Source organism: Parambassis ranga, chromosome 21 (assembly GCF_900634625.1).
Source record: "Parambassis ranga chromosome 21, fParRan2.1, whole genome shotgun sequence".
Classification (NCBI taxonomy): Eukaryota; Metazoa; Chordata; class Actinopteri; family Ambassidae; genus Parambassis; species Parambassis ranga.
Window position 1 is genome coordinate 14,049,179 of NC_041041.1, and position 60,948 is coordinate 14,110,126.

General features: G+C 41.6%; 7 protein-coding genes across 12 annotated transcripts; 4 read left to right on the forward strand and 3 right to left on the reverse strand.

Annotated features, from left to right (window-relative positions):
• Positions 1 to 15,502: 15,502 nt before the first annotated feature.
• LOC114426312 (cystathionine beta-synthase-like) lies at positions 15,503 to 24,893 on the reverse strand. Its single transcript, XM_028393629.1, has 15 exons — positions 24,875 to 24,893; positions 21,321 to 21,578; positions 20,776 to 20,882; positions 19,090 to 19,224; positions 18,937 to 19,016; positions 18,650 to 18,854; positions 18,281 to 18,372; positions 17,990 to 18,109; positions 17,051 to 17,135; positions 16,875 to 16,980; positions 16,725 to 16,802; positions 16,507 to 16,641; positions 16,294 to 16,402; positions 16,135 to 16,219; positions 15,503 to 15,737 (listed from the first exon to the last, which is right to left on the reverse strand). Exons 2-15 carry the CDS (start codon positions 21,569 to 21,571, stop codon positions 15,595 to 15,597), a joined length of 1,731 nt encoding a protein of 576 aa, XP_028249430.1. The 5' UTR covers positions 21,572 to 21,578; positions 24,875 to 24,893; the 3' UTR covers positions 15,503 to 15,594.
• A 598-nt stretch (positions 24,894 to 25,491) lies between these two features.
• u2af1 (U2 small nuclear RNA auxiliary factor 1) lies at positions 25,492 to 28,567 on the reverse strand. Its single transcript, XM_028393463.1, has 8 exons — positions 28,468 to 28,567; positions 27,273 to 27,360; positions 26,831 to 26,897; positions 26,496 to 26,545; positions 26,292 to 26,390; positions 26,067 to 26,200; positions 25,883 to 25,978; positions 25,492 to 25,795 (listed from the first exon to the last, which is right to left on the reverse strand). Exons 1-8 carry the CDS (start codon positions 28,509 to 28,511, stop codon positions 25,672 to 25,674), a joined length of 702 nt encoding a protein of 233 aa, XP_028249264.1. The 5' UTR covers positions 28,512 to 28,567; the 3' UTR covers positions 25,492 to 25,671.
• Positions 28,568 to 29,955: 1,388 nt separating this feature from the next.
• Positions 29,956 to 34,708, forward strand: gabpa (GA binding protein transcription factor subunit alpha). Of its 4 annotated transcripts, none has more exons than XM_028433705.1 (10): positions 29,956 to 30,127; positions 31,630 to 31,760; positions 31,854 to 31,998; positions 32,103 to 32,187; positions 32,293 to 32,517; positions 32,608 to 32,802; positions 32,902 to 32,958; positions 33,311 to 33,433; positions 33,589 to 33,781; positions 34,021 to 34,708. In XM_028433705.1, exons 2-10 carry the CDS (start codon positions 31,684 to 31,686, stop codon positions 34,241 to 34,243), a joined length of 1,323 nt encoding a protein of 440 aa, XP_028289506.1. In that variant the 5' UTR covers positions 29,956 to 30,127; positions 31,630 to 31,683; the 3' UTR covers positions 34,244 to 34,708. The 4 variants fall into 4 exon arrangements, with proteins under 4 accessions (XP_028289506.1, XP_028289503.1, XP_028289505.1 ...); XM_028433702.1 differs by having other exon boundaries at positions 29,958 to 30,127; positions 31,664 to 31,760; XM_028433704.1 differs by lacking the exon at positions 29,956 to 30,127 and adding an exon at positions 30,143 to 30,538 and having other exon boundaries at positions 31,664 to 31,760.
• Positions 34,709 to 34,781: 73 nt separating this feature from the next.
• Positions 34,782 to 47,230, reverse strand: appb (amyloid beta (A4) precursor protein b). Of its 2 annotated transcripts, XM_028433700.1 has the most exons (18): positions 46,987 to 47,229; positions 43,530 to 43,697; positions 43,288 to 43,417; positions 43,081 to 43,193; positions 42,370 to 42,560; positions 42,053 to 42,276; positions 41,762 to 41,929; positions 39,021 to 39,154; positions 38,870 to 38,944; positions 38,432 to 38,590; positions 38,184 to 38,312; positions 37,996 to 38,095; positions 37,621 to 37,688; positions 37,372 to 37,513; positions 37,173 to 37,226; positions 36,915 to 37,006; positions 36,681 to 36,827; positions 34,782 to 36,603 (listed from the first exon to the last, which is right to left on the reverse strand). In XM_028433700.1, the coding sequence occupies exons 1-18, from the start codon at positions 47,044 to 47,046 to the stop codon at positions 36,502 to 36,504; spliced, it is 2,256 nt and encodes a 751-aa protein (XP_028289501.1). In that variant the 5' UTR covers positions 47,047 to 47,229; the 3' UTR covers positions 34,782 to 36,501. The 2 variants fall into 2 exon arrangements, with proteins under 2 accessions (XP_028289501.1, XP_028289502.1); XM_028433701.1 differs by lacking the exon at positions 41,762 to 41,929 and having other exon boundaries at positions 46,987 to 47,230.
• A 314-nt stretch (positions 47,231 to 47,544) lies between these two features.
• Positions 47,545 to 51,903, forward strand: LOC114426909 (butyrophilin subfamily 2 member A2). 2 transcript variants are annotated; one of them, XM_028394591.1, is made up of 5 exons: positions 47,545 to 47,726; positions 49,014 to 49,337; positions 49,438 to 49,707; positions 49,816 to 49,928; positions 50,021 to 51,903. In XM_028394591.1, the coding sequence occupies exons 1-5, from the start codon at positions 47,684 to 47,686 to the stop codon at positions 50,048 to 50,050; spliced, it is 780 nt and encodes a 259-aa protein (XP_028250392.1). In that variant the 5' UTR covers positions 47,545 to 47,683; the 3' UTR covers positions 50,051 to 51,903. The 2 variants fall into 2 exon arrangements, with proteins under 2 accessions (XP_028250392.1, XP_028250393.1); XM_028394592.1 differs by having other exon boundaries at positions 49,819 to 49,928.
• Positions 51,904 to 52,165: 262 nt separating this feature from the next.
• Positions 52,166 to 57,477, forward strand: piga (phosphatidylinositol glycan anchor biosynthesis, class A). The gene is made up of 7 exons (XM_028394134.1): positions 52,166 to 52,297; positions 52,860 to 53,324; positions 53,413 to 53,683; positions 54,040 to 54,172; positions 54,377 to 54,509; positions 55,496 to 55,702; positions 56,363 to 57,477. The coding sequence occupies exons 2-7, from the start codon at positions 52,878 to 52,880 to the stop codon at positions 56,621 to 56,623; spliced, it is 1,452 nt and encodes a 483-aa protein (XP_028249935.1). The 5' UTR covers positions 52,166 to 52,297; positions 52,860 to 52,877; the 3' UTR covers positions 56,624 to 57,477.
• Positions 57,477 to 60,727, forward strand: asb11 (ankyrin repeat and SOCS box containing 11). The gene is made up of 7 exons (XM_028394135.1): positions 57,477 to 57,674; positions 58,027 to 58,106; positions 58,198 to 58,305; positions 58,617 to 58,767; positions 58,867 to 59,001; positions 59,266 to 59,454; positions 59,552 to 60,727. Exons 1-7 carry the CDS (start codon positions 57,578 to 57,580, stop codon positions 59,674 to 59,676), a joined length of 885 nt encoding a protein of 294 aa, XP_028249936.1. The 5' UTR covers positions 57,477 to 57,577; the 3' UTR covers positions 59,677 to 60,727.
• Positions 60,728 to 60,948: the final 221 nt, after the last annotated feature.

A 60,948-nucleotide genomic window follows, 5' to 3' on the forward strand; every position in this document is an offset into this window, starting at 1 on the left:
AGCCTGTAGTTCAATACATTTCTATATGTATGTATATATGTATGTTTATCACACCATCTTGACTTAATGAGAAGCCAGTCATGTTAGGGAGAGATGAGCTTTTCAAATCATGGCAGGCCAGAGGCCTCACTGTCCTTTTTTTAACTATATAGCTTTCTCATGGTGGATGGTGGTGATGCACTGGTTGCCACTGACTTCAAATAGAAAAGAGAAGACAGTAACTTAACTCCTCACCTGCCTTACAGTTACACTTACTCTGGTTCACAGTTTAAAATGACACAAAAGAGCTCTCAAATCCATATTACAGAACCTGACAGTCTTGCTACAGCATCACAAAATGCTGGACACAACAGTTAATAAAGCCTTTTCCTCGTGATGATGAGGCACACTGATGATGAACTAGCACCTTATGGTAATTCAGAGTGATGACGACGATGCATCCGGCCCCGATGACCCTCATGCTGTCCGGTTTATTCATAAACCTGAGAAATGGACAGGTGTCTGACGTCTGACAGGAAAGGCTACGTGGGAGTCAAGTGACGCAGCAGCAAAATGAGACTGTCCACAAGCCAAATGAACTCTGCGGCACTCCTCCACCCCTTCCCTCCCTGCTCACTCACCATATGAATAAGAAGGGGAAATGTTCCCATTTCTGCAGGACTCTAGTGTTGATTTGATGCCTGCTTCATGCACAGATTTACACTGACTGTAAGTGTGTGTAAGTGTGTGTGATTCTCACACATACACACATAACATATGGTCTGACATTTGGTATATGAGTGTTGGGGAGCTGCTCGTGTTGGCTCGGCCAGAAAGGAGTCCAGAGCGTCCAGCTGCCGCAAAACATATCAGACATCAGCTGCTGCCGGCTGCAGGCGTGAATGTACACACAATTTAAGCAACATGCTGTCAGTACCAGTGTGTGACTGCCTGCAGCATTCTTCATGTATGACATTCAGCTCAGAGTGTTTACAAGTGCTTTTACAGCTCAAACAATGTAATCATTCCCAGATGCTGTCATCTTCACTGCAGGACGTCCACTAAAAGATCCCCTATGTAAATCTGTAAATGTTTTGTTGAACTGGTCTTGACGTCAATTGGACAATAACAGGAACTCATCTCAGGTACAGCGCTTACAAGGCTCCTGTTGTTTTATCATGTTTATTTGTCAAATGCAAATGCTTCATTTACATTTCGCTCACAAGGACGTCACACTGCAGGATTTTACAAGGAGGAATTGCAAAAGTAGAGAAAGATGAAGCTGCCTTGCTTAGCACAGATTGCAGCTTTTTGACACCTATGTTATGCAGTGTGGTATATGAACATCAGTTCACATACTGTTGGATTACTTGTGTGTTGTAAAGATGATCCTGCTCACTGTACTTCCACTGTGGGATGAAGCCCAGAAGAGCTGCCCTAATCAGTGTCTGTCTGCTGAGCACTCGGTGCATATGTCGGTGGCGGATATGGTGGTGATTCTGTTTATAACTCAGTGGGTTTTGTTGTGTATGTGTGCATGTAAACTGAGCTGAGCGGTTCATCCAGTGAAAAGCAATACTAGACTCAGTATGACCAGTAAAGATAGCCACTGTGCTCCCAGTACTACGCAACCATCTGCATCTGAATTTTAATAAGCCACACGCATGTACTGAGCAGTGGTCAAGAAGCATTCAGCTCCTGTACTTATTTGTCTGTACACTAGTCTTCAGTTGACAGTACGCTGCTAATTTTAGCCTGTATAATATAGTAGCAGCTATCACTGAGTTATCAGAGCAGACATACCCGCTCCACTTCACATCTTCAGTGGTAGTGCTGATGAAAGGAATTGTTGACAAAAAGGATTATTCCTGTACATTACACTGTGCTATAAAGCACATGTTTAACATCTTTATGGAAGTAAACCCCCCAAAAATGTAAATAAACATGGATGAACCTTCTGACATCACCTCTCAGTTTTCTCAAGGCCAGTTTTTAAGCATCCTTTAATCACTTTTTATACAATGTAAACGATTATATAAAAATCATTTCCCCCTATAGTTGTCAGGAAATAGTTAATATCTATAATTGTTGTTGTTTGTTTCACTTTCTTTCCAGGCTGTAAACATGTTTAGTTAGTTTTTACATTTTATCATGGAGGTCTACTGGAATTGCCACACTTTTGGAGCCAGCCTCTAGTGGCCCTATGAGGAACTGCAGTTTTTTTTCAGCCTAGCTTCACTTTCACCACAAGAGATTACTGCTTGGTTTTAATAAAGTATTGCTGGGTTGGCTTGGTTCATGTTATTGTGTTTTTATGACTGTCTACATACGATAGCTGTGGCCTAAGGTTGACCATCTGCCTAATATTTGTGATGATATCTAGCTAAAAAGATGATATCTAGCTAAGATAGATATCAAAGGACACAAAACCTCATTTTGGCTGCAACTCTTTTTCTTTTTTTCTAGATTAAATTTCATACAATTGTCAGAGTAATGTGACTGCATCATGAAAAAATCCTCCAGATCTCAGAGTTAAGTGTGACTTGCACTTGGATGAACCTTTCCAGGCATAAAACATTTAGAGAGCTCTGAATAGTACCTCTGTGATCAAAAGTGCATCAAGCAAAGAGGATTCAAAGTCTTTCTTTGTGTGGGCAAAAAGCAGAAGATTAGTAATGTGAAAAATAACTTCCTATCTTAGCGATCAGATGGGCAAGAGAGGAAGTTCATGTCTGATGACAAATGGGAAATTTAGACTCATAAGGTCAATGTATCAGAGAAGTATCACAAATGATGAAGTGCCACAAATAACTGTAAACAAGAAGACTGAATGTGACGGGAAGCAGATAACACATGCTCTGATGAAGCCATCAGTGACTTTTGGATCCCTTCCCTCACCGTGAGATTTTTGCTCTCCTAATTGTGCGTACGTGAGTGAGAAACTGTACACATGCGTCACTGCCAATAATTGAGCGCTCTGGCAGTACGACTATGAATACCAGAGGATCTGTGGAACTCGTGGAGGCTCAGAGCTAAGTAAATAAACAACGCTCGGAAGTGCTTGTTAGGACTCTGTAGAGCAATTTGCTGCATCAGAACGTTCACACATCTGTCTGCTAAAACCAAGATTTGGAGTTAAAGATGAATTTGATAAATTTAAATGTTGGTCTTTAAAGTGTAAGGCCTTCTTTGAACTCTTATAAACAGATCTCAGAGTGTGTTGTTGACATTGTACAGTCCTCTGAGACAGATCTGTGATTCCAGGCTGTGTACATAAAACTGACAGGACTTGAGCTAATGGGACCATGAGAGGAAGTAACTAACAAAGGCCAGGAAAGAAACCTCCTGTTTGTTTTCATTAAGAGCATGGACGAGCTGTTAATCACGCAACATTACAGCGAAACTAGAGTAAAGCATGAGTCACAAAGCTCTCATTACATGAAGTTCAACTGTTTGAGCGGAGATTGCTCCTCCTCCTCACAGCCTGGTGAAGAGGTGAGCTGCTGGATTCAAACATAGCAGAGACAGCCTGGAGATGACCCCCGTCCTGGAAAGAAGGGGACACAGCAGAACTGTAAATGACCATTAAACACTTTGGTCCTAATCCTCCAGTATGGTTTATCCAGAGATCCTTCAAAGAAAGTCAAGTCTATGAAGTCTACATCAAGGCAATAGCTTTTGTTTTCTTGAGTGCTGCTGGTGGACTACCTGGTAACTGTGTGGAGTCTGCTACAGGAGAAAATCAAGAAGATTGTGCACGGGAAGCTGACGAGGACAGCTCCCTCAACAGCCCACAGTTCCACAGTGGTAATGTGGATTTGAATTGTCCAACACCCACCAGAGTTAAAGCAGTCAGACAAATACCTCCTCCCCAATATGAAGAAGGAGCTCAGTGGTTGACAATGGTGACGACATCTTCTCTAACATGCCAACTTCTGCATGGAACGGTTCTGTCATGGAACAGTCGTTAAAGTATGGTTTGCCCTTTGTGAAGATTAACCTCACTTTCTTGAGAATCACTTACTTCACACAATGATGACATAGTTGTAGTTCCAGTGAAGCCTGAGTGCATCCTGTTGGGTGGATACACAGGTTCAGCCTGACCTTTGAGTCCAGCCATACATGGAATTAGCTAACAGCTGCAACTAAACAGCCCCATGGTTGTTGGTACTATGGAGGCAGAGAGCGCACACAAGGTATTCTCATACAAGTGTGCTGCACCACTTGTCGAGTCTACATTAATGCCTGAACATTAGCATTTGTAAATAGATAAAACAATGTGAATTGGAGGTAAATGTTACTATATTACAATCAACCCACCAAGTTTAAATTTAACTAGAGGCTATTACGGCTTAAATAAGGCCTGAGGAATCAAAACAGCACGTAACTGACTGCTTTCTTTATCTCACGCCTCCTTCATAGCTCTAATCTTCCTCGTGGCACTCGCCCTGCACATTACGTTAATGTGCGGTGCTGCCATTGTTCTCGTCACTATGGCGACGGCACCCAGGACTTTGATTCGGAGTCTCATACATCAGCAAAAGACTGGTGTGGCACTACAGTAGAGAGAGATTAAAGGGAAGCATATAACAGAGAGATACACACTCAGAAACACTGTCAGCTGTGAGAGCTATGACGCACATCGGCCTGCGTTAATATTGTGCAGCAGGCTTTGGCGTCTGTATGAGCATTCCATTACAGGCATTACATTCCCCTAGCCTTTCACAGTCCAGCCAGCAGCTGTGTGCTGAATTTCTCTCTCTCTCTCTCTCTCTCTCTCTCTCTCTCTCTCTCAGTCACAGACACATAAACTTAGATTCTCTGTCACTCAGCTTCAAATATCGTCTCCTCACTTCTTAAGTTCCTAGAAAGTGTTGTTTGTTATTTTTTTTTCTAGACACAAATGTTATTAATGTTAAATTGGTAAAAAAAATCCCACATCACCAACAGTGAACTGATCCAGAAAGGCTCTAACAGAGAGATGACGCATTACAAGTTAAGTTACTGAGGTGGTTTGAATTTAATTAAACATTGGCTGAGAAAGTTACTCTACTCCTCCCTGAAAAACATTTTTTTAGTATTCAGTTGTTTGGAAGGTGTGTATACCGGTAGCTTGTGAAAAGTGGGTGAGTTATTTGGTTCAGTCGCAACTGGGTGAAACAAAACAAGTCATTAGATCTATCACCTGCTGCTACAGTCTTTTATATGAGCATGGCAGTGGCAACACCCATGTGACACAGAAAAAAGGGCTTTTATGTGTGCCGTCTGTGCTGTTCTTATTACCTGTGCTAATAGTTGATACCAACTATTTCTTTAAATGCTAAATGATACCAATTTGATTAGTATGTACAACAATTGCCATGTTTCCTCTTTTAGGCTTGCCATGTTAGCATGCTAACATTTGCAGCAACCAATACAAACTACAGCTGAGGTTGATGAGAACCTTTAAGTCAAGGCCTTTCCACACCCCTACCATAGTAATTCACACAATCCCTGAACCGTCCCCTCCTTTCATTTCTGTGATAGGTCATAGGTCATTTGTGATGGGAAGGATCATCATCCACCTACACAGCTGCTGCATCACTACAACTGGTAAATGAAAGGAGCTGGAGCTGGTTACAACAAATGAACTGCACATGTCTCTTGATGTACCATGTGATTTATTTCAATGCTCTGACTTTCTGTTCAGTAGAAGCCTTCTTGTGTAATCTCTCCCTTCAGAGTTTCATCTTTCTCTGCAGGGACTTTAACATGCGTAACAGAAGTGATGCAGGAACAGAGAGACAGTCATTGCACGAAGAGTCACAGTGCCCTGTTGCACCATGTGGTTCTATCATGACAGTGTCAGAAGTTGTGCCTCTATGGAAACTTGGAGGACTTTAAGTCAGACGGGTTGTGTGTCAGTGAGCGTCCAGCTCCTCTTACACCTGGCCTGTAACACCAGAGGTAATGCTACTACTTTGTTGCCATGTGACCACACATTGCAGATGTGCATTATGGGTATCACCAGCACCAGCTGCATTAAGAGGACTGATTGTGGTGAGGCTTTTCAAGAGGAAGATTTATGAATGAATTAACCTCCCATAGCTTTCTGGTTCCCTTTAATTTCCCTTGACTTTTCTGCTTTTCTTTTACCAAACCAGCTTTAAGAACAGACTGAAGATAAAGATGGAGGAACCATCAGGTAGCAATCTCTGACCACCTGTCCATTACTCGAAGCATCCATGCCCCTAATTATATTAAATATTTGATCCCATGAACAAGGAATTATCTGTAGAGCCTGAAACAGTTTCAGCTGTCTGCAAACATGCTTTATTCTGCTGTAAAATTGAGGTTTTTACTAGGGAGATCTTTAGAGATAGGGTTCAGTTTTGTCAGCAGCCTCAAGTGGCTCTAAAAAGAACTGCAGTTTTGACACTTTTACATTGACTTCATTTCTTAACCCTTAAAGCTATTGCTTAGTTTTAAGACAAATATACCTGTCTGTTTGAAAGTAAACATGTTATGTCTAAAATATATCACCATTTTTTAAAAATGTGTCCCAGATATTAGCCTTTTAAAGCTCTCATTAAACCACATTAGACATGTTTATTATTTGATCATTCTTGCACTATATGCCACTTTATAAAATGATGACGACTCATCCTGCACAGTGGAGCATATACTAATTTTGCAACCAGTGAAATGTTTTTTTTTTTCAGTCCCTCCCTCCACCTGTGAATGCTGGGTGTTGTCTGCTCAGGCCACTGGAGCTGTCCAATCAGAGCAGACTGGGCTTCTGAGTTGAGGGCAAAACAGTCCTCTGCAGTTTTTTATCTTTACCCATTTTCCATGGAAATGTCATTAGAGTGGATGATTACCATGATGGAGGCGAATATGGCAAACACATCAACATGTTACAGGAAGAATGCTCACACATCAGAACACATTACAGTCATCCACATCTGTGTGTCTGTGTGTTACTGAGTAAATGCATCTGCAGCTGAGTCATGATGTAATGTTGCATTTTAGCTTTTTGTTGACATTTACAGTTAAAAATATTAGTCACACAACAATGAGCCTTTTCCCGCTCCAGCTTGCATAACCTGCACCTGCTCTCTGCAAGAATAACTGGTTCTCTCTCAGCTTGTTTGTTTCCCCGTGTCACCTTTCCATGTCTATCTGTCTGTCAGCTCCCCAGGCTGCGGCGAACACATGAAGTCATCAGCCTGCACTGACGTCAGCTACTCAGGCTACACAATACAGCCAACAGTCTGCGAGATGTTTACAAGTCTGCCTTTCATTTCTCAGAACAGTTGGTTATACAAGATTGCAAAGATCTTGTGTGTGTGTGTGTGTGTGAGAGAGAGAGATTCTGTAAGTGGGTCATGTGTGTTTGCACAGCCAGACAGAGGGCAGTGAAGTGGGTTGAGTATAGGGGCAAGGGTTGGCATTATTAGAGCTGATTGTTTGAGACAAGAAGCAATATTTAGTTCCAGCCCAGCAGTCATGAGGCTCTGTTGAATTTGTCAAGGTAATTAACAGTCTGGACTGAGCGATTTGCACCTCTGCCTCATCCCTTCTTTTTTTCCTGTCCCATTTGTCCGCTGCTGTGCGCTCTGGGTCACGTCCTCACACTGATTGTCTGACTCTGTAAATCTGTGGCTCTCAATTTACAAAACTTTGCTCCTCGGTTATTTCCCATCTGTGTTGCACACAGTTATTAGCCTGACCTCGAGTCAAATGACAGGAATGAGCGCTTTGTTTAAAGGAAGTGAACACATATCCTGTTGACGTCATGATGTTGTGTTCACTAAGTGGAAAAAATTACTAATTAGTTTACTATTTTACAGGACAAACACCTGGAAAACGGCAGGGCCCTAACAAAAGAAAAGAGGAAGTCGGCCGACAGGTCAGGAAGTTTATTCACTGTTTCCACTGAGGTGGTTCTCGCTAGCAAAACCCATCAGCCTGTAAAGAAATGCAGCAACTCTCAGGGGGCACGGAGCGGGAAAACCCTTTCACTCAGTGACAGTCTGGAGGCATTGACGTAAGAGATGAAAAAAAAAAACAGATGGGAGGATGGGGGCTCCCAAAATGGTGAAGCTCCTGAGTCAGAAGAACAATAAGCATCTCAACCAACGCACATTTTTTTGTGCGCACACTTACTCCTCTTGCAGCAACTTGCCTTGAAATTATAGAAAGAAATTTAACACACAACCTGCCACAAAGCTGCTACAGTACAAAACGATAGCAACCTGTGCGTCACAGCAGCTCAGTGTGAGAGCCACCCCATGCTGCAGACTGATCTCTTTCACACACAGTAGCATGCTTTTAGACTCCTGTGTCTCTGCACTGTTTGTGAAAACGGACACTGTTACACAGTTATGTAAGGCTGTAGTATGCAAGGTCACCGATAGCAGGTGTCACAGAATGAGGTTACTGAGAGACTTTAAGGGCCAGCAGAGCAATTACTGATGGTGATGCTGCTTCAGACGTCAGTATGCTGCAGTCAACAGACAAGACAAAAAAACAGGGAAAGTCCTACCTCCTTTGCCACCTAGCCCCACATTCTTCAGGTACTTATAGGAATTTTGTGTACACTTAGGTTCTGTAAGTCATTGTACGTACAAATGTAGATGCCCCAATCAAGAAAAACAGCCATCAGCTAATGCAAACTGTCAGCTGCTGGATAACTATAACAGCAAACTAACATTAGCTAGTGTTGCACACTGAGGCAGGAAGCACAGGAGTGAGCGTTATATCCTTTTGACAATTTTGGTTTGGAATTTCATGCACAGTTGAGAGGTATCAGTACACTGTAGGTCAGTCTTTGTCATGCATTTGACTGCATTGTGTGGCGCATGTTTTATTTCATGCTAGGCAGTGAAAAGTGAAAAGTAGTTCATCGTGTGCACACTGATTTTTTTAAATAATGAGGGGTTCATAAAAAAGCCTGAGCTTTTTATGAAGATAATCTGTTAATGGATGTTTGATTTAACACCATTTTATTCTGAAGCACTGTGACCATGATGCAGGACTCTGCTGTGTTACCTGACTGGCCAGACGGGCTTACAAAGATGTCTGTTGCATGTCATAAAGTATTGAAAAGCCGCTGCAGCTACTGGCCTGAACTCCAGGGTTTCGTAACAGAAAAGCCTGCCTGTCCCCTGAGAGACACCTACACACAGCCTGGAGAGCAGCGTCTGTCTGGACGAGCTGACACGGCAGCACAGTCTGACTCACAGCAGCTCTCCACTCCATCTAATGCACCACCTCTGCCTTTCACTGCACATCAGCATCAAACCCGTCTCAGAGGCACGGCTGGGTTTTTGTGTTTGTGTAAGTGTGGGTCTGTGTGCCAGTGATATTCTGCACTTCTCTGCCCCAGTCATTTTTGCCTGTAGATACACATCTAACACATGCAGAAATGCTGCACAGGGATCCACCCTTCATTTTTACAAATCCTGTCTGGCAGGGTGTGTTTAACCTTAAAGAATGTGACCGTGCAGGTGTGCAGGGCTCAGTTCACCATCAGGGTCACAGCAGATGGGTGGTCTCCCTGAAACGAACTAACTTTCACTCTTATATAGACTTGATGTGAATGAGCACATTTGTACTAAGGTGTATACATTTCTGTAATATGAAGGTCTGTGAAAACTGACTCGCTTTTGGAGTCCGCCTCGTGTGGCCATTTGATGAACTGCAGTCTTGGGGCATTCTTTCTTGTGCTTGGGCTTTGTGAGAGGTCAACCTTCAGCTTGTGAGTGACCTGTTTCTGCAGGAATATGATGCTACAACCTCACAGGTCTTATCTCAAACCTTCAGCTTGTGGACTTGTTGTTTTGACGATGTGACGATATGATGATGGGGCATTCTTGCTCAGTCAGAAACTAATGTGTCCTGTTATTATGACCTCACATGAATGCACAAAGATTAAAGATGAAGTTGCATTGAAATAACAATGCTCATACATACAATTGACACCTATGTATCTAAAGAATGTAAATTTAGGCTGACTTGTGCAGCTAAAGTGAACAGTGTTGGTGGACACCGATAATACTTCTGTTAACCTTCTGTGTAAATACAGCCATCTCACTCATGGGCCTAACTGTGCTGAGACTATTATTGCTAACAGCACAGCATGTCCATCATGCATCGTGTCACCCATGACTGAGAAGCTGAGGTTTTTCTCTCTGTCCTAGGCTTATTGCCAGTGGAAAAAAGGATGATCAGCTGTAAGCCAGTAGGAGTCAGGCTTCTGTGGCGTATGAATACACTTTGGTTTCCAAATCACGTCAGGAATAAATATAAATCTAGACATGTCTGCAGGCAAACAATCAGAAACCTGGACATTGTGTATACAAGGATTACTATTAGTGCGAATCTAACGGTGTGAGTTGTTCTCTGTAAGGAGACAGAGCTGCACCTATGTGGAGAAAATTTTCTTACAACTATAGTTCAAACCATAAGTAGTAAAATACCTGTGTTATTGCCAGCTAATGCAGCAGAACACAGACACATTCATCATTAAGTTTCACCAAAGGAGTGCTGACAAAAAAACATGGGAAACGATAAACACATGTACATCTGTAAACTGTATCCCTTCCAATAAAGTGCAAAGGTTAGTTTCAAACTGCTGAGCTCCCCCTGAGGGGCCTGAGAGTGACGCACAACAGAAATCAGAGCAAACAGCTGCTCTGCCCTCCATTCATTTGGCTTTTTTTCCCCTCTCTCTAAATCAGTAATGCAAACGCACACGTCTGTACATACATTCCAGCCATGACAGCTCCTGCTAAATTACATTTCTTTTATCTGTTTTCTTGAGTAATAAGAGCATGAATGGAGGCAGAAGATGAAACACAGCAGGGGCAGAGGGGGGTCTCCGTCATTTCATCAAACGACACATTTGTGATTTATGAGTTTTGACGGAGGTATGACGCAAAATGAGAAAGTTAAATCCAGTGCCATCTTCCTCTGCTGCTCACACCTCACAGTCTTTAATAAAAACCCTGTGATTCCACACACTGTTCGCTATTGTGCCACGTTCCTATTGGCTAAAGAGGCATTTCCTAACAGGAAGCAAACTCAGGATCCCCCTGACTCCTCTTCTGTGCACAGACTGAGTGTTATTAAAGGGAAAATCACCTGTGCAGGGGTGCGATTGCTCCGTCCTGCACCAGGCACAAAAACATTACATATTGCAACACAAAACACGCAAGTGCCAAACAAGATCTACTGGCTGAGGCTGATAATTGTGAACACAAGATGAAGACAACAACAGTGGAGTAGTTTCACTTCCTTTCTTAAATCAGATTACATAAACATGTCGCTGCATGTATCTGCCAGCTGTGCTCACACAGGAGAAGATAAAAACAACAAATGTGGGTAAATGGGTCAAAAATGATAACTGGGAGGGAGACCTTCTGTCTCTGTTTGGAAAAGGTGCTTTCGCAAAAAATGTGGTGATTGGTTGAAGCGCTTGTGTGTCACCATCTATCACAGGCTAACTCCAACCAATCAGATTGTTCCTTGTCGTCTTAAACCTTGCCAGTGTTTCCTCACAGGGTGCTGATAATCTGCAAAAACATAGGAAGCTTTGCACTAATGGATGGCTCCCACATGAGCCAAAAAGATTGTTTTGTTTGTTTGTTAATCCTCCGCTTTGTGCAGCCAAACTGCACATGTGCAGCAGCATGCAGAGTCTCCCTTATTTGACACATGGCTAGAAGGGAGATTTTCTCTTGTGACAGAGTCTCAAAACATAGCACTGTGTTTTGGTGTTAGTGTTCAACATGAACGGTTGTCCAGCAGCCTTCATTTGAAACACTGAATTGGGTCATTCTTAGGATTTTAAAGTTTGTCAGTGATCTATTATAAAATGATTCTTTAAACTATTAAAGTTTTTTTTAAGTATTTTTCACATCCTTTAGACGAACCTGTACGTTTATAGTCAGTGCAGGAAAAACATCACACACTCTGTGCGGAAGACATTTCTTCCTTTGTTTATGATTTTCATCTCTCCTAATGTTTTTATTCTGGAGCTTTAATCTTCTTTAATTTAGCTTGCAGCTCTTAAAGGTTTTGACAGCACAAACAAACCTGCAGGCACTTTGGCACAGAACACACAGTCTATTGTTCAGGCTACACAGACTGGGCAGGGAGTATTCTTCATCCTTTAACACTGAACTGTGCTGTTTTCAACCTTATTGATTTCTTTGAGAGGGGCTGCAATGATAATACCTTAAACGTTGAACCATTTGCAGTGCTGACGCAAGTGTCACTTTCTGTGGCTGCAGGTGCTATGACCCAGTGACTTCACTCCAGTGGGTTAGATAATGGAGGCCTGGAGGTGTGATGGGCCCCACCAGCAGGGCTGTTACTAACACTGACCATGGCATCGAGGGACAAGAGGCCTGACTCTAACAGGGTGACACAAGTGAAGGCAACAGCCTGGTGACGAGAGTCCTCCGTCACTGCCAGTAGCTGTGCACTGGCTCAGAAACTGATGGGGTTTCAATTTATGCCACTTAGGCCGAGAGATGTCATTCACACCACAGTGTGTGTCCTGCGTGCGTGTGTGCATGTGTCACTGTCAGGAGGGTGTTGACAAGCACATCGATTACGTCTTTCCCGTGGATCTCGGTGTCTCTCCTCCAATTTCATACACACACAACAGAAAGCATAATTCTTCTGAATTCTCAGCTGAACTGTCTTTCGTACTGAAATGTTTGGTCATGTAAGGAAACATCCACATCCTGTACACAATACACAGGAAAGCAAATGCAACTTTACTGTCAGCTGTAGCTCTGGGCATGGCTGTGTTCATTCTGATGACATGTTTTTATTCTGTGTCTTGGTGATACTCACGTACATGCAGTAGCCTAAAGTGTGTACACTAAAGGTTAAAAATAATATATTTAAAAATTGAGTGAATAAAGCAGACTTAAAAAGGTCATTATGTGATGTGAGCATCCTGATCACATCATATGTAAAAAAAAAATTAATTAAACAAATTAAATGTGATTATTTTAAATACCTCTTCTGGTTCCAGGTCTGAGCCATATAAAATGTGAAAATATGAGCTCTTTCACAGACAGAAGGTGTGTCTCCTTATTATAAATTAACTCCTTCTCTGCAGGTCATTTAAGGTTAAAGTGGAGCCTCCCTCTTCTTGTGCTGTGATGTTGAAAGTTTTTTTTTTAGCCTTTTTTTCCTGATTAGTGTATTCACTGCCCCCGAGCCTGAGGCAAATAATTAACTTCTAATTCTGTAATTATTCTCAACAGGCAAAGGAGGCATTGAAAGGTTGAGATGAACCCACTTGGACGTGCGTCACACTTAATTTCCAGCTGTTTTTAGTTGGCGGTCACACACACTGGCAGCGATTTGTTGTGATTTGGATGACCTGTTGAGTCTGAAAACGGTTTCATTTTCTCTTTACGTCAAGTGGCAGCCAGAACTGAGCAGCCCCCCTTCCAAACTAAACAGACCAGAGCTCCATCCAAATGAAAATAAATGACATTGCATTTACCTCTTTAGGCAGTAATAAGATGTTAGTGTAGGTAAAAAGCACAGGAACTCCCTGAGACCATGACAGATTATAGTCATCCAAAACACAACACACACATTCAGAGCACACACACACATACTGTGTGTGCTGGTAATTATCAAGAAGGCAGAACAAGACTGGGTGCACCTGAAGAGGCCAGACTCAACTTAGGTTAATAACCCCTGAATGTGTGGGGAAAAAAAGTTTAAAATTGAAGAAGTTCTATCAAATCTGGGTTTTCTAAGTGGTGGCTCCAGCAGCGGCCATCTTGCCAGCACTCAGATCTACCTAACAGTCACTTAATCCTAATATGGGCAAGTAGATCAGCATCTTGAGAGATATAAAGCCTGCAAATCAATTCATAGTCTGGCCCATTATTCAACAAGACATGACTTCGTATAACTTCTTTAAAGCTAGGCATGATTGCTGTGAATCCCCTAAATGTTATGATTTTTTGAATGTATTCTGAATAGTGTATAATATGTGTTCTGAATAGTCTGCTGCTGATGACTGGAAGAGGCGGTGTCCTCCCAGGATACAGTCTGTGTCAGACTGATGATGATGATGACGAGCATGTTGGTGGCTGAGGGGACACAGAGTGATTTGCTGTCTGTGGTTTTTCCTCTGCTGTTACATCAGTTGTGTTACGACTGCTGCGCCCCTTTAATGGGGTCCTGTTTAATAATGAATCTGATGGTTACAGTTTCTAAGCGATCGTCACCTCCATGTAAAGGCAATATTCAGTGACACTGGAGCTGTTATCTGAAACGGCGCCTTGACAGGAAGCGATCATGAGCCTGACAAAAAACACATCTATTAAACCAGCTTTGGATTGTTTCAGAATGAGTTCAAATGTTCTTGTGAAACAACTCAGTGAGCTGCTGGCTTCTTTGTTGGAGAAGGCCTTATTCAACATTATAAAGTAATGGGTCCTCAGTTTAAATCACTTTTTTGAGTCTTTTGGGGGTCATCGTGCATCAAGCTGGGGGTCTAACACTTCTGCATCTGCATCTTCATGTGTTTTCCTTTGTTTTTAGTTGGTTTTGTCTCATTCTGTACATGTTTCCTTGCAGTCATTGTGATCCTCTTTGTAATCATGTTGCTTCTTTATGGTCAAGTTCAGTCTTTTTGTGAGATCTGGTTTGTTTGTGTGTCTGATGATGTTTTCTCTTTGTCTTGAGTTTGTATCTACCTGTGTTCATTTTGAATTTGTTTATTAAAATATGTCATTTTAAGTGGGAATACTTTAAGGATACAACCTCCTTAATATACTTGACATATTAAAGTGCATTACACTGTGCTGTGTACAGATGAAGACTAAATGCCATTTCTGGCAGGACAGTATGAAGCTCCACTGAACTCCACGGAGCACACGTCTGCACGTACACTGCTCCTGCACTCAATGTGCCAATCCTGCCCCCTTCTGGTCCGCAGAGGAATTACACACACAGACACAGGAACAGCTTATGGTGCCAGACAGAACATTTATGAGTGGAGAGGGTATCTTTAAACGACAGAAACGTAAGCACTAATTGTCATTATGTGAGTTAAGACATGACTAGGTGCATACTACTGACCTGATTATGAATATATTTCAGTAGGAGGGGTCATTTTATAAGGACTGCATCTTATAAGAAAGATATTTTCTTTATGACACCAAATGCTTAAGTTGTCTTCTAGTGTCTTGTAAAACACACTCAGACACTCAGAGATTATGATTAAACTTTAGACCAAAACCAGCCACTGCATCAACCAGAACTGAGGCAAAGTTATCAAACAGAAGTCAGAGCACGCCCCAGAAGAAGACCAGCCACATCTAACGCTCAGATTCAGAGAGAAAAATTGTGCATCAGAATGAAATCTCCTACCCTACCTTTAATTCTGGGATTAACAACATTGAATTTTTCTGTATTGTAGTTAGAGTTAACAAAGTCACATGAAATCACAAAGCCAATAATGTGCTCATTAGTAGAATAACTACTGTCATTAGAGAAACATCACCACATCTATCACTCAGAACTGATTTCTGATTTCTGGCTGAACTGCAGGTGATCATGTGGTCTACAGGCTTAAACAGGAAGCCGTCACAGAGACACGCTGTCTGACAGTGAGCATTCTGACGATGTGCGATCTGCCCCCTCACGTGTGCTGATGTAGTTGAGAAGGTCGACTGCTGTCACAACCCCAAACACCATCCGCCTCTGGCAAGCCGACCCATCAGCCGCATCTGCACAGAGACAGAGGACTGAAGTTACACGACAGACTATATAGTTTTAATAGCTGACGCAAATGAAATAAACCTCTTGTTTGCAAGATGACTTGCGGAATGCAAATTCTTAGATCTCAGTTCTTTAGAATATCATTTTTGTAGAATTTTAGGTCACACCGAAGACGACCTTTGACCTCATGGATACAAAAAGTTGTCTGTTTGCTATATTGGACATTTGTGTTAAAAAATACACAGATAATATGTAAAATGCAAATAAACTGAGCAATGATGAACATCAGCACTTCTTATCTTCACACATCTCTCATTTGCCCCTCACAGTTTCATGTCACCTCTTCACTGTAAATAATAAAAAATAAAGAAAACAAAACACTACTTGAGAAAAACAGTCTCTTACACTGTGTGTGGTCACGCACCACCAGAGCAAAGTGGTCAGTTTGGAGAATTTGGGATAGTTTTCCAAGGTTATCTGTCAGATGCACCTGAAACCAGAGGTGAAGGAACATTAACATGAAAATACCACGTGTGTTATCTGCCATCTGTTGCCATGACTGACCTGTTTGAAGTCCTTGCAGAGGACCATGTTCACAGCATCTGATAGTTTGATCTTCCCAGCAAACACAGAGGACATAATGGTTCCCAGAGTCACCATCCCCAGCAACACACTGCAAAAAACAATCACACACAGAATCAACTAGCCTTTTACCGTAATAAGTCTGCAAACTTCTGGTTCTCTGTCTGCACAGATTATACCCAAACATTGTTATACCCTGACTCATTGATGACGGGGGCCTGGTCGACTGCCCTCTCCTTCAGGATCTCAATGGTTTTCTGGCAGGAGACTGATGGTGACACAGTGATGGGGGTGGACAGGTCTAATCTCTGGACAGTCAGGTTCCACCACCTTCAAGAGAACAGGGGGAATGTGTTAACACTCACCATAAGAGACATATCTCATGAGTGGGATGTGGTTTTAATTTATTTTACCAGGGTTGGAGGTGTGTTGGAGCCTCCACGCTGAAGAAGCCCTTCTCACACATCCACTTGTCACTCAGAAACTTTGACCTGGAGGTAAAATTCAGAATATCCATCCATAGCTGCAACATACCAAAATCCATAAATCTGATTGTCTCTTACATGTAGTTGCGGACCGAGTCGGCCAGGATCACCACACAGCGCTGCCCCTTCTCCAGCTGCTGAGCCATCTTCACCGCAGCCGCCATGACTGAACCGGAGCTGCCGCCTGCAGGAAAGAGGACAAATCAGTCAATACAGATTGAAAGGGAACTTATCAGTCAAAGAAATCCACTTACCACACAGAAGACCCTCCTCTCTGATCAGTTTGCGTGACATGGTGAATGTTTCTGTGTCCGTTGATTTGTACCAAATGTCAACAAGCTGCAGAGGTTTGTAAGAAAGGGGAACGGGTTAGCTAAAAATAACTAGACTTTGAGTGCCATTGCTAGGCAATCAAACTATTGTTCTTCACCCTCTTCTTCTTCTTTTTTATTCTTCTGTAAGTTTTTTGGCGCAGTGTATCTTCAGCATACATTGACCGATTTCAGCCATTCAACTATCAAAATGTTAATTCCGGGTCAACTTCAAGTTTTTTCAAAAAAATTATAGTTTTTCAAATATTAAGCAATTGCGGTGTCATCTGCCAAATGTATCTCCTCCTACAAATTTCAAGCTACAGACTCAGTTTTAGTCTTTAAACGTTCATTAGATGCTGCTCTATCAAACTTCAGAATTTTCTAATTCCGAATCATTTCCGCATGCCAGGCTCTCAAAGTTGGAGTGGTTTTTGAGGTCTCCTCTGCTGTTACCATGGTGACAGGCTTACACACAGAGGCATACAAAGCTCTGAATTGCTCTGATTCTCCAGCAATTCAGAGCAATCCTTCACATCAGCATTCAAAGCAATGCTTCAGCTGCAGCAATCAAACTTGCATTTTCTTCAGGAAAGGCCCTTTTCTAGTATTTGAAAAACTGTAATTTTTTGAAAAAAAACTTGAAGTTGACCCGTAATGTCCTCTGTGAGAACATTTTGATAGTTGAATGGCTGAAAACGGTCAATGTATGCTGAAGATATGCTGCGCCAAAAAAACAGAAGAATAAAAAAGAAGGAGAGGTGAACAATAGTTTGATTGCCTAGCAATGGCAATCAAACTAAAGAGGGTGAATAACAAGAGTTTGATTGATGCAGCAATCAAACTAAATACACAAACACAACTATGCACAAAGGCACTCACAGATCTGTCCAGCACTGTGGGGATGAAGTCATACCCAATACCCTCCACCTCAAATGCAACAGTTTTATTCTTCTCTTTTGAGCCAACCAGCACAGAGCCCTCTGGATCCACACCAACTATCTGAAACCAAACCAGATGAGACTTTTCACTTCATCAACATTACAACAGCCTTTACAGTGTAAAGGTGAGCGACAAAATACTTTCTATGATGTTTATGTATTCTAGCTACTTTGGAGAAAACACTGATTAAACTAAAAGACTTTAATCAGAGGTTCAGGATGTGAGCCTTACCTTGACATTGGGGCACCTCTCCTTCAGCTTTCGGGCTACACCTGTGAGTGTGCCGCCTGTGCCGGCTCCGGCCACCAACATGTCCAGTTCACCTGAAAGCAAAAACACATTTTCCTTGTTACACTACAAAAAGCAGATTTATTGTCGCGTTACAATGATACCTATACACTCCTGTTGCCTCCTGCTTCCAGTGTGAAGCTTTCCCTTGAGTAATTGTTCATTTTATTCTAACTTCTATATGGTGACACTGCACTGCTGCTGACATTGTGCAATGTGTTTGGTGTGTGTTAGTTTGGGAATATACTACAAAAAAAACTTACTACGCTACATGTTACTAACCAACACTCAACAATCAATCACAGCACAAACCATCACACTGCTCCAGTATCTCCTCTGCTGTGGTATCATAGTGAGCCAGGGGGTTGCTGGCGTTGCGATACTGGTCGAGGATGTGTGAATTGGGGATCTCCTTCTTTAGACGCCAGGCTGTACGTATATGGGACTCTGGTGAATCAAAAGCAGCAGATGTAGGCGTGCGAACGATTTCTGCACCCAGAGCTCTCAGCACATCCACCTAGAACACAGAAGGATCCATCTGATACATTCACCAATATGAATTAATCAACAATCATTGTTATTAAAGGCAGCAAGCTTGCCTTCTCCATGCTCATCTTCTCAGGCATTGTAATAATGCAGCGGTAGCCTTTCACTGCAGCAGTGAGGGCGAGGCCAATGCCTGCAGGAGGGCCAAAGAGGACAGGTAACTACACCACGACCTGTTAGAGGTTTGCAACAGGAACTGGGTATACCTGTGTTTCCAGAGGTGGGCTCAATGATGGTGTCTCCTGGTTTGAGGATCCCGGCTCTCTCAGCATCCTCTACCATCCGCAGGGCGATCCGGTCTTTTACACTGCCTCCTGCATTGAAGAACTCACACTTGGCCACTAAACAAGTCGCCCACAAGAAAGATTCAGGGTTGACTTAAAGTCTGATATGTTCATGCGAATTAACATTTATACATAATGTCCTCTGACCCTGTTTTTAACCCATATTAGCAGAAGGAGGGGGTGCTCACCCAGGGCTATAACCAGGGCCAACAGCAGTCTGTGAAGCATACCCTGTTGGGATAATTGTAGTTGGGAAGGTTTGGAGACCCGGCATTGTAACTCAGCACTAAAGTAGGGGGAGGAGGTGGGGGTGGTTGTAATAGCCCAACACTGTGCAAAGATGAAGGATGTGGGGAGGGGAGGGCTGGGGTACTCTGGCCACTGTTTTGGTAAAGTATTACATCAGTATTTATAGTGAGCCCATGAATGTGCTGAGTGATCATTACTTTGAAACAGAAGAAAATGTAAAAATGCTAAAAATCTCAGACAAAAAATCTGAAGTTCACAGGTCTATGTGATACAGACCTGTGAACATCATCATCCCAAACCTCCCTGTGTGATGTTAATTCTGTCTAAACAGAGCAAGTTCATCCAGAGGTCTGTAATATGCTCCCTCTTCTCTGATCTCAAATACAGACCACACAGACCACCATACCCGCCAGCTAATATAATTCTGTAGTTAAATCTGAAAGGAAGGAGGATAATCCCCATCACATGAAAACTGTAAGTATTAAGTTTAAAGTCTTCATGAGTGAGAAGTTTACGTTCATCAGTTTGAGCTGGTATAAAAGGGCTTTTTCATAGGAGGCCTAAAGTGATGACAGGTTTCACCCTGAACCCAAAAATCTCACCTTATCAAATGATGCTGTACCAAAATCTAACTGGAGAAAAACACTGAATGTTTTCATCATATTTGTCTCTGTGTGTGTTTTCCTCTCTAGGCAAAAAGAACAATCAGTCCTTCACATTCTACATCCCTGAGAGCCCACTCTCTTCAGATAAACCCCAGCAGTCACGCCGTAGCCAAACCTAAGGTCACAAGCTATGTGATACTTCAACAAGGACACTGCTGGATCAACAATCCTGGCTAAAAGCAACCACAGCTCTCCCACCTGGACGTATCAGCTTAGTATGTTAGCTATCATCCTGAAAGAAGTCCTTGTACCCAGGGTTGGCAGGCCAGGTGAGACTTCTCTCTGTACTCTGCTGCTGTTCACCCGCGGTCACATCCGGGCAGCACTTTTTTTCCTCCCACTGAACACAGTAAACTTCTCAGCTTTCTTGTTGTTCCAACAGGGAACAGGGAACTGTTGTTCTCCAACAGACTCTCCTGTTCAACTCAACTGTTATCTGCATGTGTATGTGTGTAGACATGTTTTTAATGATGATTATCATGGACTAATTTCACCTGATTCCAATAATAATAATAATAATAATAATAATAATAATAAGCTAATGTTTTGCTGTATTAAAGAATAAATGTGTGAGTGTAACCTGTCAATCACCCCTCATACACTTGGATATTATCATAGTCCCTTTCTCCATTGATGCACTTAATCCAGAAGTTATGTGTCGATCATCCTTCACATATGTGCATAACATACTCACAAATATCACATTTGAGTCCAAACTCCTTTGGGATGTTGTTCAGGCGAACCAGAGGCGTATGTCCAATTTTCCCAAGGATGTTGGGGAGGATGGGGGGAGGTTTGGTGCTGGAATAAAATAGCCAAAGAAAAGTCTTGCTAATGGCACTGTTTGTGCAAATATGTTCAAAGCTATAAGTACATGTGAGACAGCATGCTAAAGCATCAATCTCAAAGATTTTCTCTTTTGATAAGACTTGTTAGTCAAATTATAATATGTTCTGCATGCATTTTTTCCACCTCACAGTAATGCCTCTTTTCAGCTGCTTTTAGTAGCAACCTCTACATTTCTGGCCTCACCACTTTTTTCCTGCCTAGTCTTACTACAAGTTCATCTTTGCAGCAGGTAATGTCACTTCAAATCTCAGTGTCAGAAAGCGTTAGCGTCCAATTTGATCCTTAACGTAGTGAAGAATAGAGTGACTCAGGAGTCAGTAATGGTTCATCTGAGTGCACACTTTGCTCGTCTCATAATTCATGCTCAGATCTTTCCTTAATCACTCTCACCGTTCTGGGTGACTGTGAGGTGACTGTGAGATGGCTGCACCCAGCCTCCAGCTGCATCTGCTGGGCAGATCGGGGCGGATCCAGTCGCTCTCATCAGGAGACCCTTCATTCTCATGAGATGACTTGTGACCTCTGCTTGAAGATACAGCATCCCCACCCAGGCTGCAGACTTCTGCATTAATCATGTTGGCTTCATTTAAGCAAAAAGTGGAAACACCTTCCAAAGAAGTGTTTTGAGAAACAGAGGGCATGATGGAGCTGCAGAGAGATCACACAAAAACAGGAGTAAAGTTATCCTGAAGGATTTCACAGAATCAAAGATAACAGTGTGTGGTCTCTGCTGACTAAACTAAACACTAACCTTTGACTGAATTCCAAAGACATGGCAGTATCTGTTAAAAATCAATGAGAGCTAATCATAGTGTTTTTTTGTTTTTTTTTTTTACCAGATCCATTAGCAGATATACTAAACACATTAATTTTGAAAAATATTTAAGGTTTTACAGGTTTTCAGTTACACACATTTAAGCTGTATTATTAACACTAATAATAATAAAGATATACAATATTTAGAGTGTGATTGCTCTGCAATATAATATAAAATAAAATAAATTAAAAAAAAACTTTTATTCATACTAAATTATTTAGAAAACAAATAGCTGTTTAAAAAATAATATTTTACTTAAAGAATAAAATAATAAAATATAATTTCTCAATAAGTGTAACTGTCAACTTTTTATTCATATTAACTGGAGGTCACAGCCAGGGTTCTGGACTAACTTTTTGCACTGGTGCGCCTAACTTTTTTTCTCCCATGTACCGCATCAAACTTAACACCGCAGTTTGTTTTTTAATTGCTGTCTGTATATTTTTGTACAGATCAGGCCTTATCTTGACATCTAACTTAACACAGACGTTCTTTTCACATTCTCTCATCATCTGCAGCTACATCTACTGTTTACCTGAACATAAACGGGCCTAATAATCACATATCATCCTAAACTGAATTAGGACCATGTTTAATGAACACAGTTAAAAAAAATGTTGTAAATGTACTGATAGTACTCATTCAAATCATGGACAAACTAGCCAACAAGTCTGCATGTCAGAAATCCATAATGAAGATCCATCCATCCAACTTTGGGGGAGGGGGGTCTGGGGTCCTCCCTCCATTAATGAAGTAGATGCTATTTCCTGCATTCTGGTGGATTTGAACAGAATGTAAACACCTATTTTACTGACAGAAGTAAATGCTTAACTTAATAACAATTACTGAGAGATTCAGTAATAACTCCTTATTTATACAAAACAGTTTTGCCAACCTAGTGGTGGTACCACTACACTAACAGATTATTGTAACAAAATACAATATAGGCAAGTATTGCCAGAGAAATTTACTTGGGTATTTGTCCTAAAAAATAATTGGCTCTACTAAGTAAATGTTACTTAAGGAAAGATCACAAGCATTTTTTGAGTGCAAAAAACTTGCAACGGTTTTTCTCAGTAAATGTCACTCCAAATATATTTCAGTGTATAGCTGCTTTATTACTTAGATCCACACACTTGATAGTTTCATAGATTTTTGCATGTATTTAAATTCTGTATTTGTATGTCTGCACCACACTTCACCATGTTCCATTGCCATGGAAACGGTAGAACCAAGTGGGTGTGGTCTATGTTGCCATGGCAACACTTAAACGATACAGCTGGAGAAAACTATTAACTCTATTATTGTCATTTCAAAACATTTTAGCAAGTTGGATGCAAGTTCAGTCAGCGGTTTAGGATGATTTAAGAAGGTTTGTAAGGACACAGACGACGCAATGGACAGAAAGTTTGCCGATAAACTCACCAAAGTTGCCAAAGAGGAAGTTCATCCCAATAAAAATGCATTTTATAATGGAACAAGTCAAGAACAGTGGGACAGATTGATTTTAGGAAAGCCTGACACTGAAATGATTGAAGAAGGTTCAGGAAAGAGTTCAGAAGTTTTTACTCCTAAACCAGCCAAAACGGGGATACTTCAGAGATTGAGGATGTTTTTTGGTGTGTCATGCAGGATCTCTCCCTCTATGCCCACGCAGTAGTCACCTAAGGTAGTGACCTGTCCAGTGGACATTTTTGCAGTAGAGAAGAGAAAAGCTTCTTCACCCAAGTCAACAGGAGTAACACCCAATGAGGTCACTCCAGTGGAGGTTTCCGTGCCAGATGCAGAGGAGGACCCCACAAGGAGAGACTTCAGAAGTCACACGAGGTGACTCCAGTGAAGTTATATGTGCCACAGATGAAATTACCTGAAGTCATCCTGGTGAAGGATTTTGTGCCAAAGCAGGAAAACCCTGGGGTGGTTTCTCTGTCAAAGTTTGCAAAGCAATTTCCAAGCCCTTCATGAAGAGACACCGCATTCAATCACATTAATTATAAAGGTACCCAGTCAAGTCTGTGTGTCATGGGGCAGGCTGTGGGCATTAAGCTAAATGGATGATAATAAAAGGCAATAAAAAAATAACAATCCCGGTTTTCACTGTGTTTTAACTGATAAAGTTAGCTAACTAACGAGCCAGAGCACCGCATCATGATTGAAGGACATTATAAACACAGCGCACAGAATCCAGTCTGATCTGGGATCAAGCTACAGTCCTCTGTCTCTCCGCCGCAACATTTTAGCCGTCTGACACCACCCAAAAACTTCTCCCAAAGATCTTGTATTAACGCTGCGAGATCTCACTCCTTCGATCCTTCACGCTACGACATACACACACAAACACGCAATGACGCAGGCGATCAGAAGAGAGTGAGACATCTGTGCTATAAAAGATCTTTGAGGCACCATGAGGACAGGTGAGACAACATTAAAATATTTTCTAAATAACACGCGATCCACCCGCACAAGAACAAGAAGATACAGTTGCCTGTGTCAACATCAGCCTGTGTGTGTGTGTGTGTCATCGCCACTTTCATCTAAAATGCAGGGAAAACCGGGAGATGTTTATATGCAGCTTGGCTTTATTAATAAAAAAACTGCGAATGCTGCTTGCAGTTGCAAGGTGACAGAATGCTAATGCAGGATATTATGTGAAGATCGGAGTGGAGCTTTGACCAGCACTGCAGGCAGTCGAACATACGACATTCTGAATTGGGACACAGCTTGAGTTGTTGCAGAAAACGCAAATGAATCGGTCCGATTCCCAACCCTAAATCCTCACAGTCACAGCAGATCGTTTCACTTTCTACAGACAACCTGCTCAAAAATACTGACAGTAATAAACAACAATTAGCAGACAAGCAAAAACAAAACAAAAAATCTGAGCAATTCTATAAAACGCCTGTTCAGTTTGTATTATTTTAGACTAACTGCTAAAAATGTAGTAATAGTAAAGTTTTCATGCTAAGATACAAAATACTAAATGCGTATGAGACAATCAGAGGATAATAATGGGATAAAAATATAATAGGTGATTTGTTTGATGGTAGTTCTAGGACCAGATATTACAGATCACCGTTAGCTGCATTTAATCGCGAATTAAATTTGAAAACGGCACAGAAACACTCACCTGGCCACCGCTTGTCTGACGGTACCTGTCCACCTATACAGGAGGGGACATAACTCACAAGACGTGGCCTCCTTTTAAAACAATGACGCCTCATGATTGACAGACCAACACACAAATCAGCAGCGCATCTGATGTAAACGACGGCCCTGGGTGTTTCAACCTGCTGCAACAGCTCAGGTAAAACTTTACGTCTCCAAAATACTTCAGAGTACTGAAATTATCTATTCGGCCTGAGTTTCACCAAGTAGGCAGTTTATTTGCATGAAGTTGCAAAGCCTCACACAGACAATGAGTGGGAAGCGAGGAGTGACGGATCCTGTGGATACGCAGGTTTTATTTTTTGCCTCCTCTTCCTCCAGGCAGAACTCACGCAGCTCCTGTCAAAGTATTGACCACAAACATTCTGATCTAATCTGTGTCATTCAGTTTTTAGACTTACCTCTCCAGCTGTTCAGCTTTCTACCATTTTCTCCTGTTAAGAAACTCTTGAGTCCTAAAGGTCTAACCTGAGATGCCTCAGCAACTACTTACCTAACCCTGTCATTTTGCTATCCACACAGCAAGTACATTCAACTATGAGCTCAATACTGTTAATAAATACAAAAGTCACAGATCAGTCTGGTTAAGTAAAAATGTTAAATTTAATGAGGTGAAAGACATTTTCAGAAATCAAGAAGAAGTCACAGCTTCACAATCAGGGACCTTTTTGTTAGCCCAAGAACGGATCCGGTTGGTTTCTCGCTTAAAAAAAGAAGGAGGTGGATACAGGGAAGGGGCAGGAAGTCATGGCTGGTGGTTCAGAACCGTCCTGAACGCTCTCTGTCTCTGGAGCGGCGTCTCTCGTGGTCACGGCTGCCTCCTCGCCCTCTGTCCCTTGAGCGAGATCGCCTTTCTCTTGATCGAGAACGAGACCTGTGGCGGCTGTAGAAAGAAGGATGGTGTGATGATGAACTGCTATAAAACAAAGACGCAGGCAAATGGAACTAGATGTGAAAGTATCGTCTTTACCCTCCCTTCCTGCGGCGCCCATAGAGCTCTCTCCTCAGTTCACGTGAGATGGGCTTCAGATGCATGAAGTTACAGAAGCCTCCACGAGTGCATTCCCTGTACAGAGTGACACACAAAGCAGTCAGAAAAGCTGTGTTGTTGTAAAGTGTTTTAGGTAGTCTTTATCTTGTCATAAGGAACTCACCCCATTTCATACTGGCGACAGCAGGCTTCTCTAAAGTCTGTGACAGGAGAGAGTTCAGCATGGATGGGCTGTCCGTTAAACCACCGATTATTGAGGTCTATCACAGCCTTCTCAGCATCCTCTTCATAACGGAACTATGAACGACAATCAAGAGGCAGACAGCAGCACAGTTAAAGAGATAATTCATGGATTCAAGCTTTTACACAGTTTACACCCAACACTTACCTTCACATACACATTTCCCACAAGGTGGTCCCCGAGGTTGTCACACACGTTCATTTCCTCCACTTCTCCGTACTTCTCTTCCATCTCAGTGAAGACCTCCTGTGAGGATGTGAAACAAAAATCATCACTATCTATTTAAGCATTACTTTTATTGTTTTTAAAAGGTTACAAGAACACACACATCTTCAAAAAGGCATTTATTACCTCAAAAAACTCGTCATAGTGCTCCTGCATCTCCATGTCACTAATGGCACCTAGTGGTTAAAACAAAACATGAATATAATGTATACTTAGCATCTCAGATATAACTCCTCTCAAGTTATTATTACTAAGTTGCCTGCTCTGTCTGTAATTCCAACACACTCCTTTGCAGGGTGTAGGACTCGTCTTATAGCCCTGAATCGCTCATTTTAGTTTGTCTATACAAAGTGTTTAAGTGTGGATCAGCATTACAGCAGAGTTAATATCTACCAGAGAAAACTATATTTCTGAAGATCACATAGGTTTATTGAAGGATAGGTCATAGGTTTGTCACTTACAGGTCAGACCATCAGCAGACTGAGCACTGTTCTGAGGGTTCCTGTAAATGTTCAGGAGGGCAATTGTCTGAAACACAAACGTATTATTGGATAATTAGTATCATTTAGGACTGGATGTCAAACAGCAATGCATCTGAAGCAAGGAACAGAAAACCGTCAAATACTTCCAATTAAAAATACCCCTGATCATAACACACCACTCAAAAAGTACTACAGAATCATTATAAAATAAAATATAACGGCTATCTAACCTGTTGTAGTACAAAGCCAGAGATACTGCTATGCACTCTGGTACCCGTAAGTACCAGAGTGCACAGTTATCCTTAACTGGTCAAAGTATGAACTCAGACAAATTACATACATAGATTTTCTTTTACAAATGTAGGTATTGATTACAAGAAATTACTTGCATGAATAAATTATCACATAACAATGGTCTTACCTGGCTAAATGTTGGTTTATTGTGTAATCTGGAGCAGCGGTCGCCATGTCGGCAGGCACCAATTTTAAAATAAAAAGAGCAGTTGACCCTGCAAAAAAAGAAAACAAAAAAGAATGTTTAACAAAAACATGAAACATGTCTAGACTTTGTGCTGTGTTAAGGAAAAAAAGACAGCCTTGATGTCAGCAAAAGAAAAACTGTGAAACTACACTGTGGGCTTCATTTCAGTGTGTACGCTCCATGCTGTTTCCTGCTGTTTTAGTTTTTCCATTTTGTAGATACACATATCTGTTAGTCAAACACAGATGTATTTATTCATAACACCTGCAAATGAACATAAGCTTGACCATTAGTACACGGAAAGCAGGACATTTTATGAATACAAATTGAGTGGATAAACATAATTATACATTTGACAGAACAGGCAAATGTAGCTTTTACTTACAGGAGGTAGTCTAATAACTAACGTTAAAACACAACATTTATTGTGACACATTTTGAAACGCAATTTACATTCTCTTGGTTTAAATTAATCCAGTTTAAACCCATTTGCTTAAATAGCGCTTTGTTCCATCTTTTATTTGATTGTTTTTGAAGAAATCTTTATTTAGGCCTACATTGTAGTGATCAACTGATACAGACAATGAGAACAGGAGGATGGAGAGAAGTTACTAGTTTAATACTCCCAAAAGTGAGAAGATACATATTTTCAGGATATGGAGAGCATAAGTAAACACTAAATACATTTATAGAGCAGTTGATGAGGTCTAAATATCTGGAGAACTTCCTTAAAAACAAACTGAACGGTTGCCCGCTTGTTGTCTGTCCGTGAGTTGTCCATTGTAACAAAAACGCGTGTGATTTCACGAAACAGGTTTGGCTAACGCCAACCGAAATGCTGCTGTAAGTTAGTCTCATGTATAAACATTGATTAAACGGGCAGGGTAAGTCTTTTTTCATTCATAAAATCTAAACTGTTTTCTCTGACCGCAACACAGGTCAGCAAACAGATATTGCAGGCGGTATCATACCGACGAGAGCTAGCTTGCTAATGCTACTAGCCTGAGCTAGTGTGTGCATACCAAAGTGGCTACATAGTGAAAATATCGTTATACTAAGTGCTGCTGGTCAAAACCAGCTTTGAATAAAACAAACAAAAACGCTTAACAATAAAGAGCTAACGTTATTCACTTACTTATCTTTCTCTGTTCCAAAAATGGATGCCAGGTACTCTGCCATCTTGCCTCGCCTGCGTTCAACCAGGCAGCAGCGTCAGCGACCACACTTCCGCCCCACCGCCTTCAGAATGAAAGCGCAATCTCATCCCGTAATTTCACCCGTCCATCTCACCAATCCGTCATTTAGGATTTTATATTTTGCTGATTTATTAGGGATATACATGACCATGGCAGTATATTATGACAACATATAGGTTAAAAAAATACTCATACGCAGATGTACCGTACACACAGGGATGTCAACTAAACTGAAATTTATGCGTTCACTAAACAATCAATTAATAAATTAGAGAGGTTTTATGTGTAGACACCGGAATTAACGTGTAAAAATATGCAATGGCTGCCTTTCTTTCATCTTTTATTTTGAAGACAAAATAACCGAAACGGAAATATTGGGTTATATCCGTCTCGTGTGATTTTCAAAATAAGAGCTGCTCTCATCTTACGCCTTACGCATGCGGAAGCATGTCAGGAACACATGCGAGTTTGCTTCATGTGAATAGAAATGCCTCTAAAACTGATGACTATAACATCAGTTACACCTCTGCCTTTTATATTTTGAACTCTACATACTAAACTATACTCTTTGTAGATTTTATGCCAACATACTTGGTAATTTTCCTCTTACAACGATTATTAGCTGTATACACACTCCTTAAGTTCTTACATCTACATTTTAATTTTATTATGTTGAATCAAAGATTTGCAATTCCCTGGACTCAGCCTTTGAAATAGGTGTGTAAAGTTGGTTTAATCAAGATATATTTGTTTTCAAAATACACTTGTGTACCATTTTTTTAGAAGACTCAACCATGTAAAAAAAAACAAGAATGCAAAACATCAACAGAACACATTAACAGATTTTTCAAGATATTTAAATTTATTTTGACATGAAACAGAAATTCAACAGCATGGTTTGACTTATGATCATAGCATCCTGATGCACATTTTATTGGTTTGTTTGAAATGGTTTGCTTCACATATTCTTTACAAGTCTGCCAGTGACATTGTATCAATGGACATGAACAGTCATCATATAACTGCTAATAACTGATTAACAGGCTTCATGCATGTATGGGCCCTCAGGAGCCCAGGTGTTGTTTACATAGTACAGTGTTTAAAAAAGACCTGTGCCAAGTAGAACTTTAAAACTTCTAGAATATAATACACTTACTTAGTATTATATATACTAAAATGAACACTGGAGGAATATAGGCTAGATATAGATGTAGTTCTACAAGCAGTCATATAGTCAATTTTTAATTATTTCACACTTTGGAATAAAGAAAAGCATTTAATGTGGTCATATATCACGTTTAAATCATGTGACGAAGTTTGTGACCATGATCACCATGGCAAATACTAATGAGTAACCATATGAGGTATAACAAACATACATAAACTACACGCCGAAGCAGATGCGTTCAGCAGGAATCTAAACTTTTAGCTCGTTATTTCCACACAGATTTGAAGTTAACTTCAGTCTTGCCAGTTAGTCTCCGCCCCTCCTCACAGTGTGTAGTTGGCCAAAAACTTGCATGATCGACTGTGTGATTTCTGACTGTTTATCCACTACAACTGAACATACAACATTCTGCGAGCTCTGACCTTTAAAAGGTATGGATATTTTCAAACATGTGCTCTTATTGTGAGGAAAATGCGCTATATTGTGGTTATATACGGGGCCTGTTTGCCGTATCGAGATTCTTCCCGCTATTTTGTAGCTCAGCTAGCGAAGCTAATCTAGCTAGCTGTTGTTGATTCCCAGTCAGCTTTATGTGAAGAGGCCGCCCACCTTCAAGCCACAAACGCACACTAACAGCAGCAGCCAACTTCCACAAAAGCAAGGCTAACGCTGGCACCCACGCACGACCGATTCTGGTGCTTTCGTGTAGACATAACGCTAGTTTGTTATACCATTTAGATGTTAGCCGTGTTGCTAACAGTAAAGCAGTGACTACGTTGTTGAGTGGAGAGACCTCCTGCCGCCGCGGCGCTGATCATCGTCCAGCCACAAACACACCGTAGGTACATCCAGAAGCGATAAAACTGCATCTTCGTCCATTTAAGTTACAGCTGATCTCTAACCGACCGCAATTTTCAGCTGTCTGCGACATCACGGTGGCTTTGCTGTGCTTATTTTCTTGTTTAAGTCGGTGTTGTATTGATCAGAACTGCTCTCGGAAGTCTTGCAACGCTGTAAAGCTTAGCCAGGATTTCCGGCTCCTTTCCATTTGCCCTATGCTGTTTTGTTTCCGTTTATTCTATTTCCGTTTTAAAAGTTTTCTACGTGCACAGTTAAAGTGTGATTAAACGAATATTAGTGCAAGTTATGAAGCACAGTGCGCTTTTAGGATATTTTTTCACAGTTGTTTTGCAGATGGGGAGCGACCGTTGTGTAATGCGGTGCCTCGCCCCGCGCTGCTATTTTGCAGCTAACTTGGTGCACCGCAGGCCCGCTTCACCGCAGCTACGCGGCAGCATGGCGCAAAATATTAAGTTTGTGTATTTTTTTTACAACGTGTGAATAATATGCGCGGTTGTGTTTTGTCACTATTTACCACCACTACTGGCCCAGCGTTTGGCCTTTTAGACGCCACAGCCTCGCCCTCGAGTTGGCTAACGTTAGCAGACAGTAAACTGTCCCAGACGGCCAATGAGGAGTCGAGGCTGAGAGGCCTTTACAGGAGACGTCCCCTCACTGTTCTGTTTATGTCCACAACATGGACACAGTTTGTAACTGCGCTAATACGAATGTATTTATTATAGTTTGCATTGAATTAAAACTTTAATTATGCCACAATTGGACATGGAAAAAAGTGCTTGCTAAGTTAAATTTTTAAAGAAAAGCCCCCATTATTAGTCAAATAGTATTAATTGATCAACAGAAACTTGATTTGTATATATAAACAAATATATACCTTTGTTGTAATTCCAGCTACAATATGGCAAAATAAATATTTTTGTGTTTTTAAAAATGTCATCATGGATTTTTGCACAACTGCCCTTGCAAGGAAACAAGGTAGCCTTAAAAACTGTAAAACAGCAGAAGAAGCTATTGTATTTTGTTCTGAACATTATAGTAAGGTGATAGTATATGTTTTTGTTAATTTCATCAGTTTACAATGACTGACTGCTCTCATGTTCTTGAAGCTTGACTGCCTTCAAACAAAATGTCCAAAGGTGAGTCAGAAGAAATGATAGAGATTGAGATTGATGAACGGGAGAAACAGACATGCCTGGAAGAAGGGTAAGAAGACAATTATTTCGATAAATATTTAATTTAAATTGCATCGCCTTGCAGTGTATAATTTTTAACAATCTTTTTTGATATGAAAAACAGTGTTGAGGAGCAGACAATTACTGCATCTGATTTGATTCAACAAGATATTGACATCAATGAGCCAATTGGCAATTTGAAGAAGCTTCTGGAACCTCGCATCCAAATCTCCCTGGATGCATATGAAATCTGCTTACAGGACATTCAGGTAACAATATCTAAATAAATCCTGTCATGATTTTTGATTTTCTTTTTCCCTTATATATGTGTAGCCTGTCTCACCCAAGTTATCTGTTGTATTGCTCCTTTTAGCTCCATCCTGACCACAGCCTCTTTGATCAAGGAGTCAAGACAGATGGAACAGTGCAGCTCAGCCTTCAGATTATAACCAAACCAGGTACAACAAATCATGACCAGTTACACATAAAGTAAATCAACAAGCAGTAATTAATCTATTCCAGTGTTGCCCAGGAGCCTAATTCTTTGTGTTCCCTTCATTCAGGAGAGGAAAAGCTAAACATTTTAGAGATTGTGAAGCCAGTAGAAACAGTAGAAGTGGTGATTGATCCAGATGCAGCAGGGGAGGAGGGCACTCTGGTGGAAGATGGACAGCTGATTGCAGTGGAACGGTCTGGCCTGTCCGATGAGGCCTCAGAGCAGGTCACACGTTGGGCTGCAGCACTTGAGGGCTACCGCAAAGAGCAGGTCCGCCTGGGTATACCGTATGGTGAGTAATATATTTACCTTACTATAGTGACAAATAGACATTACTGTTAGTATGTGAGGCTAATGTCTCTCTCTCGTACTCTCTGCTTAGACCCCCTCCTCTGGACTGCAGACCAAGTGATCCACTGGGCTGTGTGGGTAATGAAAGAGTTTAACATTGAGGAGATGGAAATAGGCAGCATTCACATCCCAGGACGAGAGCTGTGCGGCTTCAGCCAAGAGGAGTTCCTGCAGAAAGTGCCCAATGGAGAGATCCTATGGAGTCACCTAGAACTTTTGCGCAAATGTACGTCACAGTTTGTTAGCTTATTTCAGATAAAAACCACATCTTCTGACAAAAATCAGCTTTATTTAGAACCTAACTTACTTTTTGCACTCTTTACAGATGTGTTGGCTAGCCAGGACCAATCTGGAGGGGATGCTACTGTCACCATTGATCAACGTAAGTAAAAAAATGCCCCAAAAGACACTTCAAAGTATTCAAGAGCTTGAAGTGAAGCAACTGGACTTGGACTGGTTTTTAAAGTTTCTTGAATGAAAATGACCTGGATGACTGAGAACCTTCATCGACACACTTCAAACTAGTCTTGTAACACTGCTGAAACCATGTAGGCAGTCATGAGTTACTCACCAAGGGGGAAGCAGCAGCTAAATTATCGCTGTTTAAAACAGATCTAATAGCATTTCTGGCAACACAGTATAACTCTATGTATTTAACAGGTAATAAATTAATTGTAATAAATTACAAATTGTACAATCGCTGTCATTAACATATTTTTCCTCTGCCTCTCCAGCTGTGCAGATAATCCCAGCCCAAGTCAGTACACCAACTGCTATTAAGGTATTCAAACAGAGCCGGGGACCCAGAACGCCACGTATTTCAGGAGAGGAGCGCAGTTCACCAGGCAATCGCACCGGTACGAACCTAATTAAAAGCCTGAAAAGTGATCACAGTGGGGATTTGTCACATTGTTTTTAATTGGTTTACAGTCTGACAGAGATGTTGCTTTGCTCATTAAACAGGTCAGATGTGAATATTTATCACTGATTCTTTTTTTTCCCCTGGTGCTAGGTAACAATGGTCAGATCCAGCTCTGGCAGTTCCTGCTGGAGTTGCTAACAGACAAGGATGCCAGAGACTGCATTTCCTGGGTCGGCGAAGAAGGAGAGTTCAAACTCAACCAGCCAGAGCTTGTGGCACAGAAGTGGGGCCAGCGCAAAAACAAGCCTACAATGAACTACGAGAAGCTCAGCCGAGCGCTCAGGTTGGTTTCTACTTAGTTTTTTGTTTAAAGCGAGGTTATACTGCACTACTGAAGGTAGACTATCAAGAGAAGACCAAGTAAACAAATACTAATTGTAGTGTTTTTATGTACCAGTATAGTAGGAATGACAAAAGTGTTTTCAGAGACAGTGTGATTCACAGTGTTGAAATTTGCATGTGGAAAAATGCTGCTATGTGACATTATTTTGGAATAATTCTAAGTTTCATATTGTCCATCAGGTATTACTACGACGGGGACATGATTAGCAAGGTGCAAGGCAAGCGCTTCGTCTACAAGTTTGTGTGCGACCTGAGGACTCTGATTGGCTACAGTGCTGCTGAGCTTAACAACCTGGTCACCGAGTGTGAGCAGAAGAAGCTGGCTCGTATACAGATGCAGGGCATTGGGCAGCCCATCACTACAGTGACCCTTGCCACCACAGCACTAGACAAGGACAGCTGAAAGAGCCTTCACATTATCACAGGCAAAGGCTTTCCAACACTGACTGGAAACCATGTGACACAGTTTCAACATCGATGCCTGTAGAGTCACAACTATGTTAATGTCTGTACAGTTTGATTGAAGTTAGACTGAGGCATTTTTTAGCTTTTCTTAAACTCTAACCAAGAAAAGCGTGTTCAGGATGAGTGGGCAATGTTCTGTGATTATGGATTGTTATGTGTGCATGTGACTGAATGAGTGTGCCTGAAACCCCAGTTAAGGCTTTCTGTTCCCCATATGTAGTTTAGGATCATTTCCACTGTATATACCACTACTTCATGTTTTTGATAGCCGTAAGGGCAAGTGTATTTTCATATTTTCCATTTATAGAGGACCTGTTTTGTATTTTATTTAGTGTTTGTTCCCTGAATCGTTGGACCCTTTTTGTCCACAAGGGGGAATAAAGTGGCAAGCATTTTTTCCTAACTTGCTGTGTGCCTATTTTGTTAATACATATATTGCAGAAATCCTGTTAAGGGAATGACAGACAGCCAGCCAGTTACATGTACATTCAAAATTTTATTCATGGTATAGTGAGTGTAGAAAGCTTTTTACTCTAAGCAAATGGTTCATTTAACCACACACAGAGGAAGGTCACAGAATCAATAAGAGAAATAAAATGTTTTCATCGACACTCGGCGCGAGCATCAGTACAAATTTTTAACATTCACCTGATTAAGAGCTTCAGTTGATGTATCTACAATTGAGGGTGCTATGAGGTGATATGTGTTGTATTTCTATGATTGCAAAATGTAACATTCATGCTCACTATTTAATAATTCCGTGAGAGGGCCATGTGCATCTGTCGATGTAAGATTTGGGTAATCAATCACTTCTTTGTGACTACAGATTTACAAGAAAGAAAGAAATATTCACCACAGGACAATCAGAAGCACTGTACATGTATACACAGGAGATGTAGAAAAATAGAATGTGTATGTGAAATTTGGTGAAAGAATGTGTGTGTGGAGAGGAGACAGGACCACCTGAAACTATTCCTGTATCGAATACAGACACACACTTGACTCCCGAGCGGTACACTGTACAATATTGCTGACACAACCAGAACATAGAGGATAAACATGAGAAATGTGTGTGTTTGGAAATGATTATGAAAATTGGCCAAATATTTACAATCACAGCGGAATGATAAATCTGGAATGATACACATGGTTTCGTTAAAACCTGTCTAAAGTTTCACCTTGATTCTTCACCTAATTAAAAACCCAAAGTGCAGTGACAGTTGGCATCAGACTTTAACAGCAACAATATTTGGTGGTAATAATTAGACTTCCAAAAAATGACAGAGTGCATAGAACGCAAACAGTAACACAATCATCTTCCTTTCGGATACTATTACTCTCCATATATTACAGAGTGTTTTTTTTTAGCCCATGCAGCTAACACAACAGTGAAGCATGGAAATGAGCATAAAAGAGCCAAGATCCAGTTAAAGCAAGTCTGTGTGACAACAAAGCAGACCAGATTCTGAATACTCTTTTTTTTCTTCTTCATATCACAAGGTCACAAAGAAGACACTAGAAATGTACAATCCTGCTAAAATATCTAATGGAGAGGACCACTCCAGCGGACCTCCACATACAGTATACTTTGTCAGTCATCAATATTGCCATGCACTACATATACTTACAGCTAAATCTCTGTCTTAATATATTACACATAAAAAACAAAAACATTCAATATTTTTCAGCTTTTACACATTTTGATTATAATTTTTTCTGCAATTTTTTTTCTTTTCCTTTTTGAAAAACAAACCTGAAACACTTAGGGGTCATGTGGTGGGTCGGCCCCCTGTCTGTCATGTAAGAGCAGTGGAGCTTGTGGGGCCATGAGGGGAGTGATGGGGATAGCATGTTTACAGGTTCTGCAATGATATTATAAACAGTCTGCATGGTTTTTTTAGTACAAACACTATGAAGCCATTGTCGTGACTGGCTGAAATGTGCAGGTGTAACCCTTGTCTTGCCAATTGCTGGGTAAATTTAAGCTCTGTACAATCAAGACTTTGTTCCATGTAGGTTTCCTTTTTGCGCAAACCCCTGGTTATAAATGTATCTCACCTCACACCCTTCCTCACCCCTGAGCATGATAAGTAAGTGAAAGGTATTATACTGTTGGGGCTAAGGGCAGGGGGGCAGAAGGGAGCAGGCTGTTAGGGTGACAGTGTGGGGCTGAGACATGCCTGAAGGAAAAGTTCCTTAGTTCTGCATCTGCTCAAAGAATTTGTAGGTGGGGTTCTCATAGCCATTCTGCTGCATCTTGGCCAAATGGCGCTCTTCTGGTGTCACTGCTGCGTCCACCTTTAAACACACGAGGGGGGGGGGGGTTAGAACAGAAGAGACACTAAATTTGTGCCACCTCTTCATTCAATCCTTACCTCAATTACCCCATGATGAATAGAAGTATATTGTTTCTTCCTCAACATCACCAAGGTGATGACAATGACGGTAGCTATGACAACCCCTCCAACCATAAGCCCGATGATGGCACCTTTATTGGACCCCACATCCTCGGCGAAAAACACCTGCCATAAAAAAATACACAAACTGCAGCCTAGACCAAAACTAAATGAGCTGCTGATAAAATGTAACACGTTGAACTGTTTTCATACCAGCTTTTGATGGTAGACTTCATAACCAGCACTCTGCCTCTCTTCAGTCTCCATCCGCACTTCTGGCATTTCCTCTGGCTTTAGGGCAGACACTGAAAAAAACAGCAAAACAGAAAGGTAGGCACTTTTAAAGTTCTCTATTTTCTTTAAGTGCATAAACATACAGTGGTAAAAGGTCATATAAAAAGTGAAAGTAAAAATGATCAAAGCACATCATATATAAAAGGTGTTAAGAATATCTGTAAGAGACAAACGTACCAGGTCTTGTGGGGAGTCCTCTGTCTGGAATTGGACGAGCATCGACAGGCTCAACTGCAGGAAACAAGAACAAAATGCTAAAAGAGTGACACTGTATTACAAGTTAATCAAAGTCAATAAAAGATTAAACTTATACAGCGGAACTATTCATTTTACACTATTCAAATCTATTGTGCATGTGTGTGTGTGTGTGTGTTACCGTGGTTCTCTGTGTTAGCCTGGTGGATAAAGCTCTCAGGGTGAATGAAGCCCAGTCCATCCAGGCCAGGATCCACAGGGGCGGAGCTGTAGGCCTGATCAGGCATCAGAGCATCGTTACCGTAACTTACCCTGCCATCCACCTGTAGACACAGAGGTACGTTTATATGTATATGCACACACACACACACACACACACACATATATATATGCTCTCATATCATATGTGACTGGGTGCTACTTGACTCACCCGCCCATCACTCTGTAGGGAAGAGACTTGCTGTGACAGCTCCGACTGAACTCTCTGCATTATAACCGCTGAAAGAAAGAGAGACAGAGTGAGTGACACGCAGCGGGATAACAGATAAGAGGGAGTGGTGGAAGTAAGATGAAAAACAGAAGCAATCCAGATAAAGTCCACAGTGTTTCAACTACTAAAAACTGTTTTATCAACACAGCATCCATCAGGGGACTCTAGACACACTGGAAAAACACATTTTCATCCTCAGCACCACAAGAGGCCGTAGGGTACTGCACATTTCAGGCATAATTAAAACCCCTTTCCCAGAGAGGATTACACTTAGACTGGGACACAGTGGCACATGTGGCATAATTAAACACTTACCGACTTGACTTTGGATCTCATTGGCCACGCTGGGCACCTTGTAGAGCAGACCCAGTGACTGATTCATCCTCTCATCAATCACGCGAAGGTGGGTCAAAACCTGGAGGTAGACGGACAGTCAGTCAATTCATTATCACGTTTTTTTTAGGTTAAACTAAGAGCTAGAGGTTTTGAATGTGTGTGAATACCTGAGGTCGGATCTGGGCAGCCTTCTTGGGGTCAACTGTGTGAACATGCTCATAGTGCTTTAGTGTGTGCTGCCTGTCCTTTTGCTCCGCACGGACGTACTTCTTCAGTAGGCTCAACACCTGACGGGGCTGGTGGAGACATTATAGGTTATTACACTTTGGATGCATATTGAAAATGCTTGGAATTTTATATATATATCCTTTATCTGCAGTGGTGTGTGCAGACATATCTATAAAGGTAGAAGTACCCGAGGAGGATTGGCCTGTAGGGCACTGAGGTAATTTTCCAGAGCCAGGCGACGGCGGCTGTTGAGCAGAGCTTCCACCCGAGCCATGTGGGTTTCCACCAGCTGCTGTCTCTCCCCGGCTGCCTCCTGCTCCAGAGCCTCCACCTTCTCCTGGAAGTGCTGCAGATACAGCAGAGCGGACATTATCAAGAGGCACATGGAAAGCTTCCAACTATTAAGCTCATATTCCTGTTGAAAAAGTTGTTCTGTTATCATTTCTTTTATATCAAAATAACTTTTCCTTTTTATTTCTAATTTTAATTAAAATGAGATATATCTCTATATATATATATATCCACACCAGTTCCAGTATATCAAAATAGAAGCAAACAAAAATATTTTAATATCAAACCTTTGACATTTGTTTATTAACACCAGGAGTTGTGTGGTATCTCTTACCTGGATGACAGCTTTCTTGTCAGCACGTGGAAGGTTCTTAGCTTGCCTCTCGGCCTCCTCCCACTCCCTCATCACCTGGATATAAATACATGTTTGTACATCCTGACAGTAAAATGCCTGAGTGGCATGTTTAAAAAGTGAACAAAAGTACCTGGGACATCTTCTCTCGGTGTTTGGCCTCAAGGCTTTCTTTGGCCTTCTGGAAGTCTGTGTGTTCATTGTCATCCCCAGGAGATTCAAGGTAACGATCCACAGCATCTGGAGGACTGGGAGCCATGGTGGGCACTGAAGGAGAGCATGAAGGGAGGATTTAAACACAGAGCACACGAAGGCAGGCAGCTCATAGGTCAAGTAAAGAGAAACACAAAACATTACACAGAGTTCCAGTTCTATGAGGAATAAGTAGGTTAATTGTTAGGTACACAAAGAAAATTGTGTGTGAGGGGACAAAGAGTGATAAGAATTTGTGTTCATCTGTATTTTTGTTTAATGTGGGCGCCTGGAGATTAGATGCAGAGTGCCAAGTCAGGATGAGGGCAGGCTGCAGCACTGAGGAGTTCACTGGAAACACCACATCAACCCATTAACCTTTAACAGCATACTCCCCCACTCACACACAAGCAGACAATGGCTATAAACACTTCAGCTGGTTAAGACATATTACCGACATTGTTATACACCCATACTGCCAGCTCAGGCTGCTGAAGGACAGCAGACAGGAGACAGCTGCACACTACAATGCAAATCATGCAGACACACATGTATAGAAATGCATGCAGACGCATGGTGACATTTAAGATTCGGTGTTTACGCAGACTCGCCCACACATGCTGTAAGAAATGACAGTTATATGTTAGAATTGATGCAATAAATGATGACGGTGTCATGGCCACTTTCCCCTAGGACACTTGCTCCAGCTGGTTTTTATACCGTTTTCTGTCAATGCTGCTGTTTAAATGTCAACAGCCAAACAGAGTACATGGCTGCCAAAATAAGAGTCAGCTGGTGAGGTTGTGCAGGTTTCTTTTTGTCAACACATCCCACAAAAACAAATCAACTCACTAAAGGAACTTTTCCTCTGTTACACAGAGCCTGCCTCAGTCTATAGACCTCTGACACAGTGTAATTCATAAAATCAATCTTTTTGATTGGTACAGGGAAATTGATTGATGTTTCTTTGTTGTGGTTTGCCTAAAACACATATATCAAATACAAGCTGTCCACAGAGGAGACTTGACAAATGGATTTTTCTGGCTTAAACTAGATAAGTTGGTAGCACAGGTCTGAAATACGAAGCTGCTGTGAGCTCAGCACCTAGTTATCTTCCTTTAGCACGAAGTGAAAGCAGTCAGCTGTTTACTTGCTTTTTCAGCATTTGTGCCAACAAGTTAATTTGCTGCTGGCACCACACATACATAAATAATATATATATATATCCTGAAAACATACAGTTGGAGACAAAATAATTGTAATAATATTTAAGCTTACATTACTTTACCTTATATACAAAACAAAATTTCCACATTTTTAAAACTAAGACATTTTTAGCCCCCCTGGTCTATTGTGTATCTTTTGATTAATAACAGCCTGGAGCTGCTTAGTGGAGTTTTCAACATGCTACAACAAAGCATGTGTCCTGAGGAGTCCTGGCTCACTCTTCTAAGGAAATTCTTTCTGCTCTTCCAGATTCGAGGGTTTCCTGGCATGCACCTTGATCTTTACTACACTCCGCAGACCTTCAATTGGACTGAAGTCAAGGCTTTGTGAAGACCAGTCAATAACATCCTTTTTCTCTTTGCTGTCCTGGAGGTAGTTCTTTACTAGAAGAGCCGTGATGGAAGAGATAACAACGACTGAGTTTTGCTGCTGGCTGCTGTAGGTCTTCTCTCAAGATATTCAGATAGTCCTTTTTTTCTATGAATAATTCCACTATTCAGATGCAGTAAAGCATCCCCACATTTTTACAACCCCCATGTTTGACTGGCTTTGTTTCATCTGACCAAGGACACACTTCTGGCATTTGTTATCCTTTTCTAGGTTGTCCATAGCATACTTCAGGCAGGCTTGGACTTAAGTATGAAGGGGATGTGGATTTTTTCCTGTGCAGGCCTGTGGTGTCCTATGACACATCATATCCAGACTCAGCTAAACCATTCACTGGTGTCTTAGCAGTTGATCTAGGTCCCTAAACACATCTCTAATTTTCTTTGCCTCACACTTCCAGTCTTGTTCTGCACTGCTTGACTCTCTTTAAACTTCTAGGTAACACTGCTTATATCAGTTCTTGAAATGTGGAAGTGACACTTTGAAAAACCTGAAATCCTTCTCCTGCTTAGTATTTGGCATTAACAATCATTTATAACAATCCTTTTTCTAAAGTCCAAACTTATTTCTTTTACTTTTGCCATGATGCTTTCAAGTGTTAAGGCAAAAGCAGTGCGGCATAGCAGTGGTTTGTACCAAGGCTGAACTGTGTTGTTGGAGTATGATGTTGTTGACTCTTTGTGCCATTTGTTCACAAAAAGAAACCACCAGCTGTTTAATGTGTGAAGTTTCACGTAGCTTCCTATTAACCAAGTTTTAAGATATTTAATTTCATCACCTGAATTTAGTTCCCTTGTCTTTTTTAATCTGTACTTTCCAATTAAACATACACCTTTATCATCATGAGTAAATGTGTAAGTAAAATAACACTTAATGCTGAACACAACTCTAACTGATGAGCAACTGAATCCAACTGTCAGTGCATGGAGTGCTTAAGAGGCCTCAGACACTCAAGACAGTGAGAGAAAGAGAGAGTGAAGGACACAGATAAACACTCTTCAGTAGCCTAATGACAGGATTCAGGCTATGTGTGGATACTACGTGTTGAGCTCCAGTCCCGGGACTTACACGAGCTGCTGCAGACAGCTAGGCAGTATTCCTCCGATTCAAAGTTATTCCTGTTGCCCCCACAACCCCCAAACAAGAAGGGTGCACAGCTACCCTTCTCGGGCACGAAGTACCAGCGCTCCAACATAGCATGGCATGGGCCAGACTCGGCACGAGCCCAACAAACCGCTGAGATAATGTACACACAGGCACAAACACAAATGACTGAAAATGCTTACATTCCATGGACAACATAAAGAGGTGAAACAACACATGATGGAAGAGCATAAACAATGTCAACAGACACGTTACCTCGAACAACTTCCTCAACGGATTCAGTGGTGGTGGTGGTAGTGGTTGTCATTGCAATATTAGCATTGCGCTCATCGCTATCCCGTTCATCAGTCACATCATCCTCCTCCTCGTCATCTTCATCGCCGTCTCCATTCTCATCCCTTTCATAGATTTCCACCTCCTCGTCTTCATCTTCATCATCCTCAGTGGTGGCTGGCTCAGTGTCTGCTGGACGTGTCATGCTGAGGACAGAGGAGCTACTTCAGTCTTTGTATCAACAGGTGTGGGGCGTGCAGAGGGGGACAACAGTGTGTGTGTGAGCCATCTTATCTTACCTGTTATCAGTGTATTCAGCCTCAGCTCCGCCCCACCAGACATCAGACTCCTCCCCTTCCAGCTCCGTGCTGTCTGATTCTCGTTCTGCCTCAGCCGGGCAGCACACAAACTCCACCCCTCGGAAACGGTCAATACCACATGGCAACAGCATCCCGTAGTCATGGAGATTCATGGAGCGGTCTCCGCAGGACTGATTTTAATAAAAAAAACATTAATCGTGACTTTATTGGCTTGCATAGAACGGAAATCCAAAAACAAATCACATAACACTGCAAGCTTAATGTGGTAAACCTTGAAGTGCAGCCCATGGTTTATTGATTATAATAGAGCCTAAATAAATCATTAATGTGACAGATAGTTGACTTTGTGCATGACACAATTAGAATATGACAAGGATGAAGGAACACAAATCATAAGATCGTGACAGGAAGAAATTCTGAAGCGATGAGTCATTCAGTGGGAGCTACCAGGCTCTTGGAAGACAGCCGGCAACATGTAGTGATGCTGATTGCAGATTTTTTAACCATGCGTGGCAGCCTAAGTTTATCTTGTGTCATACATTAGAAAGTGCCTGTCCCCTTTTAACAGTTATCCACAACTGCAACTTTCCGTTCTGTGTATTAAATTGTCTAGTGGGCCATGTAAGATGTTAGTGGGTCTCATTTGAGTTTTTATTTCTGTGTTCAATGGTTTTCTTTGTCCACACTCACTTCTTTGGCTACAGTGTGCCAGTGCAGGTGACTCTCACACTGGTCCATCCGCTCCTGGTGCAGGAACTTACACTTGTCAGGAACAAGCAGGGCATCGCTCACAAACTCCCCAACTGCAACAGGAACACGTTCTCATTATGCACACGATGTATCCAGTGAGAAATGTAGCCATACCATGTACCATTCACTTCTATTAACACTGCTTACCCAGGCAGCGGTATGGCACAACAATGTATGTGTGACTGCGGCATTGCTTTCTGCCCTTCTTGCACCAGTTAGGGATGCTGACTGGTTGGTTGGCCTCCACAACATTTGTGATCTGCAACTCTGGGTACACCTGTCAACACAAGTGGAATTTTAATGCTGTTACTGCATTACCTGCCTTCCTGCTCTGTCTGCTTGTTGTCTCTCTCTGTCTCTGCAGCGCTGTCACACTCAAGTCTAAATACCTCTTGGCAGTACTGCAGGATGCCCTCCTTGGTGCCAATGCAGCTCTTTGTGCCAGAGGGGTCCGACTCCCATTTGCCACTTTGTACATTGATGTGCATATTGAGCTTCCCGCAGAACATGGCCACCTGGGGTTCAGTTAGCAAACCCACAGAGTCATCCATAGGCACCTGGACAGACAAGGGGAAAGAGAGGACAATGATGAACACCATCTGTATCAAACTGGCCAAACCAACAGCATACATATATTTAATTAGGGATGTCCCGATCAGGTTTTTTTGCCCTCGAGTCCGAGTCTGAGTCATTTGATTTTGAGTATCTGCCGATACCGAGTCTGAGCATAGTCAATGGAGTTAAGTCAAACCAACTAGCACGTCATGAGCAACAGAGCCAAACAACACGCACTCTACCTGCTGCTGGGAGTGGGCTCACCTGTGCGCACATGTGTTTGTGTGCGCACGCGTTTGCGTGTGTGTATGCGCATCAGCGAATTTTAAAAACGCCACCATGTAGACAGAAACACATAAAATAGCAGAGATGGCACAAGAGGACTGGGCAAGAGGACTAGACTGGGTGGCGCTGCCGCGAGTGCCGCCAGTAAGAAGGCAAAGAACTTCACTCGTACAACGCGGACTCTCTTTGATGGCACGTTGTATTCCTGAGCATGTTTAGTCTTGTGGTGAATTGTGTGGAAGTGTTGAACCAGTGTTGTGCAGCTTCACAGCTCTCTGTGTTGCTGTAACGTCCAAGCCCTGCAGCACTGTGACGCACCGTGGCGACGCAGACAGCGAGCTGACCGTGGTCTGCTCAGAACATCCCGTAAACGTCACACAATGAGTTAAAAAAAAATAAGAACTACCTGTTGGTTTGACACATTTTAAGACAGAAGCCGCGGGCCATATTAAATTTGACGGCCGGACTTTGCACACTTTATACGCTACGACGCACCAGAGTGACGCCTTTTGTCATCCAGCCTCTTTGGCAGCGAGAGGGGGAGAGAGAGAGAGGGAGGACAACAAACAAGCGCGCAAATGTAATTTATCACGGCCGAAAAACTTATCGAGCCCATTTAAAGTTATTGTGCAATTAATTGATTTATTGTTTATCGCGACAGGCCTGTGTGTGCGTGTGCCGGGGAGATTTCACACACGCAGCACATCGAGGTCTCGAACCAGGACCTGTCGCACCAAAAGCAGCTGTCATACCCCTGCACTACAGGACACAGAGCCACCCTGCACAGAAGGCGTTAACTTTGACAGCCCTAAAAAGTATATATCCGAGTCCTGATCGGGAGGTAATGTCCGATTCCGATCGAGTCTGAAATCACGTAATCGGGCCCGATTTCCGATCATGTGATCGGATCGGGACATCCCTATATTTAATCCCCCAGTTATTATTCTATTATGCTGTGGTGTAATAGAATAATGGTGGGATTAAACATCACAAGGATACAATGCTCTGGAATATTGCTGCATATAGGTTATAAGTTGTATATTAAAGTAACTACTTCTTTAAGCCTAAGCCTAGCAAAGTACTGTGATTTATTCCTTTGAGCCCACAAGCCTGAGAGATAATCATTACAGCCACAGCAGCTCCACATGTGTCTATTGTTAGTCTGGCTTTACTGTTCCCTATGTGAGAGAAAGTGAAAAGATGGCATTAGAGACCACATAAAAACATACTAGCTCCTGAAATCCAAGCCTCTTTCTACAGACCAGATTTTGGCATCTGTTCAATAGGATATTACCATCTGAACATCATGTTCTTCCTTCATTTGTGTTTTGTGTGTAAGAAACAATTGGAGGATATCTGCTTGTGTTTTGCATTCTGTCGCTTCTATTTCCCCCATCAGATATCAGAAAAGATTGATACTGGAAACTTGCACAAAGCTAGCCAACAGGCCATCTGTGGCCAATCCTGAATTCTGCTATATTGCACAGATCTTTGTAATTACCTCCTATAAATCTGGAGGAATAGCCTGTTCAGCCTAACATTGGGAGTGATATCACAATGCGTGTCACAAGAGAAGTTCTAGCAACTGCCAACAGCTCTTCACCACACATTATGTATCATTGATTCATGCCGAATAACATTTAGTGTGACACACACAGCCAAAAAGTTCGACTATGTAAAGCTCTGGGCAATAAATTCCTCTTGTTCATAATTATCTAGGATTAACCTGATAGACATGTGACATAAAAAAAGGATGAATAACATTTCTGTAGAGGGGAGTGGCAAATACACTTAGCAGTACAGAATGCAACACTGGAGCACACTTTTACACACACTTTCCAAGGTGATCTGCATTTATATACTGTCACCGTTGCATTATTATTGCAACACCAAAAAAACACAACAGTAGTGTCAAGACATTCACACGTGAGTCTTATAATAGTGTGCAGCACAACGAGGTTTTGCTTAGACACAGTACATTAGGTGTGTTAGTGTGTGTGTGTGTATGTGTGTGTTTCAGGTTATTTGGGATCCTAAATGTACCACTGTGCATATAATAATTTGCATATAATTGAATTCAGTCCAATGCATCCTGCCTCCAGCTGGAGCTGGGCAGCATATGTCTCCATGTCCAGGGCAGCAGCAGCAGCACTAGCAGCAGGCTGCGGGCGCCATCTTGCTTGTGTGAGACCAATAAGACTGCATCCTTTTTCCATTCTCCTCAGCAGTTTCAGCAGCAACCGCAACTCGGCTGGACCGAGCGGGCCAGTACCACACAACAACGCAGAAAACAATGCAAAATCCAGCTAGTATCCACAACAAATCCGAACTTCTCGCGTTGTTTTGATGCAGCCAGTGCGTTTAAAACACAATCAGTGGACATTACATCTCAGTTATATTAGCAATCACAGGCTGTCTCGCCAAACCGTGTAAAATTCTGGAAAAAGCTAGCTAACGTTAGCTCCCAATAACATGTTCGTTAGGAAGTAAATGTAGCACAGTACGAAGGTCCTACTAATTCTTTTCACTTAATACAATAATATAATGTTAAAGATAAACGTGTACAAATATACCATGACAAACAAAAACATCCAACATGGAAGGGCCGAGCTGTCAATCACTGACATCTGACAGAAGGCCTCTGTAGCATCGCTAAGATCACTGCTAATAGTTTATTCTACGTAATTCGTCCACACTGTGTGCCAGAGATCCACGCAGAGACACGGATAAAAATCATCAGTGGGAGTCACAGGATCAGAGGCAACAGCGGCCCTCGGATAATCACGTTATCCGTTAGCGGCGGGTCTGTTTGCGTATCCTCCATATTAACTCACGCAGTGTTATATGTTACATTCACATTAAAGCGGTATTGTGATGGGACATTATTCAGATTAGACGCCCTGGTTGACAGTGCCGGCTGTGGTGACGGGAGAACACCGGCGCAGATCCAGGGGAAAAGGCTCCCCGACACTCGGCTACAGGCTGCGCTTTCTCCGCTGTACTCACCTCGGATGAAAGCGTCAAGGTCGCCACCAGTAACAGCAGAAACGCCGTGTGCTCCCCCATACCGTCCTCCCGGTATCCAGCACCGCCGTAATGTTAACGATTTCCCCGTTTTTCAAAGCAGAAATGTTTAAACCTGGCTGTATACAAGCGTCAGCAGAGTGGCGGCTGAGGCGTTCCGATCCCCCTGATCCTGATCCTGATCCCTATGTGCTCAGCTCCCGGTGGTGACGGTGGTGTGAGGCTGGAGGATGTGTTTGGATTGGAGTTGGGCGGGGGGAGCTGTGTTGACCCATGTGTGTGTGTGTTTGTGTGGTGCACAAAGAATACACATCTCATTATAACACATATAACACAGTATAACACTGTAATCATAAACATAAAGTGTCTTATAGCTGCACTGTGCTGTGTTTAGATTGTGTTGATGTGACGTCGGGCTGTCAGTAGGAGGGAGACATATTTTTCCCATGACTGGTCAATGATTTCCTTTTATAGCTGTTTTAATATGACGGCTTTCCGGGGGAGTTTTTGCGCATGCATTGGTCTCACTTCCCTCAGAGCGCAAAGACAGACGGACATGGCCTGTGGAAGGAGTCAGTCTAAACATGTGAATAGATATGCATTTGTTATCTGAACAATAATACGGAGACAATAACGAGACGGTGTAAAACAGGACAGGAAGGACGTCCACTGATCAAACATGAAGCTTCTACTGGGAACGTTAATGGTGTTAATGGTGTCAGGTAAGCCCCCAGCTCAGCTTTCTTCAAAAATGTTTTTCTTTCCCTGAAAGAAAAATCAAATGATTTTCTGGGCTTGTGGAAGAAGTACTACTTATTGCAACAAAAGAAGTCTTCCTGCTTGTGCACTCAAGTTATTATCTTGTGTAAATGCCATGTAAACTTTGTACGGCTCCTGCACTCCTGCCAGCACCTCCTTTCATCTATATTATTGCATTATACTTAAAAGGTGCTTTATCAAAGTCTATTCACATTTACGATGTATTAAGGTGTGCAAAGGGTTGGTTGAACCCTTGTTCATGAAAACTGATAAATCAAAGTGTGTCAACATAATTAAAGGCACAGTTCAACCTAAAAACAACATATAATCATCATGTCCCTGTGATTTGCAGCTCTGTTTATCTGTTTCTGTCCTGTTTTGTGTGAGATGCATGAAGGGATATGGAAGTAATTGTTGCTGCGAAATGAGCAGTTGAATTTCCTTTTGACTGCGCAGGTTAAGATTTCTGGGAAAACAGAGCTCCATAGATTACCTGTCTTTGTTTTTTGTTTTTTCTTTTCTTTGTTTGTGCGGTCTAGTTTTATTACAGTAGGTAAGGCAGACATCGCTGCTGAAGAAGTCTCCAAAACTCTATAACTCACACCACAACAAATGGTTGAAGAGGCTATATAATCAGAAAAACATGAATATTTTAATTAGGGGAATTTTAGGTAGAGTCCATAATTTAACACATGTTGGAATAACAACACTCTTTTTAAACAAAACACTGATGTAATACTAATCAAACACTATACAGTCCACACACTGATTTTAAATTCAAGAATCAAGAATCTTTATTGTCACTATGCAAGGCACAGGTTTGAGTTGCTCTTACTCTGACTCTCTGGCACTGCATGCCATCAAGATGTCATCTACATCTGTTTAACAATCATCACTCATTTTCAACATAAAAGGCCTCACCATGTGTCAGAACTGAAGGTATCAGTCATCAGTTCTGTATAATAAAGGCACTGACAGATTAATAACCACAGATGCGTGATTACAAACTCTGAACACATTTGATGGTGTTAAAATGTGGCAACCTGCCAACACACCCTTAAAATCCGAAAATAAAAGTAAACAGACAAAACAAACCAAATAACCTAAGATATCAGCTCATTTCAAACATCACACGCTTTGTGACTAACTTTCAAAAATATCAATTTATATCGTATCAGTGTCAGTGTCTATTATGATGATTGTGATCGGGAGACTCTAAGACTAATCCTCACTCACGTTTTCTGCCTTAGGTGAGGACATGGAGACTGTCGAAGCCTTCTTAGGAAGAGACATCTGTCTGCCGTGCACCTGTCTGGATAGGAATTTGTCTAATGAATTTAAGTGGCAGGTACAGAAACAAAACGAAAGCCAGCTGATCTACAAACAAATCAACAAACTGGCTTCAAAGTATGGTGAAAGCTACGAAGGCAGAGTCCAGACATTTCTGGATCAGAACATCAGCGACTGCTCTATTCTCCTAAAGAACGTGACAGCGGAGGACCAGGGGACGTACAAGTGCATTTTCTATCAAGGAGATCAATACAACAACCCTGCGATGAATCTCAGGGTTTACTGTGAGTCTTTTATTTAAGTTTAGCGTTTCATCAATATTTGATCATGTGTGAATTTCCAGCAGAATCCTTTTGAACTTTAACCTGCACCTTCTCCCATCAGCACACCGCAGCGTTTTGCAGTACGCCCCCTTAATCCTGGGTAAAGGCGACAAGGTGTTCCGGTGTGATGTAAAAGGAGGCGACAGTGAGACTATGATTCAGTGGAGACAAGCTGGACAGGTTGTTGAAAGTTCCCCTTTGATTGAGATATCTACCACACGCACGCAGCATGCTCCTACTGGCCTCTTCAATTTAAAAAGCGAACTCAAGACCAAACTCAGCTGGACCCCAGAGCCTGAATGTGAAGCCATACCACACCCTGCAGTCACTGGTAACTTTATTTTGTGTTACCTGTTGTTTATGTTGTTTTCTATTATCACATCATCGTGATTGAATGATTACTTAGAGTGTCAAATATATATTTTTTTTTTATTTCCAGCAGAGCCATACAAATCAGACATCGTCAGGACACACACTTACACACTTTTGCCTCTTTTGTTTGTGGTGGTGGTTGGCTCTGTCCTGATTTTGCATTACCGATGGAAAAACACAGTGAGTATATATTTGGTACGATGCCAGGGTATTTGTAGTACCTGCATTTCTCAGAAGATTTATTATTTCTGTGTCTCCTCATCTTTAATAAGGAAGTATCAGCGAGGACATCAGAAGGTTAACCTGCCAACATCTGAGGCAAAGTGACAATGTGAAAAATTACTACCACTGAAGACGTAGTTATTCAGAAATGTGGCATGGTGCCTACAGTGACTGGTTACAGGCAGGTCACATCCTGCGTTTGTGGAATGTGGTCCTGAAAAGGACATCCATTTTGTGCTGATGTTTGCGAAGTGTTTATCTTTTACTTTCTTTGCAGCTGATTTGAGAACAGCATTTACAGACAAACAAAAAATACTTTGTCACGTTAAACAGAACAACTCCTGGCAACGTTTTGGAAGCAGAGAACAATTTAGGCTTCTTTCATGCTGCGTCTTGTGAGGTACTCATCCATCAGTGCTCAGTTTGTGTGCCACCTGCTGTAGATGGTGGTCAGCACATGTGTGGGTGTGGAGAAGCAGGCAGAAGAAATGACACAGAGACCAAGGAACATTAGAGAGAAGTCACACCGATGATCAACACTCGAACTTGTAAAATTCATAAGTCATAAATATAGTCATTCATAGTCATACATTTCATCATGTTTTCAATATCAGAGTTAAAACACTCGATAGAGCCCCACCATTTTTAGAAGTAGCAAAGAGCACATGTAGATATATCATTTATATTGTATAATTTGGCTGCACAGAAAATATCTGCAGCCACAGTTTGTCTGTGTCATCGTGTGAGTTTTGGATTGTGTAACCACAGTAGCTCAACCCAACAGTCTTCTGTGAGGTCAAGAACCAAAAAAAAATGTTTTTGTCAGTGACGCCTGACGGATTTGAATGGATCACTTTAACAGTTTTACTTCCTCATTTAAAAAGGCTGCCATGCAGACACTAAGATAAAGAGTAATATTTTGTTTGCTGACTTCAAATCAGTTCATCATCTTTGTGTCACTTCTCTTATGTCATAATCTATATTATGTGCTTCTCCAATCTGAGCTGACCGCCATCTGCCAGCTTCCTCCTCATGCAGCGCTCTAAAACGGCCTTTTCTTTAAAATAATGCTGGACCCTGGTTTTTGTACTACGATGCTATTACATAAAAACTCAGCTTTCCAAATGGTAAATGATTTACATGTTATTAACACGTAGATATTCACCATAGTGACTATATGCAATTTAATCTGATGTAGACCCTTTTCAACTACATCAGCTTGTCTTTCTTTTATTTGTTTGTTGTCATACAGGCATCACAGTTACATTCTTTGTTTATTGCTAAACAATTGATACAAATATTTTAAGAATTCTAGGTATGTTCCGATAGTGTGCTGATTACAAAGAATCTTGTATCTTCTGTTCTATGTGTGTTTTCTGTTTGTGGGGGAGGAAACAGAGGAGGAGGCCCTGTGACATTCAAGAGATGCAACACCACATAACTGTGAAATAAAACTGCTTAGCTGAAAAATGTTGCTAAGCTGGGAGGACATCTGCCAGTTACAATGACAGGTCAACTGCTGGTCTCACTTGACCTACAGGAAAACACGCCACATATGACGACAATTGGTGAGGAAGGAACAAAACTCAGCAACTGGTTAGAATAGAAACTGCCTTTAAATTACCAAACAACACTCAAACAATCTTTCTTCCAAAAGCTTTGTGTGTTAGGGAGGGTGTGCTTTTCCGCTTCGTTCCTGGTAATTAATACAGACAACTACTGTTAAAAGTGAGCTCCAGTCTAATTTAGACCATACAGTAAAACTATGTGAGGTAACAATTTGGCCACATCTTTACAATTATTACAATGACAATACATTAAACCTCTATATGTGATAACTGTTTATCATTTTGCTGTGTAGTTCTATGTTTCTATGTTCTGCAGGAGTCAACAATAAAGTTTGATACTAAAAAGCAGCATTGCTATAAACCTATGATTTCATTTCCCCTTCCCGTTCTTTTTATAATACCAATAAACAAAACATGTTACTCAGAATGATTGTGTGCATGAGTGAAAGTAAAGGTTCTCATTAGGCATAACTGAGTGTGGGTTTGCTCTTCAAACACCATAAAATTCAACCATTCCGTCTGTTTACATTCACAACATTTATCTTTTCAGCTTTTTTACTTACTCACGCAAACGTCCACACGGATGCAGCGATGCCAGTTGGTTGGTACGTCCTCCCGGCGTGTGACGTAGGAGCACACCAGGAAGTAATACTAGCTATTAACCTGCTAGCTCACAGCTAGCGAGCAGTAATGAATTTACATTTAAAAAATAGTTCATTGTGTTTTTAAACAGTCGAAAAGCTTGACATCTTATACACGGTAAGTCAGTTTATACAATGGACACGGTCTATTGCGTAAGTCTCGTCAAAGTGCGAACGATGTATGTTTGTTAGCTTGTTGCTACTGTGTAAAAAGTAGACAAGGAGAGAACGCGTAAATGATGCTTATATGAGTTGATTTGTTTTTATCTGCCAGTATGTGAGATGTGTTGATGTTCGGACTGTGCTGATAAGTGACCGTCATCATCATCCCACAGTAGTTAAATGGTTAAATGCGAACATGATGGGAGGCTTAACCTTAGTGATAATAGAGACGCTGCTACATTAACACATAGATATAAGATAATATCTTTGTCACAGATGCATTTGTAATTAAATCTTTGCACTTACGTCCGGTCACGTACAACTGATGTAGGCAAAATGTTACAGCACAGTTGTTATTGCTCTCCAGCACTCTGAAGTCCACCATTTAGATTAAATACATTTTCATAGCATTTTTCATTCATGAATTAATAGAACAAGTTTCAGATGACATGTGAGTGTGTCTACCTATTTGTATTAGTGTAGTAACTGATGCCGTTCTGTTTTGGATTTATCCTCAGGCTCAAAAGCAATCTACAATGGGTCAGCGAAGAAAAGTGGCAGCAGTAAATACCCATCCATCTCAGAGAGACATTGGAGCTTCAACAGATGCTCCCAGGGTCCACAACAGGAAGCACAACATCTGCATGGTGTCTGACTTTTTCTATCCAAATATGGGAGGAGTAGAAAGTCACATTTACCAGCTATCCCAGTGTCTGATTGAAAAGGGACACAAAGTTGTAGTTGTCACTCACGCCTATGACAAGAGGAAGGGTGTCAGGTACCTGACCAATGGACTGAAGGTCTACTACCTGCCCTTGCAGGTGATGTACAACCAGTCTACAGCCACAACGTGTTTCCACAGTCTACCACTGCTGCGCTGTGTGTTTGTCAGGGAGCATATCACTGTGGTGCACGCACACAGCTCATTCTCTGCAATGGCACATGATGCACTGTTCCACGCGAAGACCATGGGTCTCAACACAGTACGTGGCTCTAAAATCATTTGATGTGTGTAGCATTATTCTGCAGGTACTTTGCTGACGTAAACCTAAAGATCACTTTGATTTACAGGTGTTTACTGACCACTCACTCTTTGGCTTTGCTGATGTCAGCTCTGTGCTGACCAACAAGCTTTTGACAGTGTCACTGTGTGATACCAACCACATTGTGTGTGTATCATACACGAGTAAGGAGAACACAGTGCTCCGTGCTGCCCTTAACCCAGAGATAGTGTCAGTAATTCCCAATGCCGTTGACCCCACAGACTTCACACCAGATCCCTCCCAGCGCCAAGACGGCAGGATCACAATTGTTGTCATCAGCCGTCTTGTCTACCGCAAAGGTACGGTGAAGCTGTTGTTCCAGATTCCTGGAACAACAGCCTTTCTACTGTAGGCTGTACTTCTTGTAAACAAGAAGCCGTATTTAATAAAATGCTGCTGTCTCTGTTTGTCATCATTTTGGCACTAGTCATGCTTCAGTTACAGGGCTTCTTTTACATTTTGATCTGTGCACCATAAAAGATATATTATATATACAATATGAGTGATATTAAGTTTTGTCATTTTGCATGCCACCAACGAAAGCAAAGATAACAGATTTTATTTTAGGGCAGATGTTGATGTTGAGTGTTTATTAACGCTCAAAAAGAAGTTGTATCTAAATATCTAAAAAACCCTGTTTCCCTCCTTTGTTCAGGAATTGATCTTCTCGGGGGCATAATCCCAGAGCTCTGCCTCAAACATCCTGATCTACATTTCTTAATTGGTGGTGAGGGACCAAAGAGAATTGTTTTAGAAGAAGTGAGAGAAAAATACCAACTGCATGACAGGTACTGCTGGGTGATTGAGTTTACTAAATAGGCCACACTTACACTCTTACAGGTCAGAGTCCCTGTTATAACATGTCTTGTTAAATGTTTTCGCTGTACAGCAACAGTCTGGCATGTACTGTCAAACACTCTGTGTGTTTGTGTGTATGTGTTAAGCATTATTACTGCATATGTGGTCAATGTCTGTTAATTGGATCCCTGCAGGGTCCGTCTTCTGGGGGCTCTGGAGCATAAAGATGTGCGTGGTGTTTTGGTTCAGGGTCATATTTTCTTGAACACATCACTGACTGAAGCGTTCTGTATGGCCATTGTAGAGGGAGCCAGCTGCGGCCTGCAGGTTTGTTATATTTATACACTAGGTTAAGTATTTAACCTAATCTCTCCACCCTGCAGTGTGATTTCATATTTCTGTGCAATTAAAGGCAACAGTCAACCCTTTACATGCTAGCTGCAGTTAGTAGATGAATCCTTACAGTGCAGAATACTGCAAATGTAAGAAAAAAGGCCACCACACCTTTGTATTCTTTGGATTGCTGCTCAGTGTAGCAAAGCCGCTCTGCAGCTTTTCTGTCCTGGGAGGCTTCAAGGTAATTTCAAGGTAATGTTGCTGTTATATGAGAAGTCATTTAAGTGACATGATAATGAGTTGATTGATTAGTCAAAAATCTGTAGTTGTTCCCACAGCTCTCTTAAACAGAGATGGTCAATCTTATCTTTCATAAACAAACTGGCTTGTTTTTCTACTTTATTTTCACAATTTTTTTTGTATTGTTCCAAAAACTATTTTCAATCAATCATATCAAATGATAGTACAAATGTACTGTTGTCCCTAAAGAACAGAAGGTCAAGATCAGTGTAAACTTCATTATCCCAACAGTCCTTTAAAACAAAGTAAAACAGAGACAACAGTGTCTGTCAAACAAACGCTGAATAAACATTGTGTATGTGCTTAATCTTCAAATTTCTGCGAACAGGTCTCTTGCAGGCTATTCAATGGAAGAGATCTGACACGATACAGCTGCACATGCATTTTCTTGTTACAGATTTGCCATGGGTATATGCATGTAGGTGGCTGCTTGTTTATTATCATAGCATTGCTTAAAAAATACAAAATGGGAGAAGCCAGATTTGTTTGTGGATCTACACAAATAAGGATTAATAATAAAATTGAAAATTACTAATAACAGGTGTAAAGCAGACACAGACATAGCAGACACACCTTGCATGTTAGAGATGAAACGGACTTGACATATTTAGACAAGTCGTCAAGTAGCTAAGTAAACCATGAAAATCATTCTGTCTTTTTTTTTTTTTTTTTCTAAGGTGGTTAGCACTCGTGTGGGGGGCATTCCTGAGGTCTTACCCGAAGACTTGATCACCCTGTGTGAACCCAGTGTACGGTCACTCTGTGCCGGCCTGGAAACAGTCATCGCCCAGCATCGCTCTGGCTCCGTCCCCTCCCCCTCCTCTATCCATGCACGTGTCAGAAACCTCTACACCTGGAGAAACGTAGCAGAGAGGACTGAAAAGGTAGATCACCACTCAAACCTGCTCTGGGTCATGCCCATGTAATGAATGAGATATTTTACATCTACAATACTACAATACTAAAAGGGTCAGTGTGCCATCCATAAAGATACATCATAATAATTAAATGGCATGGCACAAATTTATTACAAAAAAAACTAAAAATGTTTTTCTAGTGCTATGGACTATCATTCATATTTTGTTCATACACTTGTTTTGTGATTTTTCTTTATAACAACCCTACAATACTATACAATAGAATACTACAACCCTGTAACCTGCTGTTATGTTTTTGGTTTCCAAAGCATGATACTCTTGGGCTGTTGCCCTAACACACTTTATTAATCTCCAACACGCCATCCTAAATTTAGTCCAAAATGTTCTCATGCTGATTGCTTTGCTGATTGAGTTGTTGATGAAACCACAAGTCCCCTTGAAGCAGAAAGCTCTGCTGTCAGTTCAAACAATGTAGGATAGGGGTGTGAGTCTGATTTTCTTTGAGGTTACTCATGTCATCAGGCTGGCGGCTTACCAAAAAGAAACATGTTGTCTGTAGTTCAATTAGGTAAACCGTTTTTTGCAGTTTGCAAATGTTCTACATGCAGTTACATGTAGCTGAGGCTATGATGTTCTGTAACCACTTGTTGTGTTCTTCCTGGTCAGGTGTATGACAGAGTGGCTAGAGAGGAGGTCCTTCCCTTGGACAGACGGTTACGGAGGCTGAGGGCTCACTGTGGCCCAGTAGCTGGCTCCATCTTTGCATTTATAGCCGTGTTGGACTTCCTCTTCCTCGTGCTTCTGCAGTGGTTGGTGCCGGATCAGGTCATGGACATCGCTGTAGATGCCACAGGCCCTTTGGGTCTTTGGAGGCGGGAAGCAACCAGCAAAAGGGAAGGGTACTCCAAACAACAAGAAACACAGTAATCACTGCTGGATGTGCTCGTGGTAACCCACATAATGTTTACATTAACTCACTGACAGGGACCCTGTATGAAAGAATTTTATCGTAACATGAGAGTTTTTATTTTAACTGAAACCTGTGGGAGACTTTGTATGCACTTTTTCATTTGTTTATCACTGTGTGGTGTACATTCCACTGAACAGAAGGATTAAAGGGCTGGTTAACGCATCATTCAGCAACAGTATTTCACTTTTGGGTAATGCTAACGTTTGCTGAGAGATTTGTCTGAGATTTTATGAATGTTACTGCTTTACCATTTTACATAGTTCCCATTTAAATAAAACTTTTTTTCAGATGATAAATTGTGAAAATAAAGTGAACTTGCCAGTGTTTAACCTTGATGCCTTGAAAGATAACATCTTAGAGTTAGTTTTTTCAAATAGGTTTTCTTGAAAGAGAGCCAGACAGAGAGAGAGAGAGAGAGAGTGTGTGTGTGTTCTGCCATACAGAACACACACACAGTATCTGTGAAACAGGAGGTGGGATGAGATCACTTTTTAAAACAAACATGAGGGATGAGGGATTTGCATGGCATGGTGGTTTTAACATCACAGCAACCCTGCAGACATTTTGCTATATGAGTTTTAAGGAGTGTAGAAACTGAATAGAAATTTGTACATGTGTGATTCACTCACACAGATCTCTACAGTTTGAGAAACTAGCCTGTGTGTGTTCCCCTAACTTGTAACTGCTTGCATAATTTTAAGGGTTTTGTTCCAGGTGTATCAACTCATTCCCACCACCATTGTTATGCACACACTATAGACTGCATGTATGGACCGGGACGAGGGTGGGTGGGAGGTGACATTGTGGGGGAGGTGGCTGAGGACCCAGATAAGAGGGGGAGGAAGGCATGGCTTTAAGTTTGTTTACCCAACTCAATTGAAGAAGGAATCTGCTTTTGTTTCATTTTCATCATGGCTGCTGTTCAAACTGAGGTTTCACTGTGGTCACAACCTTTGCAGAGGTCTTTGTTCATCTATGGGGGGCTGGCGTGCAACTCACTGATGGCTGGTAAGTTTATTATTTGTTGGTTGTTTGGGTCAGTTGTGTTATGAGGGAAACTTAAAAGAGTTAAACGCTCTAGTAGCTGTAGTTTCTCTTTGTTTTCATCAATAGTTTTTTGATATAGTCTAATATACAAATCTTTTACAATCTGATGTGAGGCTGATGTAAAATGATCCATCTGTTCTGCTGTATAGTAAGTGTGATGTTTGGGGATTAGGTGACTGCGAAAACCAGAAAATCCTGTACTAAAGTGGCTTGACTGAACAATGGAAAGAGAGCCAGATCCCTCGGCCTTGGTGGTGTATCAGTGTGTTTTTAAAAATGGAGGGTTTGTTTCTTTTTTCTCTGTGTGTCTCAGACTCCTGGTCAGACAGAACCCCTCTTCATGAAGCGGCCTACCAGGGCAGGCTGCTCCTCCTGAGGACTCTTGTCACTCAGGTGATGTGGCCCATTTATAAACTTTTACATTATGTATACATAGTACAAACATGGAGGAAACTGACTATTATCCTCTCTCATCACAACGCAGGGCGTCCATGTTGACACACTCACTATGGACAGAGTGTCCCCGCTGCACGAGGCTTGTCTTGGTGGTCATTACAGTTGTGCCAAGTTCCTGCTGGACAATGGAGCAAATGTAAATACACGATCAATCGATTTATTTATCTTTTTATTATAAGAACACACATGTGTTAGATATTTTTTGCATCAAAGGTGATTGTTGACTTTGAAGAAACATTTAAACAATGTGTGGTTCAACTAGCCAGTCAGCCTTTGCTGCATAGCCTCACATCATTGGAATGTGCATTTAAATAATTTCACAGTTTAGCACTGTGTATATGTGACAAGACAGTTCAGTTGACGTGCTTTTAGGATTTATCTTTGGGGAGGAAAAAGGAAGGAAACAAAGGCCCTTTGTATGATGTTTCTTTCTGTGTCCCTCCACAGCCCAACACAGTATCAACAGATGGCGCTACTCCTCTCTTCAACTCGTGCAGCAGTGGGAGTGCTGCTTGTGTCAGGCTTATTTTGCAGCACCCTGCCACTCTGCACACCACCTACCACTTGGCATCACCCATCCATGTGGCTGCAAAGAAAAGTATGTGTGTGTGTGTGTGTGTGTGTGTGTAAAAACAGAGGAGTTTAAAGGATGATGTGTCTCAGCACAGCTTTTGATGCAGTGTTGTTTCTTCACCAGATCACAGAGAGTGTCTGGAGCTGCTGCTGTCCAGTGGAGCTCACATTGACATGGAGCTGCCTGTGGTGGGGACACCACTTTATTCTGCCTGCTTGGCCGGGGCTACAGCCTGTGTAGAGTTGCTGCTGCATTCAGGTAACAAGCTGTTAGAAAACATCAGAAACAGTCACAGAGAAATGCAGAGTTTATGAAGTTTCACTTCCAGTCTGACATGTTCTTCTAATGCTGAATATCAATAACATAATATTATGTATTAAGTTGACTTCATATTAACTACCTTTAGATACATTAAACATTAAGTTAGGTCTTCACAAATCTTAAAGCACATACAGTGTCAGCAGGACTGTCTTTTCTGTTGTTTTTGTTGGTTTCATTTTTGTGATATTTCTGCACATGTAGGGGCAGATGTTCGATTAGGATGTGGTCAGGACAGTCCTCTACATGCTGCAGTTCGGGGTGGAGAAGCCACTGTGGTGGACCTCCTGCTGGATTTTGGCGCTGATGGCTGCTGCAGAAATGCAGAGGGGAAGACTCCCTTAGACCTGTCCACACAGAACAGTGCAGTGAGATTTACTCTACAAAACAGAGGTGCGTTGTAAAGCCTAACACATGCACTACCAGTTTCAGAAACAGTACTGATGTATTTGGTGCTCTGGAAGCTTTAACAGCTGTGTGCTCTGCTCAGGTCCCTGCTCTTTGTCTCAGCTGTGTCGTTTCTGTGTTCGCCGAAGTCTTGGGAGGAGTCGTCTGCACAGAGCGTCCACCCTCTCACTCCCTCACAGCATCAAGAACTTCATCCTTTACCAGTGAGATGTCTTCTCTCTCTGCTGGTTCATCCTTCACATTTTAGCTTTAAGGGGAAATGGCATCAACACCTAAAGAATGGGAATAAACATTCCTCTGTGTTGCTTTCAAACTGGGATAATTAGCAGCTCCAAGTGATGTTTGGGGTGTTACACTGTCTGGTTAACGGGCCTCTATTTAACATTATGTTATAACTGTTATTAAACAGGCACAGACACATTTAAGTCTTGAGCCCCTTTCAGACATGTGAGTCTGCAATTTTCTTTCAATTTGTGTAAGATTAGATCTGAGTGACTTTCTTCCACATTTGTGTCTGCATGGTGTATTCCTGTCTCTCTCTCTCTCTCTCTCTCTCTCTGTGTCCTCATTTCCCCCTCTGCTCGTGAATGCAGACCATCCCTTTCATTAAAGTCTCTGTCCATGTCAGAAAAGCCAAAAGCCCCAGCAGGTTTTTAGAAGTCTGTTGATGACTGGACATCTTTCTTAGCTGTAATGTTGTGTGCATACCCAGTAATGTGACTGCATGTCATTCAGAGATGAAAGTGATGTATAAATGGTACAAAGTCAAATAGAATTGCTGTGGCAGCTTTTATACAAGAGTCACCAGTTCTGACATGAGGCCAACTTGTTCAGATTACAGATATTTGATGTCTGTGTCACAAGCTGCCCCATCACCAGGAAAGTAAAGGGTTCTAACAACAACAACAACAAAAAACAGAATCTATTTCTTCCAAATATACACTGACACTAGCTAGTAAACCTGTGTAATATTTACAGTTAATAACAGAGCATTATGCTAATACAATGTTAATACCTGCAGTGTACCATTGAATTATGTGGAAAAAAGTTATAGCTCCACTGTGTCTTCACTGGGGCTGAAGATATGAGTCTGAATATAGACCTGATGTTTCACACTGTCTGTGATTATGTATAGACAGCAGGTTGTAAAGAGGAAAAATCCATTGAATACTGGTTTGTGCAATTTTAAGCTAAAAATGTTTTTTTACTGAATCTTTGGTGACTGATTGGTTGAGAATGTGGAAACTTGACAACTATTATGAAGAGAAAACAAATCTTTGAAGGATTTTGTAAATAAAAGATTGATCTGAAGGACAGTTGTGTGTTTACGTTTGTGTGCTGTCAGAAAAGTAAAGGTTTTGTTTGCCTAAGGAAAAGCAGAAAATATGGATTTCAGGAAAACAGCAAGTGTAAAGAATCTAAGGAACTGAGGGATAAAGTGCGTTTTGCTCAAGGGGAACTAATTTCCTACATTCAAAT

Bases quoted from the DNA above. Each gene is read 5' to 3' on its own strand.
- LOC114426312 (XM_028393629.1), bottom strand. From the start codon at position 21,571: ATGCCCTCTGTTTCTCAAAACACTTCTTTGGAAGGTGTTTCCACTTTT. The intron at 18,110-18,280 runs GTAAGGCTCACA...GTTTGGTTTCAG, and splicing joins AGAGGTGCCCCAATGTCAAG to ATAGTTGGTGTGGATCCAGA. The intron at 16,803-16,874 runs GTAAGAGACAAT...TTTTACCTCCAG, and splicing joins GACTCGGTCCGCAACTACAT to GTCAAAGTTTCTGAGTGACA.
- u2af1 (XM_028393463.1), bottom strand. From the start codon at position 28,511: ATGGCAGAGTACCTGGCATCCATTTTTGGAACAGAGAAAGATAA. The intron at 26,898-27,272 runs GTAAGACCATTG...TTTGTGTTTCAG, and splicing joins ATAAACCAACATTTAGCCAG to ACAATTGCCCTCCTGAACAT. The intron at 26,546-26,830 runs GTAAGTGACAAA...TTTAACCACTAG, and splicing joins GTCTGCTGATGGTCTGACCT to GTGCCATTAGTGACATGGAG.
- gabpa (XM_028433705.1), top strand. From the start codon at position 31,684: ATGTCCAAAGGTGAGTCAGAAGAAATGATAGAGATTGAGATTGATGAA. The intron at 32,518-32,607 runs GTGAGTAATATA...CTCTCTGCTTAG, and splicing joins CCGCCTGGGTATACCGTATG to ACCCCCTCCTCTGGACTGCA. The intron at 33,782-34,020 runs GTTGGTTTCTAC...ATTGTCCATCAG, and splicing joins AAGCTCAGCCGAGCGCTCAG to GTATTACTACGACGGGGACA.
- appb (XM_028433700.1), bottom strand. From the start codon at position 47,046: ATGGGGGAGCACACGGCGTTTCTGCTGTTACTGGTGGCGACCTTGACG. The intron at 37,007-37,172 runs GTACGTTTGTCT...TGTTTTTTTCAG, and splicing joins AGGACTCCCCACAAGACCTG to TGTCTGCCCTAAAGCCAGAG. The intron at 36,604-36,680 runs GTAAGGATTGAA...GTGTGTTTAAAG, and splicing joins TTCATCATGGGGTAATTGAG to GTGGACGCAGCAGTGACACC.
- LOC114426909 (XM_028394591.1), top strand. From the start codon at position 47,684: ATGAAGCTTCTACTGGGAACGTTAATGGTGTTAATGGTGTCAG. The intron at 49,338-49,437 runs GTGAGTCTTTTA...TTCTCCCATCAG, and splicing joins GATGAATCTCAGGGTTTACT to CACACCGCAGCGTTTTGCAG. The intron at 49,929-50,020 runs GTGAGTATATAT...ATCTTTAATAAG, and splicing joins ATTACCGATGGAAAAACACA to GAAGTATCAGCGAGGACATC.
- piga (XM_028394134.1), top strand. From the start codon at position 52,878: ATGGGTCAGCGAAGAAAAGTGGCAGCAGTAAATACCCATCCATCTCAG. The intron at 54,510-55,495 runs GTTTGTTATATT...TTTTTTTCTAAG, and splicing joins GAGCCAGCTGCGGCCTGCAG to GTGGTTAGCACTCGTGTGGG. The intron at 55,703-56,362 runs GTAGATCACCAC...CTTCCTGGTCAG, and splicing joins TAGCAGAGAGGACTGAAAAG to GTGTATGACAGAGTGGCTAG.
- asb11 (XM_028394135.1), top strand. From the start codon at position 57,578: ATGGCTGCTGTTCAAACTGAGGTTTCACTGTGGTCACAACCTTTGCAG. The intron at 58,107-58,197 runs GTGATGTGGCCC...ATCACAACGCAG, and splicing joins TGAGGACTCTTGTCACTCAG to GGCGTCCATGTTGACACACT. The intron at 59,455-59,551 runs GTGCGTTGTAAA...TGCTCTGCTCAG, and splicing joins ATTTACTCTACAAAACAGAG to GTCCCTGCTCTTTGTCTCAG.